Consider the following 72089-nt stretch of genomic DNA (forward strand, 5'->3'; position numbering starts at 1 on the left):
TACATGACCCCAGTCAAGCTTGCAAAGATATATCACCTGTCTGATAATAAATGTTGGAAATGTAAAGAAGAGGAAGGGACATTTCTACACCTCTGGTGGACCTGCCCGAAGGTGAAGGCCTTCTGGGAGATGATACATAATGAACTAAAAAAGGTGCTTAGATTCACCGTACCCAAGAAACCGGAGGCCTTCCTCCTGGGCATGGTAGACCAGAGGGTGGCCAAGAAAGATAGAACTTTCTTTATGTACGCTACTACAGCAGCAAGGATCTTGATGGCAAAGCACTGGAAGACACAAAACCTACCCACACTGGAAGAATGGCAGACGCAGCTGATGGACTATATGGAACTGGCTGAAATGACTGGCAGAATTCGAGACTCGGGAGAAGAAGAAACGGAGGAAGTCTGGGGAAAATTTAAGGACTACTTGAAAAAGCATTATAAGTTGTATGAATGTTAAAAAATGTTCCTTTCTAGGAAAGTACAGCTTCAGTATCGGTAAATTTTTGAATTGGTAAATAAGGCACAACAAGACAGAAGTGGTGTAATGAAATAATTTTACTGTGTTGAAACTAAAAATTAATGGATTTGGATTGAAATGTCTAGAGACCAGATATCACGATAAAATGGAAGATATATTATTATGTTTAAAATAAGTCAACAAATTGCTGAGGTTTTGGATTTACAGAGAATGCAGTGATCGGAAGATGGGGGGAGTCCATTAGATTTATGGAAATATGTATTTGCAATTTGAATGTTGAATATTACAAACCTAATAAAAATTATATTAAAAAAAAACAAAGCGGCTGCTTTACTCCACCCAGCTCCAACAACAGGCAGCCTGCACCGCTTTGCACTTTGTAGTAAGTCCGTTTCAGATAGTATGCTTTTCAAATGGTTTAATTGCAATGTGAGTGATTTCTTTACACTCTCTTTATATATATATATATTTATAATAGTATTTATTAAAAATTTTCAACAGTAAAAAACATACAAAGTAACACATAATTTTCCAATATCCACATTTCATTCTCCTCCTTGGACTTCCTCGCGGCTCTCGTTCCTGCATTCTAAACTCATAGATTTTACCAGCAAATTATTAACTTGTTTCAATTCTTATAGTACAATTTTCCAATATTAAATCTCAAATTTTAGAAAATTTAAACCACAATTCTAAAGACTTAGTTTTAACATGATATTTATCCAAAATTTGTCTTTTCTTTTAATAGCATTTAAGTTCTTATTCCTTTTAGCTAGTTTGTTGGTACCATGTTGTTGCTAATCTTACATCTTTCTTAACATTCATACAATTTGCAATGTTTTTGTAGTTAGTCCTTAAATTTCTTCCAATCCTCCTCCACCAGTTCTTCTCCCAGGTCTCGGATTCTGCCAGTCATTTCCGCCAGTTCCATATAGTCCATCAGTTGCATCTGCCATTCTTCCAGTGTGGGCAAATCTTGAGTTTTCCAGTATTTAGCAATGAGTATCCTTGCTGCTGTTGTAGCATACATAAAAAAAGTTCGGTGTTTCTTTTGCACCCTCTGGCCGACAATGCCCAGAAGAAAGGCCTCTGGTTTCTTAGGAAAGGTATACTTAAATATCTTTTTCAGCTCATTATATATCATTTCCCAGAAAGCCTTAACTCTAGGGCAAGTCCACCAGAGGTGAAAGAATGTTCCTTCAGTTTCTTTACATTTCCAACATTTATTATCTGACAAATGGTATATCTTTGCAAGCTTGACTGGGGTCATGTACCACCTGTATATCATTTTCATAATATTTTCTTTCAAGGCATTACATGCCGTGAATCTCAAACCGGTGGTCCATAACTTTTCCCAGTCAGCAAACATGATATTGTACCCTATGTCCTGTGCCCATTTTATCATAGCTGATTTGACCGTTTCATCTTGTGTGTTCCATTTTAGCAACAAGTTATACATTCTTGAAAGTATCTTAGAACTGGGTTCTAACAATTCTGTTTCTAACTTTGATTTTTCCACCTGGAATCCTATCTTTTTGTCCAACTTAAAAACTTCTTTAATCTGAGCATAATGTAACCAATCTCGCACTTTCCCCTTTAGTTTCTCCAAACTCTGCAACCTCCAATTGTCTCCATCTTTTTCTATTATTTCCCAATATTTCGGCCATTTGGCCTCCATATTGAGTCTTTTCTGGGCCTTAGCTTCCATTGGTGATAACCACCTTGGGGTCTTATTTTCCAATAAGTCTTTATATTTTGTCCAGACATTGAACACTGCTTTTCTGACAACATGGTTCTTGAATGCCTTATGTATTTTAACCTTGTCATACCACAGATATGCATGCCATCCAAAAGCATTGTTAAATCCTTCCAAATCTAAAACATCCGTGTTTTCAAGAAGCAGCCAGTCCTTCAACCAGCAGAAAGCTGCTGATTCATAGTACAACTTTAAGTCTGGCAGGGCAAAGCCCCCTCTTTCTTTAGCATCAGTTAATATCTTAAACTTAATTCTGGGCTTTTTGCCCTGCCAGACAAATTTAGATATATCTCTCTGCCACCTCCCAAAGCACTCCATTTTATCCACAATCTGCTAGGTTTGAAACAAAAACAGCATTTTTGGCAATACATTCATCTTAATAGCAGCAATACGTCCTGACAAGGAAAGTTTCAGTCTTGACCAAACTTCTAGATCCCTTTTAATTTCAGACCAGCATTTTTCATAGTTGTCTTTAAATAAATTCATATTCTTCGCTGTTATGTTTACCCCTAGGTATTTTACTTTTTTAACCACATTTAATTCTGTCTCTTTCTGAAACCTTTCTGATTCTGAAGAGGTCAATTTTTTCCCCAAAACCTTGGTTTTTTGCTTGTTAAGTTTAAATCCCGCCACCCGACCAAACTCATAAATCAGTTGCAATACCCTTTTGGTACTTGGCTCTGGCTCCTGTAAGGTCAATACTAGGTCATCTGCAAATGCTTTAAGTTTATACTGTTTCGCTCCGACCTGAATACCTTCTGTGATGGGACGATGAGCTGCTTGTGCGTAAAATGCAAGTCCCTCAGAGTTTGATCAGGTTTTCAAACCTCTGCCTGTGACGGAGCCCCTCCAGCATGGCTGCGTCAATCACTAGTAGAATCCGAAAGTGGCTGCTTTCGGAATCGTTTCCAACATAAAAGCTCTTTAACGGAAACACGTCGTCTCGCCTCTCGGCGTGACAGTTTCCGGCGAGGTGTGGGTGTCCCTATAGGAGGTCCTGAGACCTCCCCACTGTTTTCGCTGGAAGCGTCTCTGAGCCATCCCTCCGACTCACTTTCCCTTGGAGTTCTTGCTCGCCCTCTACTGGTTCCCTCTTCCGCTGCTACTCCTCTCTCAACCTCAGTGAGCCTTTGCGCCCCCGGCGCTTTAGATGGCAGTTCCCTGACATCCACCTCCCCTCCAGGGCCCCCTTCACCCCCTCCCGTCTCCTCCCCTACTGGCGGTGAGGAGGTAAAACCCCTGAACGAACCTCCTTCGTCTTCCGACGTCGCGAACACTTCCCTCCACTTGTTGCTGTTCCTACTCTCTCGGTAATCTTCGTCATCGGAGTCCACTCCCTCTTCCAACTCCGACTCCGCGAACCCTTCCATTTCCTCTTCCTCATCGGTGGTGCCGAAATACTCCCTCCTAAACCTTGCTATCGGCTGAGGTTTCCTCGGGAACCTTTGGTGGAACGTTTCTGTTAAAACCTCGTCATTGACTTCCTCTGCATTCACCCAGGTGTTTTCTGACTCCGGTTCCCCTTCCCACGCCACCAAATACTCCACCTGATTTCCCTTCCACCTGGAATCGAGGATTTCCGCTACATGGTTGCGGCGTTCCCTCTCTTCCAAGGCTGGTCCCCTGACGTACTCCCCTTCACGTCCCCCCCTGTATGGTGACAGTAACGACCTGTGGAACACTGGGTGTAATTTCATGTGGTTGGGTAATCGGAGTTTGAAAGCTACCGGGTTGACCTGCTGAATGACCTCAAAGGGTCCCAATCTTCTGGGCCTCAATTTCTTACAACCCCCTTTGAACGGCAACCCTTGGGTTGACAACCACACTTGATCCCCCACCCTTATGGTTTCACCTTCCCTTCTGTTCTTGTCTGCCTGCTTCTTATATTGTGCCTTAGCCCTTTCTAAGTTGAGCTGGAGCTGATGATGGATCGCTTCCATCTCTTCTACAAAATGTTCAGCCGCTGGGACGCTCCATCTCTCCCCTCCTTCCCCTGGAAATGCCCTGGGGTGACACCCGTAATTTGCCAAAAAGGGACTCATCCCTGTGGACACATTCTCCGCATTATTGTAGGCAAATTCTGCCAACGCCAACTTTTCGACCCAATCGTTCTCTCTGTCATTGACATAACACCTCAGATATTGTTGAAGAATGCCATTTGCTCTTTCCGCCTGCCCGTTGGTTTCAGGGTGCCGGGCAGTTGAAAAATTGACTTCCACGTGCAGCAAGCTCATGAGCTTCCTCCAGAACCTGGAAGTAAATTGTTTGCCGCGATCTGAGATCACCCTCAAGGGAGCCCCGTGCAACCTAAAGATGTGTTCTACAAACAACTTCGCTGTTTCTTCCGCTGTGACTGCATGTGAGCATGCTACAAAGTGGCACATCTTAGTTAACAGGTCTACTACTACCATGATGGCTGTTTTCCCCTTGGACTTTGGCAGATCCGTCATAAAATCTATTGATATCGCTTCCCAAGGCCGTTCTGGTGTGGGTAATGGTTCTAATAACCCTGCCGGCGCCCTTCTTTCCCCTTTGGCTCGCTGACATTGGTCACACCCTCTTACATACTCCCTTACATCTTCCCTCACCTTAGGCCACCAAAATTCCCTGGTAACCAACCACATGGTCTTGTGTTGTCCAAAATGTCCCGCCGTGGGGCTATCATGCAACTGCTTGAGTACTCTCCCCCTCAATTCACCTTCGGGTATATACAGTGCCCCTTTGTAATACAATGCCCCATTTCTTTCCTCAAAACCTCCGGGGCTCTCGCCCTCCCCCCTGAGACCTCTGAGCTTATCCTGGGCATATTCATCATTTTCCGTTTCCTCTACCAGTTCTCGTTGCCCCACCAGCGCCGCCCCACACACCCAGCGGTCCTCAGGGATGACATGTCTCTCTTCGATCACCCCCTCCCCTTCCCAATACGCTGGTTTGCGTGAGAGCGCGTCCGCCCTGACGTTTTCTGGGCCTGGCACATAACAAATTTCAAAGTTGAATTTGGAGAATTCCTGTGCCCATCTCACTTGTCGTTGGTTGAGCACTCGAGCTGTTCTCCAATACTCTAAATTCTTGTGGTCGGTGCACACTTGCACCTTGTGTTGTGCCCCAATTAATAAATGTCTCCACCTCCGGAATGCTTCGTGAATGGCAAGTAGTTCCCTGTCATACACCGTGTAATTCCTCTCGGATTTATTCAGCTTCCGCGAGAAGAAGGCACACGGTCTCCACTCCGACGCACTCCTCCCCGGTTGAAGAAGGACCGCCCCTACCGCCCGGTCGGATGCATCGGTTTCCACTCTCATGGGTTTTCGTAAATCCACATGCAGAAGTTGTTCTTCCGAGGCGAAAGCCCTTTTCAGTTCTTCAAAGGCTCGATCCGCCTCTACCGTCCAAACAAATTTCTTCTTGCTGCTGAGGCAGTCGGTGATGGGCGCCGTCAAGTGGGCAAAGTTCTTGATGAACTTCCGATAAAAGTTCCCAAACCCCAAGAATCTTTGCACGTCCTTCTTGGTCTTCGGTGTCTTCCATTCCAGTACCGCTTGGACCTTGCCTGGATCCATGGCCAATCCCTTGTCTGACAAGCGGTACCCCAGGAATTCCACCTCCTTGGTATGAAACTGGCACTTCTCCAGTTTCACCCACAGCTGGTTGGCTTGCAGCCTGCCCAACACTTCTCGAACGTCCCTCACATGCTGTTCCTCATCTTCCGAATACACCAACACGTCGTCTAAAAAGGCCACACAATTCTTGTAGAGCAAAGGTCCCAGAACGTGGTTTATAAAAGCTTGAAAACACGCGGAGCCCCCTTGTAGACCGAAGGGCATAACGAGGTATTCAAAGGCTCCCAAAGGGGTAAACATGGTGGTCTTCCATTCATCTCCCTTCCTTATGCGTATCAGATTGTACGCCCCCCGCAGGTCCAGCTTTGTAAAAATCTTTCCCTTCCTTACTCTGGTCAAAATGTCATCAATTCGGGGCATAGGGAAAGCCAGGGGCTCCGACACTGCATTGAGGGCCCTAAAGTCACACACCAGTCTCGGTTTGTCTGTGTTCTTTTTGTCCACAAAAAACACTGGGCTGCCCCCCACCGCTCGGGACTCTCTGATGAAACCTCGCTTCAGGTTTTTGTCAATGAACTCCCTCAGCTCCTGCATCTCCCTGTCTGACATGGCGTACAGCTTGCCTACTGGGAGTTGGGCCCCAGGGAGTAGGTTGATTTGACAGTCAAAGGGTCTATGCGGTGGCAGTTTGTCTGCTTCCCTTTCGCTGAATACGTTGCTCAGATCTGCGTATTGCGGGGGCACCTTCCCTTTGTCCATTACTTCCATCCCGGCTAGGGTGACTCTGTCTCCTCCCGAAACCTTCCCCTCCTTGCAGTGTTCTAGGCAATGCGCTGACCCAAAGGAGACCACCCTCTGATGCCAGCCCACTAGCGGATCGTGTAGCGCCAGCCAGCTCATCCCCAAAATGATGGGCGCTCCTCCCAGGATGGCCACATTAAACGCTATCTGTTCGGTGTGCCTTGCCACCCTCATTATCATCGGGACAGTCTGTTGGCTAACTTCTCCCCCCAACAGCTCTCTGCCGTCAATCGTAGTCACCTGCAAGGGGTTACTTAAAGGGATGGTCTGTATCTGGTGCTCAGCTGCAAACTCCTTACTCATGAAATTACAGGAGCTGCCTGAATCCAAAAGCGCCTTGATCTTTAGTGGGTGTCCGTTTGGCAGTTCTAGTAACACCTCTATCACTAAAGCGGGTCTGGGAGGTTCCGGCATGGGCACTTTCACTGCTCTTTGGCCTGGCTGCTGTGCCCCGACGGTGGCAGCCAGGCGTTGGCTTTTACTTGCTCCTTGCCTTCCTCTTCCTTTCCCCCAACAGCTCCTGCCATCCCTTGCCATTCCTTTCTTTGTGGGCAGACTCTGGCAAAGTGCCCTGGCTGTTGGCAGAGATAACATCTCTTGGCGCTCCTTCCCTCCTTCTTCCGCCCTTCACTGGGATTTGAAACTGCGCGCGCCCGCGCTGTTCCAACTTCCATCGGCTCTGCCGGCGGGAAAGGTGGCTTTGGAATGTCTGGAATGCGGAACTCCCTCCAACGGTCTCCTTTCCCTTCCCGCTTTTCCAAAGCCCTCGCCTCCTGGCGCGCTCCTATGCACAGCGCAGATTTGGTTAACTGATCCATAGACTCCGCCCTGGGCCCCCGGGAAAGCTCATCTTTGACGGTTGAAGAAAGCCCCTCTTCGAAAAGCATTTGGATGGGCTCCGCCGATAGGTCCCACCCCAATTTATGAATCAGCATAGTAAACTCAGTCCAGTACTCACGGACAGATCTGCTTCCTTGCTGGCAAGCCATTAACTGCCTTCGCACCACCCCCTGCTCAATATCGCTGGAAAACATCAGGTCCATGGCACGAAAAAACTTCCTCGTGTCCTTTAGGATCTCATTATTCGCTGCCATCAGGGGTCTAACCCAATCTTTCGCCCCGGATTCGAGATGGCCAATCACAAAAGCCACTCGCGATTCCTCGTCGGGGAAGTCATCAAACTGCAAGTTTAGAGCGTATTGCATCTCTGTTCTAAAGGCATGATAGTTCCTGGGATCCCCCCCGAATTTCTGCACCAATCCTGGCACCTTTCTGGCGAGCGGGGTGGTTTTCTCCTTTCCCTTTTCTGCATCCTGAGCCCTCCTCTCCTCAAGCCTCGCCGTTTGCAGCGCCAACTGGATCTCCAACGCCCTGTACCTTTCTTCCAGGCTTGGACCCCCTCCAGCTGCTCCTGCTCCTCCGGTTCCGGCTGGGTTGCTCATGATGCTTCTCCCTGCACAAGCTGGCTTTCGGTGACTTTCGGATTGCTGTGATGGGACGATGAGCTGCTTGTGCGTAAAATGCAAGTCCCTCAGAGTTTGATCAGGTTTTCAAACCTCTGCCTGTGACGGAGCCCCTCCAGCATGGCTGCGTCAATCACTAGTAGAATCCGAAAGTGGCTGCTTTCGGAATCGTTTCCAACATAAAAGCTCTTTAACGGAAACACGTCGTCTCGCCTCTCGGCGTGACAGTTTCCGGCGAGGTGTGGGTGTCCCTATAGGAGGTCCTGAGACCTCCCCACTGTTTTCGCTGGAAGCGTCTCTGAGCCATCCCTCCGACTCACTTTCCCTTGGAGTTCTTGCTCGCCCTCTACTGGTTCCCTCTTCCGCTGCTACTCCTCTCTCAACCTCAGTGAGCCTTTGCGCCCCCGGCGCTTTAGATGGCAGTTCCCTGACACCTTCCACCAACCGGTCTCCTCTAATCATATTTAAGAGCACTTCCAGGACCGAAATAAATAACAAAGGGGAAATAGGGCAACCTTGTCGTGTTCCTTTTTCAATTTTAAACTCTTCCGTCACCACATTGTTCACTATCAATTTTGCCTTTTGCTCTGAATAGATTGCCTCTATCCCATTCTCAAACCCCCGCCCCACTCCCATTCCTTCCAAGTTTTTCTTCATAAACTTCCAAGAAATGTTGTCAAAGGCCTTCTCCGCATCTATAAATATCAACACTGCTTTTGTGTTAATATTTGTTTGCAAGAGTTCCAAAATATCAATAATGTTCCTTGTATTAGCAAACAAATGTCTGCCTGGGAGAAAGCCTGCTTGGTCCTTGTGAATCACTTCATTTAACACTTTTTTAAGTCTACTTGCTAAAATGTCTGCAAATATTTTGTAATCCACATTTAGGAGGGAGATGGGGCGGTAGTTCTTAAGTTGTGTATTTTCAGTTTCTAGTTTGGGTATCAATGTGATGAAAGCTTCTTTCCACGACTCCGGTGCCTTCTTCCCCTCCATAATTTCATTGCAAACCTCCATTAATGGATGTATCAAATAGTCTTTCAATGTCTTGTAATATTTGGAGGTGAGTCCATCTGGCCCTGGAGATTTGCCCAGTTGCATGTTCTGAATGGCTTCCTCAATCTCTTGTTGTGTTATTTTATGGTTCAGGATTGTTCTATTTCGCAGAGACAACCTTGGTAAACCATTCTTCTTTAAAAATTGTTCTATCTCTGATTCGTTTTGCGGCCCTTGTGTATATAGTTGTTTAAAGTATCTCTGGAAACACTTTCTGATCTCCACTGGGTTCTGGATGTTTCTTCCTTCAATCTCTAAATTTGTGACCGTGTTCAGTTTTTGTCTCTTTTTCAGCTGCCATGCTAGCAGCTTTCCACATTTATTTGCCAATTCAAAGGATCTTTGTTTCATTATCTTAACTTTCCATTCCACTTCCTGATTTATCAATTTTGAGTATTGTGCTTGGTAAAGTTTAATTTCTCTTAGAATCTCCTTTGACTTCGGTCTTGATCTTAGCTTCTTCTCACCTTCTTTAATTTTCTCCAAAATCTTGTCTTTTTTCTCATTCTGTGCTTTTTTCTTTATAGTATTCTGTTGTATCAGAAACCCCCTCATAACCGCCTTACTTGTGTCCCAGACAGTTCTTTTTTCCACCGTGGTGTTCAAATTTATCTCAAAGTAGTCCTTCAAAGCTTTTTGGGCCTTTTTAGCAATCTCCTGATCTCTAAACAGGTTGTCATTCATCCTCCATCTAAAGGAGCCGGTTGGAGTTAGTCTCATATCCATCTTTACGGCGTTATGGTCGGAGCAGGTCTTTGGGCAGATTTCCACTTTTTTTATCTTGGGTGCCAGGCCTCTAGTTGTCCATATTTGGTCGATTCTTGTCCATGTCAGTTGGGCTTCAGAAAAGAATGTTCCTCCTCTTCCTAGAGGGTTCTTTGTTCTCCAGATGTCAATCAAGTCCATGTTGTCAGTCAATTCAAAAAATGTTTTAGGTAGTCTACCTTCTTTTGTTACATTTTGGCTATGTGACTTATCCATGTTGGTTGATACCACCCCATTCATATCTCCCATCATAATGATGTTATCATAGTTCAAATAGTCCAGCATTATCTCATGCAGCTTCTTGTAGAATTCTGATTTTCCCTCATTTGGCACATAGATTCCTAATATCAGAAACTTTTCTCCTTGAGTCTGGATCTCAATTGCCAGGATTCTTCCTTGTTCATCTTTAAATAGAAATTTTGGTGACAGGCCCTCTTTTGCATATATCACCACACCTCTTTTCTTTACTCGATCCGAAGAGATAAATTCTTGGCCTAATCTTTTATTTATTAACACTTTTCTGTGTAGCCTAGTCACATGTGTTTCTTGCAAACAAATAATGTCCAATTGTTCTTTTTTCAAAATATGAAATATCCTTCTCCTTTTCTCCGGGATGTTGGCGCCATTTATGTTCCAGCTCAGAAGTTGCAGAGACATCCTGGGCAGATCTGTTATTGCCCTGGTGGTGGTATCTTTTTGTCCTGGTCTTCAGACCCCGAAGGTGTAGGTGTAGGTACAAGCTGTGGTCCAGCCCCTGATGGTCTTTCAATCCCTTTCTGAAGGTCCTCTCCGTAGGTATTCAAGAATTTATCTCTATCTTCAGCTGTTTTAATTTTCACCTTCTTCCCTCTGAATGTGAAAGATACTCCTTGGGGAAATTCCCACCTAAAGATAATTGAGTTGCTCCTCAGTAGCCTGACTAGTTCAAAGTAGGGGGATCTAAGGTCCAAAAGTTGTTTTGGAATATCCTTGTAAATCTCTGCTCTTTTGTCCAAAATTTCAAGTGACTTTCCGTAGTGTAGTCCTAATATTTTGTCTCTTTGCTCCTTGGATCTCAAAGTAATCAAACAATCTCTAGGCTTGTCTTTCCTTGTTGATTTTCCAAGTCTAAAGGCAGTCACAATTTTAAAGTCCTTTTCTTCCTCCAAAGGCCACCACTTGGAAAATACCTTTGTCAAAAACTCAATTAAGTTCCCTTGTTCGGGTTCAAGTTCTGGAATAAACCTCAATTTTAAGTTATTTTCCCGAGCCCGTAGTTCAATCATAGACAGGTAGGCCTGCTGTTCTCCAACCTGCTTGTGCAGTGGTCTTACCTCCTGCTCCAGTGCCTCAGTTTTCTGGAAGGCTTCCTCTGCCAATTTTCGATTTTCTGCAGTGGTTTCAGATAGTTTGCCAATTGACTGTGCATTCAGAGTAACTTGTTCAGTTAGTTTATTGACACTGTCTCTAGTCTGATCAATCTTTGCCGTTTGTTCATCCACTTTTTTGTCTAAGCCTTCCAGTTTTTCAAGTATTTTGTCTAATACTGAAGCAGATCCACCTGTTGCCATATCTTCTGCCAACGGTTGCTCAGTTTCTTCTAATTCCAAAACATCAGGAACAGATGATCTGCGCGGCTGTGAAAGTAGATTCAAGGTTGTTTGCTTTTTCCCTTTAGCCGCTCTTGTTGGTCTCCCAGTGCCACTCATTCCAATTCTGTCTACTAGTCAAGGTCAGGTTGAGTATGTTCCCATGAGAATCCACAAGCCCATAAAGTAAACAACCAAGTAAGGGGAAAGGAAACAGAAAGGAAAGTCACATATGATTGTAAATCCAAAGTCCTCTAAAGGGAGCTCACTTATGTTAGAGGGAAGAAGTCAGGTTATTAATGTCAATTATTTAAAACTTCAAAATTCTTCCAAATTCCAAATACTTCAAAAGCAATGTCCAAACAGCCTTTAATTTCCAAGAAGCCTTCAGTTTCCTTGTATTTAGCAGAGTTGGTCTCAATATATAACAAAGTCTCAATAAGTGCAGGATAGAGCGATTCAATGTAACAATTCCACTAGAGCTCAGCTTGCAACAGCTCCACGCAACAAAGTGTCAAAAACTTGCAATCTGACAGTTCTGTTATCTAGGCAGTCCGACTGCCTGGGGTTCTCTGTCAATTTGTAAATCCAGCAGAAAAGGTAAAGCACAGTTCATGTTACGAAGTAAGACTTTTAAAGGGTTAAATCCCAAAGCGACTTGAACAGATGTAAGAGTCGATTGCCTTTTAACGCCTCTTCAAAGGCTCCAAACATCAAAGTCTTTGCTTTAAATCTTAAGCAGTGGCCAGAGACGGACTTCCTGGTTCCGTCTCTCGCTTTTAGCCGAATTAGCAATAATTTAGCCTCCAAATCTTTCTTTCTTTTCTTACTCACGAGTTGTTGTTTTCGGATCGGATGTTCCCAGGAAAAGAGGACAGCGCTCGCCGACAGCAGCTACGCGGCTTCACTCCACAGAAAGAGCGATTGACTCACAGCACCGCGCCAGCCCTTCCACGTTCCGGGACCTCTTACGAGGTCCCTTCTACGTTTCGGGGGGCGCTCCTGGTGGCCGCCGAGTCCCACGGCCACAGGCTTTCGCTGCCTGTGGTTTTCCGATGTGGGTCTCCGCTTCGCCGTAGCGGACGACCCGTTTCTGCGGAGCTCCCTCTTCGCAGTTAGAAGAGGGCAGCCATTGCCGGACGCGCCGCCTCCGGAAGTCCACTCTCTTTATATATATATATATATATATATATATATATATATATATATATATATATATATATATATATATATATATATGCTTTCGTAGATTTTCACGGGTACAGGAATGCAGGTTTTGGTGTCCTCGGGTGTCTTCCCGTGTAAAAGTTGGGGTGTCTAGGCGACGTTTCGACGAGGTCTCACTCGTCATCTTCAGGCTGGTGCTTTCGGCTTCTTGTTACTGGAACAGAGCAGGATCTCAGTGTTTGAGTTCCTATAAATACTGTTGAGGGGGTGTGGTGTATAGCCTCCAATGTTCTGGGCAGAGAGGAAGTTCCCAGGCTAGTGTGCCTTTTCTTCTTTTGTTCCTTAATTACTTGAGGGATATCTTGAGTGATTTCTTGAGTGATATCCTGAGTACCACTTAGGTGGGTCATTAGGTGTGGATTAGTTGCTAAAGTCTTTGTGTCTTGACCTCTTGAACTTTGTGAAGAGTTTTTCTGAGAAGATGGCTGTACTGCACTTAGTTGTGCTCTGGCTTGGCTTCGTGTATAGGGGCGAGCTGTGGTTTTGTGGCCTGTGTCAGCCAGATCTGTGTAGGGATTGCAGATTCCAAATTGCTCTTTAACATGGAACATCACCACAAGAGAATAATCATGGAAGCCATCGAGATAGAGAAACACCCTCACAACATGAACAAGCGTGACGACACATCCCGCTTGCCAGACATCTGGAAATTAGCCCTCCCCACAAAAACTGACACCAGATCCAGAGGCACACAGAACGCCATCACCAATCAACCACACCAGACCCAAACCCAGACCCTCTCCACAGATAAATTACAGACACCATCCAGTAGCCAAACCATGGTGGCACCTCCGGATGCTGCACCCCCCTGCAATCCCTACACAGATCTGGCTGACACAGGCCACAAAACCACAGCTCGCCCCTATACACGAAGCCAAGCCAGAGCACAACTAAGTGCAGTACAGCCATCTTCTCAGAAAAACTCTTCACAAAGTTCAAGAGGTCAAGACACAAAGACTTTAGCAACTAATCCACACCTAATGACCCACCTAAGTGGTACTCAGGATATCACTCAAGAAATCACTCAAGATATCCCTCAAGTAATTAAGGAACAAAAGAAGAAAAGGCACACTAGCCTGGGAACTTCCTCTCTGCCCAGAACATTGGAGGCTATACACCACACCCCCTCAACAGTATTTATAGGAACTCAAACACTGAGATCCTGCTCTGTTCCAGTAACAAGAAGCCGAAAGCACCAGCCTGAAGATGACGAGTGAGACCTCGTCGAAACGTCGCCTAGACACCCCAACTTTTACACGGGAAGACACCCGAGGACACCAAAACCTACATATATATATATATATATATATATATATATATATATATATATATATATATATATATATATATATATATATATATATATTCTGTCTTCCATTCACTTTTGTGGTAGCATTACTTCCCCTCCGCTATTTTTACTCTTTATTTTGTTTTGGGTTTACTCACTCCGTGAGGGATTCCCCCCCCCCCCCCGAGTCCCCTCCCCCCCCTGTCTTATTTCCTTTTAGGTTTTATTGTTTATTTTAATATAGAAATAGAGATTTTACCATCTTGTCGCTGCTTCAGTGATGTGAGGCTTTTCTGTTTGATGTTCTTCTCTGTGCCTGGATTCCCCCCCACCCCAGCCTTTTGGCGAGGGGTGCCAGGACTCCAAAAAGACACTGCCAAAGTTCCTTTGGCTTGAGCTTCCTTCCAAGCCTTTTCAGGGGTCGTTTAGCCAAACGTTGCCCCTCACAGTACCGGTGTACTTGCTTACTGCGATCAGAGCTCACACTGTTGCAGCTGTGGTAAAAGCGGAAGTCTCTCGAAAGTCTTTCATCGTCTCACCATATTTGCATTTTGTTTAAGTTGTAACATCAAAATTTGGTACTCTAGGTCATTCTGTCTATTAGAGATACCTCCAATAGCCCCCATAGCAGCTCCCTGATCTTCTTTTAATTGTTCCACTTCCTCAACTGTTTTTTTCAAATTTTCCTGTTTTTGATTCCAAATTTTTTATTCTTCCACCTAATTTTTCAATTTTCTGGGAGAGTATATTCATACTATTCTCAATATCAGTTTTTACTTGCTGGGACAACCCATGCAGGGTCTGTGCCATCTCCTTCCGGAATTCTGCAAATTGAAGTGAAAGAAGTTCAGCAAAATCAGCCTTACCCATTTTTTCTGAAGAGGTTTCGTCTTGAACAGAAGCCCCCCTTTTCGCTTCACCCACAGCCACAGCTTTTTTTGTTGCCACTGACATTTCTGGTTTATTTTTATCCATGTCTGTTCTCAAAACAAATGCTTCAGTTTAACTGTACTCAAGGTCACAGTTGCAAATTCACTGATTAGCTCAGCAATGGAAAATTCCACTCCTAGGCCAACCAATTGTACATTTCTATACATAATCACCTCTTCCCTCACAGAACCTACGCTTAAAACAATACACTATGAAAAACGAATCCCCCCCCCCAAAAAAATTAATACATATCAACATAAAAACTCAAGAGACTTATACTTTGCTGAAGGAATTATGAGCAAGAGTAAAGGCAAGAGTAAAGGCAAAAAATAATAAAACATAGGAAGATGCTAAAAATACTTAAGAGTACTAAATATACTTGTGATTGCTCAAAGTCATCAAAATTATTGAAAGCTGTTAACCTTGTTAATGGCTTCTTCTCCTGTATGGCTGGTGTAGATAATGTGATGAGAAGGTCCCTCCTATTCCAAATCTCTAAACAAATTATAATCCAGTCTTTTCTTTTCTTCGGTTTTACTGCATTTGCTTTATTTTGTAAATCCAAAATTTCCACAGATGTAGTTGTAATCCAAATATTGCTTTTCCCCAATGAGTAGCAAATATCAATATTCCAATTAATATACCCTGGTCTTCAGTAATCGTATAAGATTAAAAGCCAATCTAACTCCAGCTATTCCAGGCACTCTGCTTCCTCTGGGTTAACCCCCAAAGTTAGCTGAGTGTTCTCCTGCCAAGCTTCAGTTCCAACTGTGAAGTTCCAGAGTCCTTTAAATCAGTAGAATTCCACTGTATGCCAAAATATATTTCACTGCTGTTTGCTTTCTATTTTTGCTTTCTCAACCTTTCTGTTAACAGAGCTGTTTGGTTCCAATGCACAAACAGAGAAAAATAGTTCAAGTTCAAATATATTCATCCAATTCCAAAAGGAGGGAGAAACAGTAATATTCCTAAAATGCAGTTAAGATGTTAAAGTCACTCCAAAGGCTGCGAAAAAAAGAAAGCTCCTCTCACATTCACAAATTGCAGCTTGCAGAGCCTGTCATTCAGAAAATGGAAGTTGACTTCCTGTTTCACTCCTTTTTTGCCAAATTAATCTTTTAAAGTCCAAATTCTTCTCAGCTGAATTTTGGCAATTGATTATCTTAATTGGAAGATCTGTTGCTTACCAGTGGCGGCTTGTGGCTACAGCTGATGGGTCTGTTGGAGCCGTGAGCAGACTCAAGCCGCTTTTGCTCCCTCCCCCCCCCCCACTCGCTGCCGAGACAGCCACGGGCTGCAGAGAGGTCGCAGCGAGTTCTCCCACTCTGATGGTCCCCTCAAGACCCCACTCTTCCATGGGTTTTTTTAGGGGGGGTATCTAGCCCTGATACTCTCCTCTGTAGTCTGAACAGCTTGAACCGGTTGTCTTTTTACTCAAACAACACAGAACAAGTTGCCATTCTGCTCCCGCAGCAGACCGGAAGTCCCAATGGAAGTGGACTTAGGCATACGTAGCATCTGAGGTCCCCGGTCCTAAGGAAGTCAGATTAGCCTCAACCAGGGCCAGGGCCTTTTCAACACTGGTGGAACGCTCTGTCTCATGAGACCAGGGCCCTGTGGGATCTGATTTCTTTCCGCAGGGCCTGTAAGACAGAGTTGTTCCACCTGGCCTTTGGCTTGGAACAAGCCTGATCCCCTTCCCCTCTTTCCTTTTCCTTCTGTGATGAAACCCCTATTTGGGGACTTCCCTGGTTTTTCTGGCCCACGTAGAACCAGCCTTGGTGAAGATTTGATGTTTTCTCGCCCCAAACAGTTTTTGATCTGGGCTTCCACTGAAATGAGACTGCATTTTAAGTAGTATTTTAATCAATTGTTTTTATACCTGATGTTTGTTGCCCAAAGGCTGGTCTTGGCCGGGGAATAAAAATAAAAATAGCAGAGCCCATACAGGCAACCCACCGTTTCCAGCTGGATGAAGATGTCTGGCAGCCATCTCTGTGCCTGGTGTCTCTCAATCTGCCTGGCTGCAGTCAGCAAAAGACGTCTTTTTTCTTTTCTTTTTTGTGCTGCCACACTGCTGGGTGAATCAGGTGTTTGGAAGTGTAAAGGAAGGTGCAGGGGAATTGGCATAAAGCTGTTTGGAGCATCGAAAGATCCTCTTTCCACCTCTTGCCTCTTTCCCCCCCTCTCCTTCCATCAGGCAAAGCTCCCCCCCCCCTTCCCTGAAGAACTATTAGTGGAGCCGATTTCCCCCCCCAGAAGAACTAAAATAGAGGGTCAGTGTAAAAAACAGGCATAATATATGTCAAGCTCAAATTGCTCTGCAATAAATAATAAAGTGGCAAAGGGGCCTCCCTTCCCTGTGAGCTATCATACTATCACATCAGCGATGGTAAAGCTATGATGTTTGGACTATTTGGATGGAATATTTGGACCGAATTTTGGTTTCGGGACATCTCATATTTCACTTGAACATGATTGTGGTACTGTATATGTTATGTAAAGTATATATTTAAAGAAATGGACACTTGGTGGAATATAAATGTCTTATTCTTGCATTTTGTCATTGGGAATTTCTACAGAATTGCATAGAGTTGTTTGAGATGAATCTTTACTTGTCAGGATGGCAACAATGTAACAAGCTGTATTATTTATATATAAAGTTCAACACAATTTGTTTCTGTCCCATGAGCCCAAGAGAGGGTTTAGTCTTCTTGCTCCAACAACACAGTCTTTTGTAGCACTGCATAAATAATTAGTCCATAGCTTGCCTGTTTTCATAAACTCTTTCAGACAGAGTCTACTTGAAGTCTTCATACTCCCATGTTCTCAGTCAACAAAGCAATGGCAAGACAACCAGCCAACCCTCAACTCCCACATTTTGTTCTAACACTAACACACACACACACACTTACTTTTAAAGGCACTTAACAAGACAATGATTCAGCATGTCTGTGACCTTGATTGGAGTCACAGGCTTTGCAGAGGTTACAGTATATATGTTTTCTTTTCCCCAGTACAATTATTTGTAAAATACATTTTCTAACTAATACAGTACAAATACTAGCAGTTACTTCCATGTGTCATCAGGTCTTTGATTGGCTCCTCTAGAAACCCACAGCACCTCTCAGAACATAAATCATGTCACTCAGTTTTACCTGGATTGGTATCTTCCCAGTTTGCACAATATACTGAAGCAGATTCATGTCATTTGGTTGAGTAACTTATACACACAGATGTGTTCCACATATGGTAGTACAGTTGTACCTCAGAAGTCGAAGGGAATCCGTTCTGGAAGTCCATTCAACTTCCAAAATGTTCAGAAACCAAAGTGTGCCTTCCAATTGGCTGCAGGAAGCTTCTGCAGCCAATCGGAAGCCGTGTCAGACATTCGGGTTTCAAAGAACGTTCACAAACTGGAACACTCATTTCCGGGTTGGTGGCATTCAGGAGCCAAAACATTCGAGAACTAAGCTGGAAGCATTTGCTGGTTACCCCTAGTTCCAAGAACATTCATGGTGACAGTATGCTTTATTTCCTCTACTATGAGTGTGAAAACATTACCCCTGCATCTTTCCATGGGACCAGCAGGAAAACATACTTCACTGCATTCTTCTGTCTTTACATCTCCTTGGGGATGAAACCTTCCAATTATTTGCAGAAGTATGTTTGCTTAACTCACAATCTGTTAGTAGGCTTGTATCCTTGCCCTCTCCCTCAGCTTCATTCACAGCAACCATGATGATGTGTCTCAGCAGAGACTTCACTTTTTTATAATAATAATATAATAATAATTTATTATTTATACCCCGCCCATCTGGCTGGGCCTCCCTAGCCACTCTGGGCGGCTTCCATATATTTTATATATATTATATGCTTGCACAACCTGAGCCATACCCCTTAAGTAGAAGTAGTGAGTTAGATGATGCTGACCTCAAAGATAAGGCCATTTTGCCATCAGATTAATCATGTGTGCTACATCATTCCTGATGTAGCAATAGGGCAAATTTGGCAACCAATCCCCGATTTTCATTCAAAATCTTAGCACACTCATTCAGGTAGCCTGACAGGGATGGAAACTGTGTGAATGCCTGGATACAGGCAGACATGAGAGCTGGGGACATGTCCACAACAACCTCCTTAGGCTATTGTGGCATCTGCATAAAGGTGAACAGCACTTGCTGACAGGTTTTCAGTTGCCATTTTTTTTAACAGCTCTCTCTCTTGAAACACTGGACAACTTTCTTTTTTGCAGTTCAATCTTTATTGGTTTATAATCAACACAGACACACAAGGAAAACTTTAAAAAAAACAACACAAAACAGCACATAACTCAAAAATAAAAAAAGAAAATAGAACAATACAATGCAATACAAAAATATTTCAGCCATCAACTTCTGACCTCCTTGGTGTGGGTTCTTTGTTTCCTTATTACTTGCCTCTGTTTTCAATAAACTTAGCCTCTATTAAATCTTATTTGTGTTATTTTTACCTTATGTAATTCCAAGAGTTATTCAAAGCATTCTAAAGTTTTTATGTGGGTACAATGTTCTTTTAAATATTGCCTATAAATTTCCAATTCCCTTTGGGTTGCTCAATCCCTGGTCTTTTCTGTCATATTTGCTAGTTCCATTATTCAAGCAGTTTTACTTGCCACTCCTCTTCTACTTTTTTGTTAAATAATTTTTATTAGTTTTCAGTTACAAAAATCCAATATATGCCATGTTGTATCAATACCAGATTACCCCACACATTTCTCATTAACATTAAAAAAATAACCAAAAAGAAAACATTTTTACACCACCCCCCCCCCCAATCCCCAGACTTCCCTCCACCCCCTCTTCTGGTTCTTTAAATAAACCAAATCATCTTACATTCCAGATCCCTTTACCCAATTTTCCAACTACTAAACAAACTTGTGCTATACTGCACAGATATTTTAAACATTCAAACCGCTTTCTACATTACACATCTATGCTTACGGACGATTTCCGCTTTTAAAAATATCCTTATTGTTACTTTTTGCAAGCGTTTAATCCATGTCTGATGATGTCCCGATTTATTTACAACCACTGCCCCCTTAATAAAAACCATTTCCCAGACTGTTACCCATTCTTTTTTCTTACTTTGGCATATTTAAATCTCCTCTGGAAGAGGCTTCCCATTAGGACAATTCCCAATTTCAGCCCTCCTTCCTTCCAAATTTCTCTGTCTCCATGGTTGTGATTTCACCAAAAATTCTCTATTTCCTGTCTGTACTCATATTTAAAGCTCCTCAAGAATGTCAAGGATTAACAAGCAGCTCTCTTCACACAGAAGGCTGGACACTCTGACAGTTTTATAGTCTTAGTTTTATTATTATTATTATTTACACAAGAACACCACCACACTCGTAATCAATCCTCACTGGAGCTAGATGTTGGCATGATTAGCCTCTTTTTACGACCCCAGCATAAAGAGCTCCACCCTTTTCCTGCTTTGCGACATGCATCACATTTTCCCCTTATTCTCCCTAAACAACCTTCATGAGGGGACTCATAAACAGTATCATTGCTAGAACTTAACTCCTGCCCTTCTTCTGCTTGCTTGTTTTCACTGACAGTGTTTCTCTCCCCCCCTTCCTCCCCCTCGCTTTCATTTTCTCTCTCTGCAGCTGTCTCTCCCTCCTGCTCAGAATTTTCATCTTGGCTCATGTCAGGGAAGGCAGGAGGCTCCCTGACAAAGAAGCTGCTACCAGTTAGGACAATTTCCAATTTTAGCTCCTCTTGTCTTAACATTGGTGATTTTACCAATACTTCCTCAAATGTTTTCTGTGTATGCTGCCCTTCAAATCCCCCTGCTCTTTCCTTTCGGTTTTTCTTCATAACAATTAGCCTTTCCACCTTTACAAACTTTCCCTCCTGTCTTTGCCCAAGAGTCTCCCCTGTGTCTATTCTCATTTCTGGTTCTTCCGCTGTGTTGTTATATTGATCCAATCTGGTACTGATGGTCTCAGATATCTTAGCCATAGTTTCCATAAATTCTCTTCTCCATTGGTACAAGAATGCCACAATTTCAGCATCTGAGTTCATCTCTGGCTGCCCTGCCCATCCTTCCAATGTTTTCAGAGCAGCCAGATTCCTCTATCAGACCTGATTAAGTCCAAGGCTATTCAGTAGTTTCCCAGTAAACACCAGGGAGATCCAGTACTTTTCCAGAGGAAGCATATTAAAACCACTTGTCCACTTTTCCAAAATGTCTCAGAGTAGGGTACAAAGTCACTTGCAAACTGTTCCTTAAAGTCTCAGTTGTGTTTGTGGAGCCAACTTCAAGCTTCTTCCTTCTTTTATTCCTCCCAGCAGGATATCTTATAATCCTCAGCAGAGCTCTTCATATATTTAATCAAAGTCTCTTCTGCCAAGTTCCTCAACACAGTACAAAAACAAATTCCCAATTTTATAATCCAATAGTGATAATATGCAATTATGAATAGATTTCAGTTGCTAAGAACTTTCCTTTCCACAACCATAAGGGAAAGGTTTGAGAAAGTGGTGTTAGGGCTCCCTGATGCTCCCAGAAGTCTGGCACTACCTTCTCTTTTCTGTCTCTCAATACAGCATCGTAGCCACTTTTAAAATCTCCTGATACTGACAATCAGTGAAGGATGGGTTTTGGTGGCTCATCAACAGGCACTTGACCATATGTTTTTAGTAAAATAAGTTATCCTACTTGCAACTTTTCTCCATGCAATGTAATTTACCCAGAAAGTGAAGGGTGGACCTCCTGTTTTAACCCTTTGTATATCGCCAAATTCAGTCTAATTAAATCCAATCTGATTATATTTCTTTCTTCAAGCAAAACTGTAGAAGATGCAGAATTCTTCTTACCCTATTCAACCTATTCATCAGCGACATGCGAGCATCCCTAGTTAACTCATCTCCAAGTACACACGCGCCTAGACTTGCGGACTACCGCTGCCCTCTCCTTTTATATGCGGACGACGTGGTAATTCTATCTTATACATGTGTTGGACTAACCAGAGCTTTGAAGATCTTTGCCACGTATTGTCAACTCAACCAATTAACCATCAACCATGCTAAATCCAAGATTCAGATATTCTCCAGAAGCCGGAGATTATACGAATGGAAGCTTGGCGGAGCAAAAATTGAGCAAGTCCTAAAATTTCTATACCTAGGAGTTATTTTTCAACACAATTTGGGATGGAAAGCTCAAATTCAACACCTACTTAACAAGGCCAAAACTCTGTCATATGCGCTCCTCCGATTCTTTTTTTCGGATGGAGCTTTGCATGTTCCCTCGGCCCTAAAGGTGTTCAAGGCAAAAGTGGTTGCCGTGCTTGCCTATGCTGCCCCGCTTTGGGCCGTGATGACAGATCTTGCTCCTCTTGAGACACTGCAAAATCAATTCCTGCGTCGGCTCCTAATGCTCCCCCTGTGCGTAAGCAACGCAGCCATGCGACTAGAACTGAAGATCGCATCCGTAGAAACTTGCCTGTGGAAGCAAGTCTTCAATTATTGGTTATCATTGTGGCATAGATTACCAAACCACTACCTTGTCCAATGCTTATGGCGAGATGAATTCTCTAGCCTTTGGACTAGTAGAATTCATGCCAAACTCCTGAGTTACGGAATCTCTCCTTTAGATTCCCTAAAACTAGACCTAATTACTGCCCAAAGACTGATCCGCCAAAGACTGGATGACATCGATCTACAGCGAAACTATATGCTGGGGGGAGGTGTTTGTTCGCCCCAGAACATTGGTATCACTTTAACTTACTGCGTTCCATCATACCTCTCCTCCCTTTCGACTGTTGCCCATAGACTGGCCTTCACCAAAGCGAGGTTCAACGTTTTTCCCTCCAACGTCCTGAGACATAGATTCTCAAAGGGCCAAGCCCCCGCCACGTGCGAATGTGACAAGGAGACGCCGGAGTCGCTCCAGCACATCATGTTCACTTGCCCCCTGTTCAATGTGCCACGGGCAAATTTGTTGGGATTAATCATACAGAAACTAGAGGGTACCCCACCCAAATTCCACCTTGCCCAAATCTTGCAGGATAAGGATACTCATACGACCCTGAAAGTGGCAAGGTTCCTGGTCGCTGTCCTTACCCAAAAGCGACGCCAAGGAGCACTACAAGCTAACTAAGGCGTAGTATGCCATTCTATTTTATAGTATTTTATTGTTATTGTGGTGTTTTAGCGGCTGTTTTTTTTTTTTCTCCTTCCCACGTACAAGCTGTTATTTATGTGTTGTTTTTACTTGTATGGGCCTATGGCCGTAATAAATATTGTTGTTGTTGTTCTTACCCTTTTATTTCAGCTTGAATATTTTTAGTTGTGAATCTCCTGCTGACAGCAGGCAGCTCGAGAGTCATGGTACATCTGAGAGTGCTCTCAACCGCTCCCCCCCCCCCGCTTGCCCTTCGGCAGCGGTTTTTTCAGGGGGGGCGGGAGATTGGCACTCCGCTGGACCACTTGACACTCCACACACCTTTGCGGAGCTTGGGGGCGCCTTGGCACGCTCCCCTCTAACCTCTGTGGGGCTCAGGTCTGCCCGGAGATCAGACTCCTCTTTTGATGGAATTTTATCTCCTTTCCAACCCTTGGCAATCAGCATCCTTACTGACGTTGTTGCATACAAAAAGATCCTCCTTTTCTCTCTTGAGATGTCTGATGCCATAATGCCTAAGAGGAAGGCTTCGGGTTTTTTGATAAACGTTATTTCGAACAGTTTTTTAAAATTCATTATATAAGTTGCCAAAAGCTCTTTGGTTTTTTTGCAAGCCCAGCGCATGTGGTACATTGTTCCCTCTAACTCTCTACACCTCCAGCATAAATTTGAGTTGGTTTTCTATATTTTAGCTAGTTTGCTGGGGGTGATGTACCACCTATATAGCATCTTCATAAAGGTTTCTTTTTTATAGTAAAACAAGCCATAAATTTCAGCTCCCTTCTCCATAAATTTTCCCATTCCACCATCTGTATGTTATATCCAAAGTCCATCGCCCACTTAACCATAACCGATTTTACCTCTTCTTCTTTTATTTCCCAGTTTAGTAATAGTCTGTACATTTTGGAATGCAATTTGTCTCTATTTTTTAATAGACCTCTCTCTAATTCTGATATTTCCGTAGCAAAACCAATTTTTTATCTACCTTAAAGATGTCGTTCAATTGGTGGTATTGTAACCAGTCTGAGATGATGTCTTATATCCTCAAACTTTCTCAGTTTTAATTGATTTTGTCCTCCTCTAACAGTTCCTTATATGTTGCCCAATTCTTATTTATTTATTTTTTCTTTACTGAGAAGGCTTCAAGTGGGGATAACCACCAGGGGGTTTTCTGTTCTAATAAATTCCTATATTTATCCCATACGCCATATAATGCTTTTCTTATCACATGATTTAAAAACCCCTTGTGGACCTTCACTTTCCTGTAACACAAATAAGCATGCCACCCATATAGGTTATCAAATCCCTCAAGAGTTAATAAATCAGTATTCTGTAAATTCATCCAGTCTTTCAACCAGCAGAGACAAGCCACTTCATAGTACAATTTTAAATTCGGTAATGCAACCCCCCCTCTAATGTCAATCAGCAATTTATGTTTTATTCTAAGTTTTTTTCCTTGCCAGATAAATCACAGTAAGTCCTTAAATTTCCCTGCTCCTCCTACCACTGGAATTGATTGGAAAAGATGTAACATCTTGGGTAGTACCATCATTTTTATTATGGATATCCTCCCCCATAGTGAGAGGTTCAACCTATTCTATATCTCTAGATCTTTTTAAATCTCTAACCACATTTTAAAGTTGTTGTTTAGTCATGTCCGACTCTTCGTGACCCCATGGACCAGAGCATGCCAGGTTCTGTCTTCCACTGCCTCCCGCAGTTTGGTCAAACTCTTTAAACAGGTTTATACTTTTCATTGTAAACCAAATTCTGAGGTATTTTACTTTTTTGGTAATTGAGGTTTTTTGCAGCTTCTCTTTAACTTGTTCTGACATGTTCTTCACTAACACCTTAGTTTTAGTTTTGTTAAGTTTAAATCCTCCCACCTGACAAAATTATGCAATTCTTCTTAACACTATGGGTAGGCTTTCCATTGGATTTTCTGTTGTAATTACTAAGTCGTCTGCAAATGCCTTCAATTTAAATGATTTGTTTCCCACTACGATTCCTTTGATCTCACTGTCCTTTCTTATTTTGCTCACCAAAACTTCTAATATCAGGATGAACTGTAGTGTGGACAATGGACATCCCTGCCTTGTACCCTTTGTTATCCTAAAATTTTCTATTAGTCCGTTGTTTATAATTAGTTTGGCTCTTTGATTCTGATATATCACATTTATTCCTCTATTGAAGGTTTCACCTAGATCCATTTTCCCCATCATTTTTAAGGAAATCCCAAGATATATTATCGAATGCTTTCTCCGCATTAACAAACATTAATATTGCTTGCTTATCACTTCTCATTTCCAAATATTCCAGAATATCAATTCTCATTCTTATATTGTTCTTCATTTGTCTGCCTGGTAAAAAACCCCACTAGGTTTTCCATTTATTATGTCCTTTAATACCCTTTTTAATCTGGTTGCTAGAATGTCTGCAAATAATTTGTAACCATTGTTCAGGAGCGATATTAGTCTATAATTTTGTACCGACTTTGGGTCTAGCCAGTGTTTCCCAACCTTGTGCCTCCAGCTGTTTTTGGACTACAATTCCCATCATCCCTTGCCACTGATCTTGCTAGTCAGGGATGATGGGAGTTGTAGTTCAAAAACAGCTGGAGGCACAAGGTTGGGAAACACTGGTCTAGACCTTGTTTAGGTATTAGAGTTATGAATGCTTTTTGCCAAGTTTCTGGTAGCTTCCCTTTACTTAGAACAACTTTCTTTTCAAGTTGGGTGGATGATTATCATTATCCTGGAACCCCAATTTGATGTGTTACTTGCTGTGCTTTTTTGGGGGTGCTGTAAAACATGGGGTTTGCACTGCAAAACGATGCAAAACAATTGCAAACAGCTGAAAGTCTATAATTTTTGATAATAAACCTGATTTGCAATGGGGGTTGAATAATTTTGATTGTAACTGTAATATTCTTCCTACCAGTAACTGAACTGCTGGTGGTCAAGGAGTGGAAGTACACAAGTCTGAAGCAGTTTCAACACAGGACAAAAAAGAGGCACATTTTAATATTTACAAAGCATAGAATTTGGGCTATAAAGGTACCCAACACAGCTAAAAAGAAACACCTGCTCCTTCTTAGTTACCTATCTTTCCAAACAGTGGTATACACACATTTAAGGTCACAAGTGTCCCAGTTTCAAAGGAGTAAGACTCAATCTTGCACAACATCTTTAACTCAAGTAGTCCTTTCCTAGACCATCATGCTCCTTTCTTGGGGAAGTGGAAAAGTAAAGCTTTACTAAAGTTTTAAAATGGTTCACTGGCTGGGTTGACGCTGAAATAACTTTCTGTTTTGTATTTATATATATATATATATATATATATATATATATATATATATATATTTGCTTTCGTAGATTTTCACGGGTACAGGAATGCAGGTTTTGGTGTCCTCGGGTGTCTTCCCGTGTAAAAGTTGGGGTGTCTAGGCGACGTTTCGACGAGGTCTCACTCGTCATCTTCAGGCTGGTGCTTTCGGCTTCTTGTTACTGGAACAGAGCAGGATCTCAGTGTTTGAGTTCCTATAAATACTGTTGAGGGGGTGTGGTGTATAGCCTCCAATGTTCTGGGCAGAGAGGAAGTTCCCAGGCTAGTGTGCCTTTTCTTCTTTTGTTCCTCAAGTAATTAAGGAACAAAAGAAGAAAAGGCACACTAGCCTGGGAACTTCCTCTCTGCCCAGAACATTGGAGGCTATACACCACACCCCCTCAACAGTATTTATAGGAACTCAAACACTGAGATCCTGCTCTGTTCCAGTAACAAGAAGCCGAAAGCACCAGCCTGAAGATGACGAGTGAGACCTCGTCGAAACGTCGCCTAGACACCCCAACTTTTACACGGGAAGACACCCGAGGACACCAAAACCTGCATATATATATATATATATATATATTGCTGCTGCAGGGAACCTTGTTAAAAGCAGAAAGATTTAGAATATTGTCAAGAAGTTTTAAAAATGTAATACTATTTATTTTTGCTTCAAAAACATTTCCGCATTCTAAACATACAAAAAACCCCAACATAACGTTTTTTGAAAATTTTTGTTTAACTTTTTAAATACAGGGTGTTTTTGAACTTCAATTTTCTGTGCCCTCTCTTCACATTTTAAGCTGAAAATGAAGAGATCTTCAGTTTCCATTTAAAAATTACCCCACTTAATTAAAAAAGGAAAGAAAAGTATCCATACAATTTCTCATGCCAGCTGAAATTCCCCCTCCCCTTCTGCAACTAAGAATGGCAGCAGAATGCTAGTTTCACTATATACAGAAATAAAACTTTAGGCTAAATGGATGCCCACTGTACTGTAAATAGATCTAATTTTGCAGAGTGTGCTTTGAAATACGACCCCTCTGTCCCTCTGTGGAAGAGTGTTACAACCTTCAGGGAGTTACTGCCCATCCCCCTCTGAGGCATCACCACTGAAAGCATGAACCACAAGAATCTGTCTAGTTTTTACAAACTATAGATATGTACAGTTTTATAACCCAGGATTTTCTAACCAATAACCATATAGTTAAACACCACCTTACAAATTAAAAAATAAGATGCTTGAGAAACATTTATAAATGCTTTGTTACACCAACAGGAAAAGTGCACAGAGTTGAGGAGAACACAAGAGTGTCTTGCTTCCACCTTTTTGTTTTAAAAATGCTTGGAAATATGTACAACTTTGTTACAATTTCAGAGTGCCTATGGACACTTAATATAAACCATGGTTTGGTTATATTTAGTTTTTCTTTCCTGGATTTTCCTACAGCAACTTTATTTAATTTAAGCTCCCACTGCTGGTGTGGTCAAAATTTAAATTATGTTATTAAACCTAATAAAAAGGGCAAATAAGACACCCTCTTAAATAAGAAGTGCCTGTTTATTTTCTCTTTTCCAAATGGTGTTTCCCCTACTCTATGGTATTCACATGGAGACAAGTATTATACAGTTTCTCATTCCTCCTCCTCCTCCTCGTCTTCCTCCTCCTCGTCTTCGTCATCCTCCTCCTCCTCTACCTTTTTCCGAGCTGCAACAGCCGCTTTGGCCACTGCACTCTTTGCACCATCAAACTTGCCTTTAGACTTGTAGTCTGCGACATCCTGCAAGAGCAAGAGGATGAGTTTCACTGGCCTTTGTGTTATCAACCTATTTGCCTTGTTGGGGGGGTGCTTTCAAAATAGCCGATTTCACATGAAATAAGCTAAAGGCACTATTTCACTTATCACTATTGAACACCTTGGGGGAGGTGGGGAGATACGAAGGATTAGACTGATTTATTTTTTTTAAGCCAGTAAGGAGGGTTATTTTATTACATTGCCACTTCCTCAGTTGGAAACTGGTGGTGGTTGTTAGCAAACTGCAACTATTAACACTTGCAAAACAATGACTTAGATACATAGAACTGTAGGTGTGATGTTACTTGAACAATGGGCCTCCAGTCTCTTGCACCCCGCAAAATTCCACTTCCCATGGAGCTGTACATAATGCAACACAGGAGGGAAGACCCACCTGCACAGCATGAGAAACCCCCTCCCATTCACACAAGCAGCTCTATGCATTAAGCAAGTGATATCATACTCATTCTGTGCTTTTTAAAAGTAAAAATTCAGTGCCAAAGTAGCCAAAACTCTGTTCCCCCCAAAAGTAGGAGTAGCCCCTCTTGGATGTAGTTGAACTAAGAACTCCCCATCAGTCCTGAAAATGGACTGTGCTAGTTAGGGCTGATGGGAGTTGGGATCCAACAACATCTGCTGCAAGTTCCATGGGACCTGCCTCTTTCTGCCAGGCCTAGGGTGGGGCCCTGACAGACTACAAAGCACTGGGGTTGCCCAACAGAGAACACTGTTTACACTGGTTAACTGCTTGTAATTGTTTTAATAATTTTAATGATTTTTAACTAGTTTTGTAAGGGCTCTTTGTGGGATGTGCCTGGGAGGAGAGGAGCAGGGGGGTGGCAATTACAGTGGTTCAGGGGTAGGGGGAGGTATGGTGTGGGAAGAGGGGCATGTCGTGTAAGGGGCACGCGGCCCAGGCAGTTCGTGATTTTTTTCCCCATTTGGATTTTTCCCCCCTGTTTTTGTTTTTCTTATATTTTCAAAACATGTGCCGGAGAGGAGAGGAGAGGAGAGGAGAGGAGAGGAGCGTGGGAGAGCAGGGGGAGGCCCAGTTACAGTGGTTCTGGATAGGGGGAGGTATGGTGTGGGAGGAGGGGTAGACCAGGTTAGGAGCACACGGCACAGGCAGCTAGTGACTGTACCGTGTGCCAGCCCCTCCTCCAACCTGGGGAATTGTGGTTGTCGTATCAGTCAGCCCTCAGGTCTGAGAATGCTGCTGTTGAATGCCAGGTCAGCCCAGAATACAATCTCCCTCATCCATGATTTGATTATGGATGAGGAGGCTGATCTGGCATGTATCACTGAAACCTGGGTGGGTGAACAGGGTGGAGTTGGTCTCATCCAGCTGTGCCCACCTGGGTACTCAGTGCAGCATCAGGGCGGGAAGAGGGTGATTTGAAAGTGGGGCACATTGACATCTGTCCCCTTTCTTGGTCAGATCTCCTGTTGAGATTTAGGCTGTCATCACCATTTCCCCTCCACAGAAGTGGGGGACCTATTAGGAAGGTCCGCCCTTGGAGGCTGATAGATCCAGTGGGATTCCAAATAGCTCAGGTCATTGACACGATCACCCCTGAGTATCCTCTCCCACTTTGTGGAGCCCCTTTGGCCCCCTATAAGCCCCCATAGCTTAGAGCGAGGAAACAAGCTGGGAGACGGCTTGAATGCAAGTGGAGGAAAGATCTGAATGAATGCAACCAAACACTGGTAAGGGCTCATTATCAAGCCTACCTAGTGGAAGGGAAGGCAGCAAGGAAGGCATACTTTGCTGCCTCCATTGCATCCTCATTATGCCGTCCGGCAGAGCTATTCCAGGTAGTATGGGGCCTTTTACAGGCTGTCCCAAAGGAGGTGGTGGAACCAATGGTAGCTTGCTGTGACTTGTTTGCAAAGCATTTGGAGGATAAATTCATTTGCATCCACAAAGATCTTGACTGTTGTTATAGCAGAGGAATCTCATGAGGTGTCCAGAGCACAGAATAGTCCTGTTGTTTTGGTTGAATTTCTAATAATAAATAATAATAATAATTTATTTATACCCCGCCCATGTGGCTGGGTTTCCCCAGCTACTCTGGGCAGCTTCCAACTGAATATTAAAAACAATACAGCATCAGACATTAAAAACCTCCCTAAACAGTTGTCTTATAAAAGTAAAATAGTTGTTCATTACCTTGACTTCTGATGGGAGGGCGTTCCACAGGGCAGGAACCACTACCGAGAAGGCCCTCTGCCTGGTTCCCTGTAACCTCAGTTCTCGCAGTGAGGGAACTGCCAGAAGGCCCTCGGTGCTGGACCTCAGTGTCCGGGCTGGATGATGGGGGTGGAGACACTCCTTCAGGTATACAGGACCGAGGCCATTTAGGGCTTTAAAGGTCAGCGCCAACACTTTGAATTGTGCTCGGAAACGTACTGGGAGCCAATGAAGATCTTTCAGGACCGGTGTTATATGGTCTCGGCGGCCACTCCCAGTCACCAGTCTAGCTGCTGCATTCTGGATTAACTACAGTTTCCGAGTGACCTTCAAAGGTAGCCCCACGTAGAACACATTGCAGTAGTCCAAGCGGGAGATAACTAAAGCATGCACCACTCTAGCAAGACAGTCTGCGGGCAGGTAGGGTCTCAACCTGCGTACCAGATGGAGCTGGTAAACAGCTGCCCTGGACACAGAACTAACCTACGCCTCCATGGACAGCTGTGAGTCCAAAACGACTCCCAGGCTGTGCACCTGGTCCTTCAGGGGCCCAGTTACCCCATTCAGGATCAGTGCGTCCTCCACACCAGCCCGCCCCCCCATCCCCCAAGAACAGTACTTCTGTCTTGTCAGGATTCATCCTCAATCTGTTAGCTGCCATCCATCCTCCAAGCGCCTCCAGACACTCACACAGGACCTTCACCGCCTTCACTAGTTCTGATTTAAAAGAGAGGTAGAGCTGATGATCTCTCCCAGCGGCTGCATGTAGATGTGAAAAAGCATGGGGGAGAGGGCGGAACCCTGAGGCACCCCACAAGTGAGAGCCCAGGGGTCTGAACACACATCCCCCACCACCACTTTCTGGACACAGCCCAGGAGAAAGGAGCGGAACCACTGTATAACAGTGCCCCCAGCTCCCAGCCCCTCAAGACGGTCCAGAAGGATGTTATGGTCGATGGTATCAAAAGCAGCTGAGAGATCCAGCAGAAATAGGAAACAGCTCTCACCTTTGTCCCTAGCCCACCGGAGATCATCAACCAGTGCGACCAAGACAGTTTCAGTCCCGTGGTGAGGTCTAAAGATTCTTTTTTAAGAAGCGGTTTAATGACCGCCTCTTTCAGTGGGCCTGGGAAGGCTCCCTCACAGAAGGAAGCATTCACCACCTCACAGAGCCCATCGCCCAGCCCTTCCCAGCTTACTTTTATCAGCCAGGATGGACAAGGATCAAGGAGACAGGTAGTTGGTTTCGTTCGTCCAAGCAGCCTGTCCACATCCTCGGGGGTAACAGATTGAAATTGATCCCATATAATACCAGAAAGAAACGGATGTCTCGTATACCCCAGGTAGTGTGGTTGCCGACCTTGAGCTAGACATCCTGGAGAGTGAAGTCAAATGGGCCTTAGAAAGCACTGCAAATAACAAGGCCAGTGGAAGTGATGGTATTCCAGCTGAACTATTTAAAATTTTAAAAGATGATGCTGTTAAGGTGCTACACTCCATATGCCAGCAAGTTTGGAAAACACAGCAGTGGCCAGAAGATTGGAGAAGATCAGTCTACATCCCAATCCCAAAGAAGGGCAGTGCCAAAGAATGCTCCAACTACCGCACAATTGCACTCATTTCACACGCTAGCAAGGTTGTGCTTAAAATTCTACAAGGAAGGCTCAAGCAGTATGTGGACCGAGAACTCCCAGAAGTGCAAGCTGGATTTAGAAGAGGCAGAGGAACCAGAGACCAAATTGCAAACATGCGCTGGATTATGGAGAAAGCTAGAGAGTTCCAGAAAGACATCTACTTCTGCTTCATTGACTATGCAAAAGCCTTTGACTGTGTCGACCACGGCAAACTATGGCAAGTTCTTAAAGAAATGGGAGTGCCTGATCACCTCATCTGTCTCCTGAGAAATCTCTATGTGGGACAAGAAGCTACAGTTAGAACTGGATATGGAACAACTGATTGGTTCAAAATTGGGAAAGGAGTACGACAAGGCTGTATTTTGTCTCCCTGCTTATTTAACTTATATGCAGAATTCATCATGCGAAAGGTTGGGCTGGATGAATCCCTAGCCGGAATTAAGATTGCCGGAAGAAATATCAACAACCTCAGATATGCAGATGACACAACCTTGATGGCAGAAAGTGAGGAGGAATTAAAGAACCTTTTAATGAGGGTGAAAGAGGAGAGCGCAAAATATGGTCTGAAGCTCAACATAAAAAAAACGAAGATCATGGCCACTGGTCCCATCACCTCCTGGCAAATAGAAGGGGAAGAAATGGAGGCAGTGAGAGAGTTTACTTTCTTGGGCTCCATGATCACTGCAGATGGTGACAGCAGCCACAAAATTAAAAGACGCCTGCTCCTTGGGAGAAAGGCGATGGCAAACCTAGACAACATCTTAAAAAGCAGAGATATCACCTTGCCAACAAAGGTCCGTATTGTAAAAGCCATGGTTTTCCCAGTAGTGTTGTATGGAAGTGAGAGCTGGACCATAAAGAAGGCTGATCGCCGAAGAATTGATGCTTTTGAATTATGGTGCTGGAGGAGACTCTTGAGAGTCCCATGGACTGCAAGAAGATCAAACGTATCCGTTCTTAAGGAAATCAGCCCTGAGTGCTCACTGGAAGGACAGATCATGAAGCTGAGGCTTCAATACTTTGGCCACCTCATGAGAAGAGAAGACTCCATTGAAAAGACCCTGATGTTGGGAAAGATTGAGGGCACAAGAAGGGGACGACAGAGGATGAGATGGTTAGACAGTGTTCTCGAAGCTACAAACATGAGCCTGACCAAACTGCGGGAGGCAGCGGAAGACAGGAGTGCCTGGTGTTCTCTGGTCCATGGGGTCACGAAGAGTCGGACATGACTAAACGACTAAACAACAACAACAATATGACTAGACAGGACTCTAGCACTCTCCCGCCCTGGCCCTGCTCCCACAGTGGAGTCTACCTCCTTCCGTATCTGAGCAACTTTATCTGCAAAAAACTTTGCAAAAGCATTGCATGAGATCTTGGGGTCCCTACCCGGCCCCGATGATGAAGGTGGTTCTGATAGATTGCGAACCACCTGAAAGAGTCTCCTCCTGCTGTTTTCTGCAGATGCAATAGAGGCGGCAAAGAAGGTCCTCTTCGCTGTCGCCATCGCCACTTGGTAGGCTTGACGTTGAGCTCTAACTTGTGTTTGGTCCAATTCAGAGTGAGTTTTCCGCCACCGGCGTTCTAGCCATCTCAGCGATTGTTTCATCACCATCAGCTCCAGGGAAACCATGGGGCTGTCCGGGCTCCATGCAATCGGAGAGGATGCTTCGGAGCCATGGTATTGGTAAGCCTCGAGGATGTGGACAAGGTGCTTTGATAGGTCAGGGCAACCACTTGTGCTCCAAACCCTTGCCCCTCTTGCTGATATAAACCAGCAGGGAGGGAACAGCTGGCTGGGCCAGGGAGGTAATCAATGCCTCTTTGCGAGATGGGGTGGTCCCTGCCTGTTTGAAGGAGGCAGTGATAAAACCACTCCTTAAGAAACCTTCCATGGACTTAGAAAATCTAACTAACTACCAGCCAGTTGCTAATCTCCTTTTCCTGAGCAAGGTTCTGGAGCGGGTGGTTGTGTACCAGATCCAGGCACTGTTGGAAGACACTGGTTTTGTAGATCCATTTCAACCAGAGTTTAGGCCCAGAAACTGCTTGGATCGCCCTTTATGATGAGCTGTGTCATGAGAGAGATGGGGAAAGGTGCCCCTGTTAATTCTCCTTGACCTATTGATGGCTTTCAATATTATCAACCATGGTATCCTTCTGCAGAGGCTGTCTGAGTTAGGGGTGGGTGGTACTGCTATGCAGTGGTTCCAGTCCTGCTCGGATAGTCATTCCCAGGGGGTGTTGCTTGGGGAGTGCTTTTCAGTCCTGTGGAGCCTTCAATGTGGGGTTCTGCAGGGCTCGATCCAATCCCTATGCTGTTCAACATCTACATGAAACCGCTGGGTAGGGTTATTCGGAGGTTTGGAGTACATTGTCAGCTGTATGCTGATGATACTCTGCCCTACTTCTCCTTTACATCTGCAAGTGAGGCAGTGGAAGTGCTGGACCGTGGTCTTGCCTTGATAATGGACTGGATGAGAACCAACAAACTGAAACTCAATCCAGCTAAGACTGAGGCACTGTTGGTGGGTGGTTCCCTAGACCAGATTTGGGGGGGGGGTGTCGCCTGCTCTTGATGAGGTTTCACTTCCTCTGAAGGAGCAAGTTCGTAGCTTGGGGGTACTCCTGGATGCTTCGCTGTCACTTGAGGCTCAGGTGGTCTCAGTGGCATAGAGTGCCTTCCATCAGCTTCAGCTGGTGGCCCAGCTATGACCCTATCAGGACAGGGATAGCCCATGTACTGTTGTCTATGCTGTTAACCTTGAGGTTAATTACTGCAATGCGTTATATGTAGGGCTGCCTCTGAAGACTGTTCGGAAACTCCAGCTAGTGCAGAATTCAGTGGCCAGGTTGCTCACCTGGGCAAAACGGTTTGAGCATATTACACCAATCCTGACCCGATTGCACTGGCTACCAATTAGTCTCTGGGCCCAATTCAAAGTGCTGGTTTTGACCTATGAAGCCTTAAACAGCTCAGGACCCCAGTACCTTAAGGACTGCCTCTTTCCATATGAACCTACCCAGACTCTGAGGTCATCTTCTGATGCCCTCCTTAGTGTGCATCCTCCTCGAGAGGTCCGGAGGGTGGCAACACGAGAGCGGGGCCTTCTCTGCTGTGGCTCCCCGTCTCTGGAATGCTCTCCTCAGGGAGTTTTGCTTGGTGCCTTCATTATACGGCAGGCAAAAACATTCCTCTTTAACTAGGTCTTTGGCTGATTCACACCCAATGCCCTTTTAAAATGTGCTTGGGGTGGTGTTATTGGGTTGTTTTTGTTTATATCTGTGTGTGTGTGTGTGTGTGTGTGTGTGTGTTTATATTGTGATCTTATCCTGTGAACCACCCTGAAACCTGCAGGTATAGGGTGGTATAAAAAATTGATAAATGATAATCATCATCATCATCATCATCTGGGTGGCCACAGGTTTCTCATTCCTACCATACAGGCTTACACAAGCTAAGGAAAGTTGCATGCTCTCCAGCCCTAATAGTTAGGGAAAAGAGCAAAGGGGTCCTGGAACTCTCAACCCCATAACAACTTCACCCTTTGCCCCTTTGCTTACAGAAGGCACCGCCAACTTTCAAACTTGAGTTTAGCATAAGCGCCACAGAAACAATTTCCTGTGGAGCTTAGTTCCTGGTATGTTTCCCAACCCACTTCAACATGCTGGTGCTAACTGGGTTACTTTAAGACCGTCGCTTTACCCATATGGCCTTGCCTATACGCTGAGATCTGCTTTGGCGGTCTTGCTTTGACAGGCAAGGTACACACAAGAGGTGGCCCCTTCCAATTAACCTATACTTGTTTATACACTTGTGTGATTTCAAACACCTCTCCTGTAGTAATTTTTACATCTAACTGATGTGCCTAAATAATCTTATATCATTCCTCCTATACATGGACGTATGCTACTTTTAAAGGTTTGTCCCTAAAAAGCCCTTTATAGTTTTTTGGGAAATGAGATTAGTTTGTGAGATAAGAACTCTGTATTATCAGTTCCACCCCATCCCCCCAATCTATACCAGCAGAACTGGTTTCAAATTATTTGTACCCTGCTCAGTAGTATCCCGCTGAATTGGCTTTCCAAGTGCAATTCAAGATGGTGTTATTACCCATAGGGCTCTCTCACGTGAATCTGCCCATCCTCCAAGTTTGGGTTTTACATATCTCTTGCATGCACCATTGGCTTCTGAAGTAAGGCATCCCATATGTGGAATTCCCTGCCACAAGAGGCAAGGTTATCTTTCTCATTTATTTGTGTTTGTCCAGCAATTGAAAACATTCCTTTTAAAAACAAACTTTTGATTATGTGCTGATGCTTAAATGTATTGATTTACAACAAATGCTAGTACTTGTATCTTTTACTGCTATTTTTAGTTTTGATAATTTGCATTTTAAAGGTGGAAGCACTGCAATCTGTATGCTTGCTTTTATATTTGTAAGCTGCTATGAGCAACTCCTTTGTTGCTGTAGTATATATTTTTTTAAATTAAAATATTATGCCATAGGATACAGCCCAGCTACTTCTCTAGAATTTCTTTGTATTTCAGGACAGACAAAAGGAAGCACTTCTTCACACTGCATAGTTAAACTAGGGAATTCACTCCACAAGAGGCAGTGATACCAGCCAAGATGGATGGATTTAAAAGAGTCTTATCCTTCATGATTTTGTCTATTCCTATGTATGTCTACAAGCTATGGTGGCTATGTTCTACTTCCACTGCAGGAGGCAGTGGAGACCAGCTATTGGGAATCATAGGTGGAGAGAGTTCTGTTGCGCTCAGGTTCTGCTTGTGGGCTTCTTATTTGTATCTGGTTGGACCACAGGATGCTGGACTAGATGCACATTTGGCCTGATCCAACAGGGCTTTTCTTACATTTTTAGTTCAGATTATGAGCTTTTTATGCCTTTTAGCAGAGCCCATCACTGCTAATTTGCAATGGCTGATGCCAGAGGAGAGAGAGAGAAAAAGAAGTTGCATCTTTACAACATAAAAGGTAAAGGTAAAGGTACCCCTGCCCGTACGGGCCAGTCTTGACAGACTCTGGGGTTGTGCGCCCATCTCACTTAAGAGGCCAGGGGCCAGCGCTGTCCGGAGACACTTCCGGGTCACATGGCCAGTGTGACATCGCTGCTCTGGCGAGCCAGAGCTGCACACGGAAACGCCGTTTACCTTCCCGCTGGTAAGCGGTCCCTATTTATCTACTTGCACCCGGAGGTGCTTTCGAACTGCTAGGTTGGCAGGCGCTGGGACCGAGCAGCGGGAGCGCACCCCGCAGCAGGGATTCGAACCGCCGACCTTTCGATCAGCAAGTCCTAGGTGCTGAGGCTTTAACCCACAGCGCCACCTGTGTCTTTACAACATAAAAACACATAAATACAATATTCCTGCTTGGGCTGGCTTCTGAGACAGGGACAAGTTTGGAAATGGCAGGAAAGCTTTACATATTTCAGTACCGAGAGTGTTACAGTATTTTGTTTCAGTTATCTGCTCTGAAACTCTGGGATGAGGTGGGATAATACACTTCCGATCTAGCAAAAGGAAGGTATGCCAAGGTTTCCTCCAGTGACATAAAGACAGCAAGATAAACATGCCATATCTTGTCAGTGTTAATAGTTAAAAGGCCTTGGAATCAGCTGAAATCCCTTTAAGTAAATTGTTAAGCACAGTTTCCTGATAAACATGCACTCACCAATGTTACTGGAATTTGTTTCCAGTGAAGGAACTATCAGTAGGCTTGGAATGCCCTCTTAGCTGGGAAGTACTCCACTGATTTGGAAACACCACATGTGTTAGCACAGTTTACATTTAAAGCAGGTTTCACCAACCTGGTGCACCCTCCAAATGCTGTCAGAAGTCCCAACTGCCATCAGCCAGCTGCGCTAGCTAGTGCTGATGGGAACTGGTAGTCCAACAAAAGATCTGGAAAGTGCACCAGGTTAAAAAAAGTCTGCTTTAAAGTGTCTGTCATGAGACTGATGTTTCATTTTTGGAGCAAATGTAAGCAAGAATTTGCAGCATATGGACAGAAGCCACCTGAGCCTTACCTTCTCATACTTCTCCTTCAGTTTCGCAGCCTTGTTGTTGTAAGGCTGTTTCTCCCCATCACTGAGGTTGTTCCACATTTCACCCAATTTCTTTGCCACGTCTCCAATGGAGATGCCAGGATTAGTGGATTTGATATTGGGACGGAATTCTGAACAGAACAGGAAGAATCCAGACCTTGTGAAGGATGGGAGGGAGAAGACAAACTGCAATTGAGAGCTGGCATGGTGGCCAGGGGTTTATTACCTATACTACAAGCAAACTAGTTTTTAACAATAAACAATAGTTATTTGGTTCAGATGCCACACTACAGTTTAGTGTTACATGTACAAGTCTTGGACTTGAATGCTCTCCTGGCGTGGCCGCCAGACCACTGGAAGCTCCAAACCACAGTTTATCTGGGCTCAGACATAACAAGACACTGCTGTTAGAAACAAAACCTTTCAAGATTTCAACTATCTCCTCCTTGCATGCCATACCAGCAGAGAAGTGGGGAGTTAATGAGAATGAGGCTTGTACAAATAGTACTAAAACAGCTTTCTCCAGCCTGGTGCACTCCAAATGTTGCTGGACTACAACTCCCATCATTCCTGACTACCAGTCACATGGGGTGGGGCTGATAGGAGTTACAGCCCAGCAACCTTTGGTTGGCATCAAGTTGGGGAAGGCTGCCAGCTAAACCATTTTAACATTGCATTCAAATGAGCTCAGTGTGAAGGTAGCACTAGGGATTCAAATTTTTCCAGTGTTACAGATCCAAGGACTCTCGGTGGGGGATAGAGTGGCAGAAAACCACAACAGTTAGACTGATGTGAAACCAGTTAGAAAATATAACCTAGGCATGAGCTAGTAATTCCCCAATTTAAATTCAACTCAAAACTCATTGGGGGACCTTGGCAAGCCACTAGCCCTCAGCATCAGCACCCCCACCTCCAAGCTGTCTTATGAAGATACTTTCAGTTCAACATCTGGCTCATCTTCCAGGACAGCTGTAAGAATTAATGTTATGTGAAACACCAAACACGCCAGAGTGCTATTAAATAAATAACAGAATTAGGAGATCAGGGTCATTAAGTGAAGACAAATTTCAAGCTTCTTTCTCCCACCTCCAGGATACTCACAGAAGTGGCAAATGGTGCCACTCTCAATCAACTACTCAGTGCCAAGATTTAGGTGATCAGGTAGCCTTCAAAAGCATTGACTTTTTTTTATTAACAGTTGTACTGCTATCTTGAAAACAATCAAGTCTTTCCAACAGTTTGTTAATAGGTTAACTCTCACCCAATGCAGCAGACTGAGACTCTGAAGAGGTTTGTTTAAAAGTGCTTTCTTCAGTTGTTTAGCATGCAGAAGGTCCCGGGTTCAATTCTTAGCATCTCTAAGTAGGTCTGGGAAAGACACCTGCCTGAAACCTGGAAAGCCACTGCCAGTCAGAATACAATACTAACCTAGATGGGGCAATGGTCTGATTTGGTTTAAGGCAACTTCTCACTGTCAGATCTACTTCTTTCTTACTTACTTTGTTTAAATGCAGACTTGCAATGTTCCACCTAACAAATATGCGAATAGGTTTATGTACACAATTATGTAGGGAAGTTACTTACGGTGGCCGTTTGGGGGCATTGGGATCCTTCTTCTTCTTACCACCCTTTGCTGGTCCATAATCCTTCATTTCTCTCTCATACCGTACTTTATCAGCTTTAGCCATTTCATCAAATTTACCCTTCTCTTTGTTTGACATGGTCTGAAAGGCAAACAGTTACTCATGCACCTTCCCAAAAAGAGTACACAAGCCACAAACTAAGGCAGGAGGAAAGGACCATAGCTGAAGAGGTAGAAAAAATGCTTTGCAGGCAAAAAGTCCCAAATAAAATTATTTTTGAAGAGACAGACTTCTACCAGAGACCTTGTGGAGATGCTGCCTGCCCAAGTAGGCAACACCAGACCTATGTTCCAAAAATACAGCTGAGTTGCTCTCAACCATCTGAAATAGAACCAAGCACTCCCTGTCAAAGCCCAAGTCTGTAAGGCCATTCGTTCACCCTTGCATGCTTTAGTTCCAAGGGAAACAGACTCAAAATTAAGACCAGATACAGTGGCTTGTATCTTCCGTCTTCTGTATGTTACTCCCAAGCTTCCCAGATAAAGATAAAAGCAAATTTTAAGAGCATATTCTTGACAGATCAACTATAGCTATACCTGCACACAGTGTTAGAAACTGAGATAGAAAAGCTAGGAGCCAAATGGCCCCTGGAACATGGGTTACAGGCGCAAAAACAGAATGGCTAGTTGCCATCCCCCCCCCAATTAGCAGCACCTTCTATTTATTTTTTCAAACACATGAACTGATTCACAATTCATATCAGTGATACATTGTTAATATCACACTTTAATAGCAATTCTTTATTGGAAACCACAAACATAGGTCAACTCCTGCAATAGCAGCAAAAACCATAAGTCATTTGAATAATTAATATGTTCAAATACCAGTCTCTCTCTGTGTGTATATGTGATGTGTTATGTAAAGTACTGCACTACATTTGAACTAACATGCTTTGGGTGGGGAGGAGAGGCAAAGCAGCACATGGAAGGCAGCAGCCAGTGATCTAACAGCAATCTCATAATCTCATAGAAACTTACGAGCTCGAAGGGACCCAAGGGTCATCTAGTCCAACCCCCTGCAATGCAGGAATATCAGCTAAAGCATCCATGCCAGATGGTCATCCAACCTCTGCTTAAAAACCTCCAAGGAAGGGGTGGGCAGGGAAGGCAAGGCAAGGTGAGGCGAGGCATACTTGACAGAGATGATGTAAGGATTAAAAGAATACATACTTGTAGTATCTGAACACTTGAACACAATGCAAAAACTTATTACTGTTACTATATTTAATTTTTAATTGTTGTTTTAACTCTTAACTGTTGCATTGTTTGAATGTGCTTGCTTTACTCTATTTTTTATGCGTGGATGCTTATTTTAATGTTTCAATGGAATTATTTTATTGTGCACATTTATTACATGCATATATATTATTTCGTAATTGGTTTTATACTTCTAAGCTACATAGAGGCCAACTTTGACAATTAAGCAGCATATAAATTATTACTACTATTATTGCTGAACTTGAAAGAAATTTGAGAGAGAAAATGAAACAGATGTGCAACTACTAGATTATTTGGAGAGGGACTGTGAGAAGAGGAGGAAGGGGGAGTAGAAATATAGTTCTATGAGCAGTTCCTCCTAAATAATGGGGTTGGGGGAACAGATGATGTCTCAAATCTCTCCAAAGCAGCCTTCCAGCCTTACTTAAACATGAAAGGAACTTGCCAGCCTCTCTCTCTCCCTCCAACTCCCAAAGCAAAGCTCATTTTGCTTTAAAAAACACACCCCCATACACACCCCTTCTCTTCTGACAAAAGGGGGGTGGCAAAGTGGGGTGGGGGAGTCAACTGCCTGGAGAAGAAGGAAGAAGCAGAGAGAAACCAATCCACCCCTTCTCCGAAAACGGTGCCCCTTTAAAAGAGGAGCAAAAGACTGCTGGCTTAAACACAAGCAGCTCTGGATTGGAGGTGTGGGGGTGGGCTGAAAAACCAGCTGCTTCAGCCTGAGGAACCAGGGCGGAGGAGGGGCTGTGTTTTTGCTATGACAGACCACTTGCTTTTCAGCTTATGCAAATAGTACCACAATGGAGTAAGATTTATTCTTCCTGCAGAGTGTCTTAAGCTCAACAACCTGATCACAGGTTTTCAGCTTTTGTGCTCCCTCTTAGGGACATTGCCCTCACTGGAGACTTTAGTCACAATGGTTGTGACAGGAAATCTAAACTTGGTCACAAGGTGGGACTATTGAGTCTCAAAAAGCGCCTATTCTGTTTGAACCCTGCCTGTGCAAATACGGCTGTTCTAGACAAAGCAGCATGGGTAGGCAACATGATGCCCACCAAATGCTTAGGACTCCAATTCCCATCATCTTCAGGTGCCATGTTGGCTACTCAGAGATCCTGCATCCTCTACTTTAGGTGTGGGGAACCTGTGTCCCTGCAGATGTTGTTGGACTCAAACTCCCATCGGCTCCAATCAACATGGCCAAGGTCCATAGAGGGTCATGGCTTCCCTGAAGTAGATGATGCAGAATTCATCTTCCTAAGAACTTTCTTTTTTAAAAAAAAAAAAGAAAGAAAGTTTGTAGTCCCTATGATTCCAACAAATGCTTTAAAGTGTGCTGGCAATGCCCAGTGAATTCTCAGATGCTAAAAGGGACATAAGCTGGGTTTTAGACTCCTTCATTGCTCTGTAACTCCTTGACTTGGGCTGCAAATCTCTATTCAGTAATTTGAGATAATGGCAATAAGCTTAAATGGCAGAGGGGGACAGTAATTAACAGAATTAAGGACAGTTGATTTTGTTTTAAAGTTGAAAGTGTGTTCATGCAGTGAACACATAGCTTTCTCTCACTAGGCCATTGTCTTTATAGCAAGTGTGAGGAATTGGGTCTGGGAGACAATACCTTCCACCTCTCTGAGCACTTCTTTGAGAACTCTGCAAAGTTGACAGGAACTTCTGGATTCTTCTTCTTGTGTTCTTCACGGCAGGTCTGAACAAAGAAGGCATAAGCAGACATCTTCCCCTTTGGCTTTTTCGGGTCACCTTTAGCCATTTTTACTCTCTGGAAAGGTATTTTAAAAGATCACCACTTACCATTCCAACAAGCAATTTATGCTGTGTACACTAGGCAACCAAACTTATAGTCAGGCTACCCTTCGGTAGACTGACTTTCGCATACATCTTAAGATCTTATCAGCCAAAACCAGATAATTTCTGTCCACTGGGAAGTTGGGTTTTTTTCTTGAGCTGACATGGACATTGTGCAAGTTCTCTACTGCCACAGCCAGTGGCAAAGGAAGGAGAACCGGCACCCAGGGTGACAAACCTCCCACCATGCGCGTGCGCCGTACGTACTGCGTATGAGCGTGCGCCACTACGTAACGCGCATGTGTGTGCCGCTACGTAACGTGCATGCGCCATACGTACCCCGGCGGGATCCTCTGCTCGCGGCTGCAGTGACGGCGGAGGGATTGTTGGGCGGTATCCCACCGCCGCCCATATGGCGCGTATATGTGTGGTATGTAAGCGGCGCAGATACCGCTGCCATCCATACAGCACTCGAGCGCTGCTGTTCATGCAAGGTAAGTATGGCGCATGCGCCACTGGGCGGTTTGCCAACAGCGCTGCTCGAGTGCTATATGAACGGCGGTGGAGGGTGCAGCCACCAGTGGAGGATACTCCGCACGTGGCGGCGGTGGCTAGTACCACCGTGCCCGAAGGGGTGCGAGCCCCCTGTGGGGTGCCTTTTTGTCACCCCCGCTCAGAGACGGCACCCGGGGTGGATCGCCCCCGCCCCCTTCCTCCGCCACTGTCCACAGCATTATTGCATAGTTTTTCACTTGACTGAGCTTATTTGCTTACATTTGATGGTCAAGGGCTGTAGCTCAGTACTAGAGCATCTGTTGTACATGCAGAAGGTCCCAGAGTCAGTCCCCAGTGGCATCTCCAGGTATGGCTGGGGAGAGACTTCCTCTCTGAAACCCTGAAGAGCCTGTGCCAGTCAGTGTAGACTATACTGAGCTAGATGGACCAATGGGTTTGACTCAGTAAAAAGCAGTTTTCTATGTTCCAATGTCAAGCACATGCTTGAACCAGCCCATAATACTAGAGGGAGGTTTTCAACCTTTTTGAGTTCAAGGCTTCCTTGACCAACTACATTCTTTCTGCTGCTCCCCTGTGGTGAAACATACTCTGGGCCTCAGAATCCCAGTTATGTTACCCCTTTCCTGCACAGCTGGCAGCCCCTCACCCCTTTTCAATCACCCTCCCTTGTGGAGTGTTCCCTCAGCCTCCTCTCCCTTCCCCTCTTTGAAAGTCCTCCGGGCAGCAGCTGCCATCTCCCCGGTCTCTGAGCACCTCCCCCCCAACCCAAAGAGAGGTGCCTCTTCATGATGCCCCACAGGGGCCTGGGAAGAGGATGCTCCCAGCCTTGATGGCCTGGCAGAGACTGGCCAAGGGTGAACATGAGGCCAGTGCCTTACCTTGGGAGGCAGCAGTGGCAACAGCGGGCACCGCCAAGCCTGCATGGTGAAAAGGCTCCCTTTCCACACCAGACACTCAGCTCCTAGGCAGGCATTGCACACAGCAAGCAAAAGAAAGGCCAGTGTGGCACCTGCCTGCCCGGTCTCCCACTTGTCCGTCCATTTCCAGCAGCAAGGGCTGGTGGACTGGCTGGCTGGGCTCCCTCACCCACTTACTTCCTTACTCTGAGGCCACCTCAGCTCCTGGCAACCAGAGGCACCATTCGCCTTGTAGGCTGCTGCAACAAACAGTCGTGCAAGCCTTTGGGAGGCAGAGACACAAGATGGCATCAGAGGTAAGGAAACTATCATTCAAGGCACCCCAGAGTGCCACGGCACATTGGTTGAAAACTGTACTAGAGTATTAAAGGGTTAACTAATACACATAGTTGTGACTTGTAGTCTTTGGCTAGCCTTCAATAGGAAAACTCTCCTACTTCTTCAAGACTTAAAAAATGCATTTCATGTCAGAGTATCTGTCATGCATCTCATATGGACACCTTCAGCATTATAAAACCAGGTCTCTGAAATTAAACATATTTAAACCAAAGAGTTTATTGACTAAAAGCATGACTTATAAGACTGATGTTACTCCACCAAGGGATCTATAGTTTTGATGTCAGAGTGGTCACTATTTATTAATTTTAATGCCCAGAACAGCTGCTAACTTTTCAGCTATGAAAGCATCTTTCCCACCTCATCTCCTGAAAAAGCAAGTATTTATGAGGTTAAAAGCAGTGGTGGGAAATTTGCTCATGATGTTTTTTTAAATGTATTTAAATGAACATTGGTAATAAATATCATTAAAAGTTTAAATTAATTTTGTTATTGATTTCTTCCTCTCCAGGAAAAAAGATCAACAACCACTTTTCTTAAAAATCACACCTAATCCTCACATTTCCCTTTCTTCTAATCAATAATCCTATTTCAATAGGATTCAATAGGCGTGACGGGGGGGGGGTGTGGCAGGGATCTTCCTTCTTTTTCACCTTACTACATTGGAGCAATTTGTTTTTTTAAAAGCCCTTTTACTGCCTTCACAAATACAGCTGGGATATGCCCGGGGTCACTATATACTTGCTGGAGTGACTCCGAGAAGCTGAGTGAAAAGGCGGGGTGGGGGAGAACTGACGGGTCACTAAAGACACCAATAATTCATCTTCCATTTTGTGTAATGCTTACTCATGAAAGAAAGTGCCCCGCAAATAAGCCCTTCGGCTCGCCTTTGGCCATAAGGGTCAAAGTTGGCTGGAGCTGGGGCAAGCTGTGGGGTTCTTGCCCTTGCTATATAGTTTTGATGCTTTGCTAAGGCAGGGATATGGAGAGAAGGGTCCCCGCCCCCCCCCCCCGCCCATTGCCAGCCAGCTCCATACGCTAAAATGGCTTCTCTACAAGGCACAGAGACTGATATCCCTAACAAAGCCACCGGCACCCGTCTGCTCGGATGAAAACTGCAGGAAAGGAAGCCGAAGCACCCGGGCTCCCGAAAACCAACCAGCCCCGTAGAAAAAGCTGTCCTCTTCCCTATGAGGCGGGGTCCGGGAAATGGTGGGGGCAGCTTTGAAGCAGTCTCCCACCCCCATTTCCCTGTTCAGCTCAATAGTCTGTAACAAAGACTGCCTGTCATGAAGCCATTACAAACCCTGGCTAACGCGCCGAAGGAGGAAAACTGCAAGAAAGCCGAATCCGGCCCCCAACCACCCCACCACGGGCGTGAACTGATAGAAAGGAGGGATGGGGGTCTTTGCACCCCCCCATTTCCCCCCGCGTCGCTCCTGTTTCCCGCCTCTCTGTTGCCTTTACGTTTTTCTTCCTTTAGTCGTACCACTAAAACGCCAGCCATATTAACGCACACAAGACCTCAGCTCAAGCATATGGCAAACGGCGGGGGGGGCGGTTCAGGGCTTAGCGGCGGTCACAAGGGGACGAGGGACACATTTATGTAGAGGGTAAATAAAAATATTGAGGAAACGAAAGGCTTGGGGCGGATCAGAAGGCGAGGAGAAGACATGGTGGGGAAGAAAGAGGGATGCGAGGGAGAAAAGAGGCGGGGTGTTTATGTCCTGGATGCGCAGAGATTATCCTTTTCAGATTCTAACGCGGCAGCCATTACTAACGCAGAATAAACACCAGGCACCAGAACAGCCCACTGTCCCCAAGAAGGCGAGACAAGGTGAGAGGCAACACACGTGGAGAAGCGGAGATGGGGCTGACAAGACAGTTAAGCGGGAGGTCCCCCGCCCATGCGGGAAAGTTAATGTACCAGCCATATTCTACTGTAGCAGCAGAAAACCCATGTGTGTGGACTTACTAATTTTCCCTGCAGAATAAGAGACACCCCTAAATGATAATGGCTGTATGTGTGTATTTTTAAGCGCCTATCTGGGCGTCGTCGCCCACGCACCCCTAATCAGAAATATAAAAATAAGCCTAGCTCCATTTACACCAGGATCCGGGACAAGTCTCGATTTCCCACGCCTACTTAAGAGGAAGGTTTGGGAAAGCCAAGTTAAAGTTGATCGGAATACATATATACAGACAAAAATTAAAAACTGAGAAACTTCTTTAAGCAAAAGGATTTCCCCCCCCCCAAAAAAAAGAACAATTAAAACTGCTTTTCTTTAAAGGGGGGAATTTAAAAGGGCGAGCAGAGCAGCCGCCCCAAAAACAGTTGCAAAGTGCTCCAGAAACCTACCTGTATTGTTCGCTTTAACCTAGACGATAAGCAAGGAAAGTGAGCAAGGCGCACGCAGAGGACTCAGCGCTAGTAGCTGCGGCTCAGCCTCGCGTTGGCTGCCTACGAGAGCGGCCTGATTGGCTGTAGGGCTCTGCCGTTTAAAACAACCTCCTCGCCCTGCCACTGGCCTAAAGACTTATGAATATTAAGCATAGCCCCACGCCTATTTGGTTAGAAGTGGTTAAGTCATTCATTCACAATAACACCCTCTAGCAAAAAAAGGAGCACACAAACGCACAAACCACTTTGGAGAAAGAAAGAAGGGGGAGAGGAGATTGTGGAGTTACAAGCTTGGTGGATCCGAGATACTGTGGATATAGTGTATCTTGATTGCAGTAAGCAGGACACCCACCTGTCACCATCCTCTGTCTGCCTCTGTCTAGCAGATTCAGAATGACATGTCTCAACAATAGATGTTTTAAATTACTCTCTTTTGACCCCAAGTGCTCAGAAAAATCTGTCAAAATCTTCAGTAATTTGAAAACTAGGATATTAGATTAAAAAAATTAACACTTTCATGCGGTTAACGAATATATTTTACAAAACTACAAAGAACACACCTTTTTCATATTATTTTAAAAGAATCTAAACTAAAACAAGTTTCCTTGGATTTGCTGAAAACCTTTTCAGCACTTCCTTCTCAAATTCCTCCTTTTTCCAATTCTGTTTTTCTGTGCACACACAATAAGCATAGCCTATTGAGACGCTCCCCTGTCATCTCAACCTTAATCAGGTATTTACTCTCTGCAAGGCATGGGCATAGCCAGGATTCATGTTGGGGGTAGCAGGATCACTGTTGGGGATGGGCAGAACCCCCTCCCCAACATGATTGGTCAGTTAGTTAAGTATGTTTATTTACTTGATTTATTTATTTATTTGAGGCATGGGCATATTCCCCCTCCCCCAACTTGGATATGCCCATGCCTCAAGGTACTGAATGACCGTTCTACGGTACAAGTGATGCATGGCTGAGCAAGAGAGATGAGCAGAGGCTTTCTTGTGGTAGGTTAAAAGATTTCTGCCTCTTTTACTAGGTCTGCTATGTTCAGCTCTTTTAACTGCTCTTTGCTGAGTTTCTTCTCCTTCCACATGCTGTGCCATAGTGCAGCTTTGGAGTCAAAGTCTTGCAACTTATAAAAACTTGAGAACTGCTTGACTTTCATCTTGAAGTAATGAATGGTCATCTCCAACATGATAATAGGGTATAAGTGAAAAAGTGAAAAAGCAGGCAAATGCTCTTCTGAGAAATGTTGCTCCAATGAAGAGTCCAAGTAAGGAATTACTAGGGAACTCTTCCAGTACTCTAAAGGGCTGGACACCGGAGTGCTAGAATGCACAACATCATCATCCAAGTGACCTCAGCAAGCACTGGATGAGGTAACTGTTAGGTGGATTTGTAGCTGGCTGACTGACAGAACCCAAAGAGTGCTCACTTATGGTTCCTTGTCATCCTGGGGAAAAGTGACAAGTGGGGTCGCACAGGGCCCATTGTTTTTCATCATCTTTAGAAACGATTTGGATGAAAGAATTGAGGGGATGCTCATAAAATTTGCAGATGACAGGGAAGAGCAGCTAATGCCACAGAAAACAGAATCAGGATTCAAAATGACCTTAAGCCAATTGGGAGAACTGGGCAGAAACTAGCAAAATGAATTTCAATAGGGACAAATGTAAGGTTCTGCACTTCGGCAGGAAAAATCAGCTGCACAGATAATGTATAAGATGGAGGACACCTGGTCAGCAGCAGAGCATGTTCCAACGGTGCCCGGGGCAGGCACGGGTGCCCACGCCCGACACCCCTGGAGCGCTCTGGGAGGGCAGAATGAGAAGGATGCAACAGCCATGAGTCCTTCAATCTCAGGCTTTGATCAAAAGGTGGGGTCGGAGGGCACTTTGCAAGGAGTGTTTCCATGGTGGGGCACGGAGGGTGAATGGAGCCTGCTGTGCCAGGCCAGACCTTGAAATCAAAGTGACACCAGCTGCTGGAGCTACACCACTATGTGCCCTTGGGGGTCCTTATCATGCCATCCTCACCAAGCAGCTTTGCAAGGCCAGCTTCACAAAGCCACGCAGGGTTGGCTCGGGGAGGGTGGTGTGAGCAGCTCTTCCCCCCACGCACCTGGGGCAATCACCCCAGCTGCACCCCCCCTCCCACTGCGACCCTGCACCTGGCTTGCCAGTAGTATATGTGAAAAGGATCTAGGGGTCTTACTAGACCACAAGCTTAGCATGAATAAACAGTGTGATGCAGTAGAAAATGTGACCTACTCATCATGCAGCCTTTCTGGTCTCCCCAATTGCATCCAAACCTATTGGTTTTGGGTGGGGTTTTTTGGAATCTATGCGAACTCCCATCTTCTCCTCTTACATTTTTTCTAAATGTGTTTTCATAGAATCATAGAACTGTAGAGTTGGAAGGGACTCCAAGGGACATCTAGTCCAACCCCCTGCAATGTAATTGATAAAATGTTGGATTGAAGTTGAAAATGCAAATATAGATGGTGATGGTACTGAAGTTTTAATGTAACTGAAAAGAATTCTTCTAGATATTGAGAAGAAACAAACATTTACACACACATCAATGTAGACATACATACAAGCATCAGATGCACATATCAATACACACATACACTTTTTAATTATTTGTAATTATTCAGTTATTGAGAAAAGTATTTTCAGCAGTTAAAGTTGGAATCACTAGAACCTACAAGTATTCAAGAAGTACAATGTGTAGGCAGTAGTGAAAACAGAATAGACTCGGAAATGTGGAAGCTTTATGTCTGCAGATTCCATATTTTAAAAAGCTGTGGAGACATCATTTAGAAATTACAACATACTATAAACTTGAGTCTCTGGGAAGATAGTGTGGGATGTGAAACACAAGAGCAGTCAGGTACAACATTCCTAGAATGAACATGTTTAGACATGGGGAGGGATGTTTGTCCAGCCAGCAGGTAAACTTCCTGTTTCCCTCTGGGCTGGGACAAACTTCCTCTACATGTGACTAGAGGTGGGTGTGGCCTCACCTGTGCAGGTAATGACAAAAGCACGGGGCAGGGCAGCCATCTCTCTCTCTTTCACCACATGCATCGAAGAAGCAACATCTACTGAGTGAAAGATGCACTCTTGGCTCCCAGCCAAGAGAGGACAAAGGGACTGTTTTCTTATAAGATAGATTTCAAATGTATGTTACTTCATTAAGCTTACGTCTGCCTTCTGGGATCTGATTGTGAACAGAATGTGAGTAAACTCTTTTTATACTTTTGTGAAAGACTGTGTCGTCTCTTCTATTTTATGAGGGAATAAGGGGAAATTACCAGAATAGTTATTATAGAGGCTTTAGCGAGCCTGAGCAAATGCTGCCGTTGCAAACTTAAAGTAAAGGAGAATGTATTACTCTGCTGAAATTGGGGAACTTGTTAACACAAGATGGATAAGGATATAATCAGACAATATATCCTCTCCTGCATCCCTGAACATTCCCACAGATAGCATGTTTAATGGGAACATCCATTGACAATATTTCATGGCTCAGTTGCCAAAGCATTTCTGTTTTCTAGCTTCATAAAGATACAAAAAGCTTACTACCAAACTTGTATGTTTCTATACACTGTAAATCAGAAGACGACAAATGATTTGTTTTTACTGCATAATGACTTCTTGTTCCCTAGGTTATCCTATTCCTACCACAGGTCAGCATGTCTTTGACAATATGCCACATCATGCCCCACATAGGAGCCAACTTCTAGGGGCCAAGGGGGCTTTAGGCTCCCCCCATAAAATATTTGAGGGGGCATGGGCCCCAAAATTGATGGACATATCCATTCAAATGGTTTGTGTGCACTGTGTCATGTGATTGATTATGCCAGTGTTTCCCAACCTTTTTTGGGCAAAGGCACACTTGTTTCATGAAAAAAATCTCGAGGCACACCACCATGCCAGATGGGGAAAGGTCACTTTTTACTTATGTAAAAAAAAATAAAAAAATAGTAACAGCATAGAAGGTAATGGTTATCTCTTTGATGTCTGATGGGAGGGCATTCCACAGGGCGGGCGCCACTACTGAGAAGGCCCTCTGCCTGGTTCCCTGTAACCTCACTTTTCACAGTGAGGGAATTGCCAGAAGGCCCTTGGCACTGGATCTCAGTGTCTGGGCTGAACGATGGTGGCGGAGACGCTACTTCAGGTATACTGGACCGAAACCGCTTAGGGCTTTAAAGGTCAGCACCAACACTTTGAATTGTGCTCGGAAAGGTACTGGGAGCCAATGTAGGTCTTTCAAGACTGTCGTTACGTGGTCTCGGCGGCAGGTAGCAGCGCTCACAGCTTACGGACTGCACCGTGTAACAGGTGTCTGGCCCAGCAGCCTAAGGCGGACAAGCCACTGAAACAGGCATTCAGAATCCATTCATTTCATAAAACCTGCAGGGCTCAATCTCTGTGTTTGTGTATGTGTGTGTTTCTGTTTTGCCCAAGGGTCTGGGGGTGGGAGAGAGCTCTTTAGCATGATGCTTTTAAAACAATTAAATTATCAACAAACAAACCTGATGATACGAATAGCAACGTCAGGTGCTACCGGGGGGGGGGGGAAGGGGGCCTACTCGGAAGTAAATACTGCGTCCAGGCGCAATTAGCGCTGATTTAAGGTGCACCAAGACTGCCTAAAAACCTCACCAAAGATATGCAACAAAGCGCTTCTGAAATATACTCAGAGTCGCAAAGTGATTTCATGCTCTTTATTCAGCTCATAGTGGTGAGGAGGAATGAATGAATGTCCCCTCAGAGTATCTGCTTTATATACATTATTTACACAATGGGCTGCACATGATTGGCTAATTCCGGAATTCTACTGTAAGCCAATCAGGTTGTGGATTCACTTCTATCTGGAGCATGATTGGGTGGTTCCTGCTAACCAATCATACTGCTGCATTGTTCTAGGACCAATCAGACTGCTGCCTTTTGGAGCCTATTGTTCTAGGACCAATCAGACTGCTGCCTTTTGGAGCCTATTGTTCTAGGACCAATCAGACTGCTGCAGTTTGGATCCTATTCGACTCAGTACATAACACCTTCGTTGCAGAGGGGAGAGTTTGTGCACCGTGGAGGCTGGAGGGCTTCTATTCTACATGCGGGGGTTGGGGGGGCGAGGAAAATGTGCTCCGTGGGGGGGCGGGGAAGGCAAGAAAAGGAGCTGAGCTCTAACTATAGGCTCCCACGCTTGAGCACGCCCGACTCGGTGGGGCGGACCACCCTCTCTCCTGGAGGAGGAGGAGGAAGAGGAGGAGGAGATTCCCATCCACGGCGTGGCCTCCCGCGCTCCTGAACGGGAAATCTCTGCAGCCCAAGACTCTCCGCAAGGCAGCTCCTCCCTTCCTGCCTTGAGCCGCCGCCAGCCGCGCCCCCCTCCCCAGTTATCTGCTGCCTGCCAAGCCCCGCCCCTCTTCATTGTCCTCCCCTTCTGTTTATTCCCCTTCCTCCATCCCTCGCTTTTTTCCCTCTCTTTCCTTTTTTTAAAAAAATATTTTCTCTTCCCCTTCTTTTTTCCCACCCTTTCTTTTTTCTCTTTCTCCCCCCCCTCCCCGCCCTCCTGGGTTAAAGGATTTGAGCAATGGGTCTGGAGGTGGAGCTCGTTGGAGGATTAGCCCGACTCGCCCGCCTCCCTCCCACGGCACACTAGGCAACGTCCGGCGGCACACTAGTGTGCCGCGGAACACCGGTTGGGAAACACTGGATTATGCAGGCCTCGGCTTCCCTGGGCCCGCCCAATATTTTATTCAAGTTGGCACCCCTGGTGCCCCATGGCATTCACAATGGTTGATTGACTACCCCAGAAGCCCACAGTACTTTTAAGAACATAAGTCATGTCATTCAGTTTTACCTGGATTGGCATCTACCCAATTTGCACATCTACTGTTTCCTTTCACACTTGGGATATTGTTATGTACTGAGCTGAATCCTAGAACAATAGGATCCAGAATGCAGCAGTCTGATTGGTCTGCAGGAGCCACCCAATCTAACTCTAGGTGGAAGTGAATCAGTGACCTGATTGGCCTACAGGAGCAGCCCGGAATTAGCCAATCACATGGGGCCCACTGTGTAAATAATGTATATATAGCTAGATGTTTTCCCCTTCATGGATCACTGCTTTGCCGTGGCGAAGGGGCTTGAATAACTTGGAGAAGCTATGAACTATGCCGTGCAGGGCCACCCAAGATGGACAGGTCATAGTGGAGAGTTTTGACCAAACGTGATCCACCTGGAGCAGGAACCGGCAAGCCACTCCAGTATCCCAGCCAAGAAAACTCCATGGACAAAGACAACAGGCATATAAAAGTTATGATGCTGGAAAATGAGCCCCTCAGGTCGGAAGGCGTCCAACATGCTACTGAGGAAGAGCGGAGGACAAGTACAAGTAGATTCAGAGCTGATGAAGCGGCTGGGCCAAAGCCGAAAGGTCGCTCAGTTCAGATATGCCTGGAAGCGAAAGGAAAGTCCAATGCTGTAAAGAAAAATATTGCATAGGAGCCTGGAATGTAAGAACCATGAACCTTGGTAAGTTGGATGTGGTCAAAAATGAGATGTCAAGAATAAATATTGACATCCTGGACTAAACTAAACTAAAATGGACAGGAATGGGCGAATTTAGTTTGGCTGTCCATCATATTTACTACTGCAGGCAAGAAACCCGTAAAAGAAATGGAGTGGCCCTCACAGTCAACAAAAGAGTAGCGAAAGCTGTACTGGGGTGCAATCTCAAAAATGATAGAATGATCTTGATACGAATCCAAGGCAAACCTTGGTAATCCAAGTTACTTCCGGTTCAGCACGGACATCAAAGAGAAGTGCGGAATGACCGCTCTGGTAATTCCGAGCAGCATGGTGGTTTTTTTGAGGTTTGTAAGGGCTCTACAGACCTCAAAACCTCAAGGGGGATACCTTGGGAGGCAGAGCACCCAGCGGTGCCAAAACTTGCTCTCCTGCTTCTTGGGGTTTTAGTAAGAATCTGAGGATGGGATAGAGCTGCAGGCACAAAGGGGAAGCACCTAACTCACGCTGTGCAGTCTCAGGCTTCTGATGAGAAGTGCTAAACTTCCATGAGGAACTTGAATTCCAAGAAACAAGATATATTTGAAATCTGACTACTGGAAGGAGTTCAAAGATTTTGGTCAGCTGAGGGACATAAGAAGGGAGTCCATCCTGGCCACGGTGTTAAGATGGCGCAGAGAACAAAGACATGAGAACAAGACGGAAGTGAAAGTTCCCTGCTGAGTAATTGCAAGAGGCAGTGTTCTGAGGCAAGTATCATTTTACAACGCTGGAAGAGAGATAAGAGTTCAAAAGGAACTTTGTTTTTCCTCCTCTTTTGCGAAAACTTGGTAACTTGGCTGGAGAAAAAGCGTTTTAATCCTCAGCCCAGAGATTTAGATACTTTGTATAAGTCATTATATAATGCAAAGGGGGAGAAGTTGGCAACATCCATACCTATGTTTTTCCACATCCCTTTGATTAAACGGATATAGAAGAGGCTTGAAAATAAATTGTGACTATTCTCATATCCCCATTGGAGTACGAAGGGAGAAAGAAAGATTAACTGGGGAAAATTTTCCTATATTTAAACACTCTGTGAGGATTAAGCCTTCAAGTGACTAGAAAATTAACATTCTGGCCCCCTGATTGGATTACAGTTATATTTGGATTTATATGGATTTATAGGGACTTGTATGGATTTTTATTTGGACTCATATGTTGGATTGAGCCCACAAGAGGTGGAAGAAAAGAAGAGGACAGAAGAGGATCCTTAAATTGAAACAGTATCTGAGTTATTACCAGATGGTCAATCCATGCTGGAATAAACATTTAGGACTGAGTTGATAAATGATGAAAGTGTAGATGGGGACATTTAAATTGCGATATTATTTGGGACAATGTCTATATATTTTTGATGTGCGTCATTTCCTGTTTTTCTCCTTTTCCTTTTCTTTGAAAGAATATTTGATATACAGTTTGAAAAAAATATTTTATATACAGTTGATATATGTTTAAAGGGGTGAATGTTGAAGTGTGTGGTTAAGACAAGAACTAAAAGCCACTGTGAAGAGAAGGGAAAGAAGGACCCCTAGGGGCCATTGGTTAAACTATAATTGGTGACAAATACAATTTCTAGCTCTTTGGCGTAACTGCTCCCCCTAGTGGTGAAAGTATACAGTTTGGAAAAATATTGGATATACAGTTGATATATGTTTAAAGGGGTGAATTTTGAAGTGTGTGGTTAGACAAGAACTAAAAGTCACTGTGAAGAGAAGGGAAAGAAGGACTCGTAGGGGCCATTGTTTAAACTATAAGTGGTGACAAATACAATTTCTAGCTCTCTGGTGTAACAGCTCCCCCTAGTGGTGAAAGTATATAACATTGAGTTATCTGTTTAAAAATGTCAGGGAAAAATGGGGAAAAAATTGTAGGAACCCCAGGTGACCGAAGACAGTCAAAACAGTACGAAATTAAGGATTTGGATATACTTTGGCTAAAAATAATGAAGAATTTAAACAAAATGAACAATACATGGAGAAAAAATTGGCAGAAGTGCAAGAAACCCTGGATAAGAAAATAGAGGGAGTGGTGGGGGAATTGTCAAGTAAAATCAAAGATTTGACGGTTAGATCTAAAACAACAGAAGAATTAGCTAAACGAACTCAGAAAGAAGTCAAGGAAAATAGAAAAGAGACAGATAGAATAAAAGAGGATCTGGTTGAGGTCAGCAAAATGCAAGAACAGATCTGGGACAATATGGCTCTGATGGAGATGAGGCAGAAACAGAAAAACTTAAAATTTAGAGGGATTATTGAAGAGCCAAATGAGGACATTAAAACAAAAATGATTGAGGAGTTGGCAAGGTGGATGGACATGAAGGAAGAAGAAATTGAGTACACAATAGAGAATGTTTTCAGAATTAAGGTGAGATCTGTAAAGGCCAAAACCAAAAAATTACCTGGAGACTGTTTAATGATCTTTAATTCATTAGAGATGCAAAATGCAATTTTGAAGATGAGCTATAACAATAGGTTATTAATTGATGGCAGACCAATTATCATTTTTAAAGAGGTTCTTATTAGACTCCTACGAAAAAGAGATGGATATAAACAATTGGTGACTTTATTGAAGAGAAACAGAATCCAACATAGATGGGAGTTTCCTGAAGGAATCTCTTTTTACTATAAGGATAAAAGATTCAGATTAACAGATCTGCAAGAGGTAAAGAAATTCTCCAGAAGATATGAGAAAGAATTAGGCAAGATAGAAGGAAACCTTGTCGGGTCCAGAGCCACTGGAGTAGACCTCTATGGGAAAGACGAAAACAAACAGAAGAAAAAGAAAGAACGAAATAAAGAAGAAGAAGGAGAGGGAGAAGAAGGGGAAGCTGAAGGAGGAGGAGGAGGAGGAGGAGGAGAAGGAGAAGAAGAAGAAGAAGAGGAAGAAGAGGAAGAACCGGAGGACGAACAGGTCACTAGCAAAACCACGCAAATTTAACTTTCTCTATCTGTAACAAATAAGAGAAAGAGATGACGCTGAAATTGATTACTTGGAACATTCGTGGACTTAATGAAAAATCTAAACGAAGTAAAGTTGAACATGTTTTTTTAAAAAAGAATGTTGATATAATCTGTTTACAGGAAACACATGTTGCAAAAAAACACAAACATATTTTGATTAACAAAAGATTGGGAAAAGAGTTTGTAACTTCTGATGTTAAAAAAAAAAAGAGGGGTGGTGCTATATATTAAGGAGAGATTAGATCCCAAATTGATTTGCAAAGATGAGGAGGGGAGAGTGATTGTGGTGCAAATTACATTACAGGGTGAGAAGATAATTATTGTGGGAATATATGCCTGTCCCATTAAACTTTAATTAGTTTAATGTAAATGCCCAGTGCACTTCCTTCTTTAAAAGTCTCACCACGGCAGAGGATTTCGCGCAGCAGCTAAGAAGGGCAGGAGAGGCAGCATCTTCCCAAAAAGAGTCCTGGAGCATGCGGTTTGTAAATCAAAAATAAGGTTTATTTACAAAACACCAAAAAAACAATCCTGGCGACGAACCACACATCTCAGCAAAACACACACCCAAAAGGGAGAAGGGGGAAGAACAAACAAACAGGGGGACTATTTATACAGACTCATGTTCCTGGAAGCCTAATGACCTCCAGCTGCTCAGTGATTAGAGCGTTTCTGCTACTCTTTTAACCCTTTGATAGCAACACCCCCTCTCGCTCGTAACACTGAGCTGTACCAACCTTAATACAAATTTAAACCTGAACAGAAACATTTATGAGATTGCGGACTCAAAGCTTTTGTAAAACCGTCTGCGAGATTTTCTTGGCTTGGACAATACTTTAGTTCAATTAAACCTTGTTTTACACTTTGGCATACATTTTGATAACGGATATCCAAGTGTTTTGTGTGCGCCTTGAATTGACCTGATTTAGCTAGTTTAATACAAGGTTGATTGTCTTCCCACACTCTGATAGGTAGGGAACATTCTCCAAACAATTCTTGTACCAGTTGCTTATAAAATTCCAGTTCTCTACATATATCTGATAACGCATTGAACTCAGATTCAGTTGAACTTAAAGCTATAAGTGATTGTTTTCTTGATCTCCAACCAATTAGTGCATTTCCAAATTTTATCGCCATTCCTGACACTGATTTTCTATCTGGTCCAGCATCTGCCCAACTGCTGTCGGCCCAACATTCAAGTTGTGTGCTGCCCTCTGCTGATAGTTTTAAGCGAAAGCTTTTGGTAGTTTGGAGATACCTTAAAACTCTTTTTACTCCTTGCCAAGCATGCATTGATGGTTTTTCAGCTTGTCTACACAGCATGTTGACAGCATATGTTATATCGGGCCGAGTCCACTGTGCAATGTGGAGTAGACTGCCTATCGCTGACTGGTAAACCCCGGGATTACAGAACTCTGCCTTTTGCTCAGTTTGAGCATCCTTTGTGTAACTTAACTCCATTGGGGTTTTAACACCAGCACAGTTGTTCATTTTAAACCTTTCCAGCAACTGCTGGATTTTAGCTTCTTGGCTAAGCCAATAGTTACCATTTTCATCTTGCTGAATTTTAACTCCTAGATAAACAGATACATTGCCTAGTGATTTTATCTGAAACCTTTCTCCAAGCTTTGTGGCAAATTGTTGTGCAAGTTTATCATCCTTTCCACTGTATAATAAATCGTCAACAAATATCAAAACTGCTTCTTGTTCACATCCCGAGCCTTTTAGATAAAGACACGCATCTGCTGCGCTCTTTCTGAACCCCATGCTCTCTAGAGCATCGTTTAAGCAGGAATTCCAATTACGGGCGGACTGTTTCAACCCATAAATGGATTTGTGTAGGCGCCAGACCTGGTTTGGCTTGTCTCCTTCAAAACCTGGTGGTGGTGTCATATAGACTTCCTCCTGTAAGTCTGCATTTAAATAAGCCACATTGACATCAAAATGAAACAGCTTATTTCCCTTCTTAGCTGAAGAGGCTAGAAGCATTCTTAATGACTCCGATCTTGAAGTAGGGGCATAGATTTGAGAATAGTGAACACCTTTGCGCTGCGAAAACCCTTTTGCAACTAGTCGGGCTTTATATTGCAACTCTTCAGTAGTTGTGGGCTTTAAACGATATACCCATCGACAACCTACAGCTTGTTGCCCTTTCGGAAGCTCTGTACTTGTAAACACACCGAGAGACTTCATTGAAGCCATCTCTTTTTCCATTGCTTCCTGCCACTTTACGGCTTCTGAGCTTGGAAGCTGTTGTACTTCCATATAGCTTTCTGGCTCACACTGTGCCATATTTACGTATACACTTGTCACCTTAAACCGCTCTGGCGGCTTGCCCTTCGTGGCGCGTTTTGACCTGCGCAATTGCTCCTCTTGTGCCCCCTCTGACCGTTGGCTGTCAGAATCTGTCTCAGACTTTATGTCTGGACGTGCCTCTAGGGATAAAGACCTCCGTTTAGATACCTCCCTTGGGCTTGGTGTTGCAGGTGACCTGCTTTGCTTTTGCTGTCTGCTAGGCCTACTGACTGGCGAAGTTGGAGCACTCCTAGATTCTGGCTTTTCTACCTTAGGAGAAGAACCTCGTGCCTGATCAGAATCTGCATCTGAACCATGTGCACCATCCCCTTCTGGCTCATCACTCTCTGGACTTTCTTTCTCAGCATGAATGCCTAAATCATCTCTCAAAATGTCAGGGTTAGCGTGTAAGTGAGTCCATCCGGACTGCTCACAAAAATCAGCGCTCCTACTGAGGACCACTCTTGTAGTATCCCCACCTGGGTCCACAAACCTCCAAGATTTGGCATGTGGTTCGTACCCGCAAAAGATGAGTTTCCTAGCCCTTGGACTTCCCTTTTTCCTTAACGCTTTTGGGATAAGTACATAGGCTTGAGATCCAAACACCCGAAAGTAATTAACTTTGGGCTTCTTCCCATATAAAGCAAAATAAGGCGTAGTATCAATTACCGAATTATATACTCGGTTCAGAATATGAGTAGCCGCCTGCCAGGCTTCCGCCCAGTAACTCTGAGGAAGTTTAGCATCAAACAACATAGAGTTTGCCAACTCTTGCAGAACCCTATTTTTACGTTCGGCCACGCCTCCTTCTTGGGGGGAATAAGGTGTAGACAGACGATGCTTAATTCCCTTTTTCTTAAAGAAATTCTGCAACACAGACCCGGTAAATTCTGACCCTCTGTCTGTCTGAAAAGCAAGTACTCTAGTACCGAATTCAAGTTCTACCGCATGAACCCAATTTTTAACTGTTTCTGCAGTATCTGCTTTTGTTTTGAGAGGAAAAAACCATGTAACCTTTGTTTTGTCATCCGAGAGACACAGTGCATACTTCGAACCTCCCATGCTAGCAACAGGCATTGGGCCACATAGGTCCATATGCACAAGTTGGAATACTTTGTCAGATTTCCTATCTGAACTGGGATAGCTGCATCTATGAACCTTCGCACTTTTGCATGCAGTACAATCCAAATACTTAGTACATTTGTTCAATTTGCACCCTTCTGATAATTCAGGTTGCCTTTTAACATACTGAAAATTAATATGCCCTAAACGGCGGTGCCATAAATGAACACAAGAATTATGGGTAGGCGTGTTCACACAACCAGCATGAACCTGTTCAACTTCATCTGGACTTGTCTCAAAATAATATAACCCATTTCTGCATTCCACCTGCAAAAGAGATACGTTATTCTTTGAAATAGTGCAAACCCCATTTTCAAACACAGTTTTAAACCCATTTCTATCAAGTTCTGACACAGACAAAATACACCCCTTCAGTCCCTTTAGCACGTAGGCATCAATTTCTGTTTGCAAACAATTTAAGAACACTGTGCCTACAGTCTCTAAGGAACGTTTAGTTGAATCTGCCATTGTCACAACTTTAGGGGTTTGCAAATGTCTGCAATTCTGCAAACGTACACTAGATGGCGCCACCAGGTGGTGAGATGCACCACTGTCGATCAACCAGCGTAGATTGCTGCCTTGGCCACGCCCTTGCATCAACGCCATTGCTGAAGCCATGTGCTGTGTGCTGTGGGAGTAGCCACGACCTCCTCCTCTTCTTCGACGTCCCCTGGAACTCCTTGTCTGGTAACTAGGGGTAACGGCCTTGTTGCTGTCTTGACCAGGTTCACGTGTGCAATTCCTGATTAGATGGGAAGGGGAACCACAGCGAAAACAGTGTCTAGCTGCAAAAGCATTTACTGTGTGCTCAAACTCAGCATCAACACTCTTAGGCACAGCATAACTCCCCTTTAAAGACAAACCTCTTTCTCTTTGCCTTTTATCCTGTTCATCCGCAAGCCGAGAAGAAATGTATTCAAGGGTTAATTCAGTTGAAGGCATAGCTTCCAAAGTTAGAGCTAGAGTCTCATAGCTTTTATCAAGAGAAGACAACAATATGTATGACTGCTGCTCCATAGAGAAAGGAATGCCCAGCTGTCTTAGTTGATTAAAGGCAGACACCATTTTGGCAATATGTTCTTTCACACACGCTCCCGGTTGGAGACGTAAATCAAACAAACATCTTGTAGCATGGATCTTGGCCCCCGCAGTGTTTCTGGAATTTAACCGCTGCAGAACCGTCCAGACCTCATGCGTGTTCTTTAACTCAGAAACATAAGGCATTTGCTCTGGTCCCACTGCCAAAACTAGTAGACCTTGGGCTTTCCTGTCGCGTTTCTGTGAAGCTGCTGCTGCTGCTTTGGCTTCTGCAGACGCGTCTGCAGCTGCCTGTAAAGGCGGTGCTTCAGTACAGCTCCACAACTCTTTTGCTTGCAACCAAACCCTTACTCTAGCCTTCCAATCTTGCCAATTTTTCCCATTGAGTCGCGTAAACGGGACAGTAAAACTTTCCTGGGACTCTGCCATCCTCCCTGGGGCTTAGGAACGATACTCACACACCTGTAGACCGTCTCCCAGCTGCTGAGGTGGCTCCTTGAGGAATCAGACGTCTTCCAGCGAGTACAAACTGCGCAGTGCCTCTTTAAAACTTTTCTAGGCACGTTGCAGGACTCAAGCTGCTTTGGAGGCTTTCGTTGTCGGCAACCGCTTCTGTCTTCACTCCAGTCCTTGCATAAATCACTCTGAACTGCTCTCCTTATCTCCTTCTTGACGTACAAACATCCATAACCTGTCCCATTAAACTTTAATTAGTTTAATGTAAATGCCCAGTGCACTTCCTTCTTTAAAAGTCTCACCACGGCAGAGGATTTCACGCAGCAGCTAAGAAGGGCAGGAGAGGCAGCATCTTCCCAAAAAGAGTCCTGGAGCATGCGGTTTGTAAATCAAAAATAAGGTTTATTTACAAAACACCAAAAAAACAATCCTGGCGACGAACCACACATCTCAGCAAAACACACACCCAAAAGGGAGAAGGGGGAAGAACAAACAAACAGGGGGACTATTTATACAGACTCATGTTCCTGGAAGCCTAATGACCTCCAGCTGCTCAGTGATTAGAGCGTTTCTGCTACTCTTTTAACCCTTTGATAGCAACAATGCCCCTAATGGAAATAAAGCTGAATTTTTTGGAAGATTAGAGGAAAGACTGATGGAGTGTATGGATCAGAAGATGATTTTGATGGGTAATGGAGTGGTAAGGCCAGAAATGGACAGAATTTCAAAAAGAAAAAATATAAATGAGGGTAAGCTCCCCAAGACTTTTTTTGAATTGGTTGAAAATTTTGGTCTAATAGATATTTGGAGGTGGAAATACCCAACCACAAAACAGTTCACTTTTTTTTAGTTTATATCTGGGTTTCTAAAGAATTGAATTCCAGAGTAAACAAAATTGAGATTACCCTGCAAACTCTATCGAATCATAATTCGATTTACATGGAATTAAAAGGGAAAGAACTATCCTCATTTAGATGGAGGATGAATGACACTTTACTTGAGAACTCATAAACAGTAGAGAAAGCGAAAGAGACAATAAAGGAGTATTTTAAATGGAATTTACATAAAGAAACTGACTTAGATATTGTGTGGGACGCGAGTAAGGCTGTCATGAGAGGCTTCCTAATTCAGCAAAATAGTCTTTAAAAAAAGAAAGGGAAAAGAAAAAAGAGGAAATTCTGGTTCAACTCATGGAAAACAAGAAAAAAATGACAATAAAACCAAAAGACGAATAAATTAAACAGACTATTAAAATGCTACAAATTCAGTATTCTATGTTGGTTAATCAAGAAGTGGAATGGAAAGTAAAATTAATGAGACAAAAATTTTTTGAATCAGCAAACAAAACTGGGAAGTTATTGGCATGGCAGCTGAGAAAACGTCAAAGTCAAAATTTAATCAATAAAATCAGGATAGGGGAACAGTTGACTGAAGACCCAAAAGAAATAAGAAGAGCCTTTCAAGGATATTACAAGGAACTCTATAGGAAAGAAAAAAAAGATATAAAAAGGATAGAAAGATATTTGGAAACTCATAAAGGAAAACAGATATCTTCAGAGGAAAGAGAACAATTAAATGCCCCAATAACAAATCAAGAAATCCAAAAGTCAATAAAAAAGATGAAACAAGGTAAAGCTCCAGGACCGGATGGGTTAACCTCTAAGTATTATAATTTTTTTTTTTAAAAAAATTATTTTTATTCATTTTCACCAACATAGACAATAACAGGAACATACAAAACAAAAACAACAACAACAAAACAACACAAACTAACACTAATGTGACTTCCCCAAACCTCCCCTTCACTGTTATAGTTCAGAACTTAACTGGTTAAATTCCCTGGTGTGTGTCACCTGCTGACGTCAGCTTACAGCTGGGCGGAGACAGAAGCTTTAGAAGCTGGGCGGGACTATTCCCTGTTTTGTTTAGTTCCCCCTGTGACTCTGAGGGGAGAAGGATGTTCCCTCTGTGTATCTGAGAGGGAGACATGTTTGCAGCAATGGCTGCCAGCAGTGACGGACTTTGATGCTGTAATGTTTTAATAAAGAGCTGTAAATAGACAAATCTGTCTATGTGTGCTTACAAGGAGCAAGACTGCTTTACACGCTGTGTTCTACTCTGCTAAAAGCCGTGACTGAGAAGAGACAGCAGGAGTTATTGCGCAGCTTGGGAGGAAGCGTGCCGGACCGCTGTAAGTGATTGATTGGGATCGTAAAGCTGTCTGAAGTCGCGGCTCTATCGATCAAGGGCCAGATCGATATCTATTCGCACAGGTTATGGAGGTCAGCCAACGCTCGTAAAGCAGTCGGTGTGAGCTCCAGGAATGTCTTTGAAGCCAGCGGTCTGCGGCTGAGGAGCGGAACGGGAGCTGACTGGGTGCCGGAGAGCAAGAATGATTAATTGCCTGCTTCCGAGAGGCAATGAGAGCTTCTGATACAGAGAGCTGGAGCTAAAAGCAGCTAAAAGCTGGAAGCTGAGACGCAGCTCAAGACGTTTCTCCACGCAAAGGAAGGCCGGAGTCAGCTGGTACTGAGTAAGTACAGCTTGAGGGGCACCTTGGGAGAACGGGAGAAGATGGCTGAAAGCCAGAATATACCGGTGAAGCCTCTAACTCTAAAGAGTTGGGCAACGTGGTCCAGAAAAATAAGGGGATTGTTCTTGGTTGAAGGCGTCTGGGAAGCAAACCAATGGGAGCCAAAATCACCCCTTAGCTGGCCAGCAGCTGGAGCAGGCGATGCAAGCTGTGGGGCTGTATTGGCTGAAGATAGCCAGAGGCTGCATCAAGAGCTAGAGATGCTCAAAGCATGCGTTGATGCATCACTGAGACCTCACTTGGAGGGTGTTCCGACAGCGTGGGCTGCCTGGAATGTGCTGAAGGGCTTGTGTGAGGCGTCAGCGAAAGGCCAGAGCCCTGGAGAGAGCCCTGGAGAGGCTGAAGGATGCCCAGAAAGCCCAATGGGGGCTGGGACAGTGTTGGGGAGCTGTTGTAATGCTTCTACACGTCTGTGTGATGGACTGAGTCCTGGAGAGGCTGGACTGGCAGGCCCTGTTCCCGATGTCTTGGCCTCTAGGAGCGCTAGTGAGCAGATCGGGGGGGCGAAGAGTTCCAAAGGCAAGTTTAAAGAGCTTTCGCTTTGTGCTGAAGCAGAGAGGAGCTTCAGGGGGGGCCAGGCTGGTGGGAGGCGCCGTTCCAGAAGGAGGAAGGCCAGGCCAGCTGGCAGGAGCCCCGGGCAGTGTTTTTCCACTGGAGTTCAACGTCGGCGTGGCAGTTGCCCCCACCGGAGCAGAGAGCCGATGCAGGATGTTTGCAAAGACTTTTCCCATGGGAATCAGGCGGGTTTCCATGGCAACAGGCCTGGGAAGACAGGCAGGCGTGGAACTGAGCCAGGTGGCCGTGGTAAACAACAGGAAGAGTCTTATCAGGTTTCTGCGAGTATGGCAGTGTTCGAAGACGGCCGAGTGGAAAATTCCGAGATGGCCTTTGTAATAGACTCTGCAGCTAACCGCAACATGGTTCCAGAGACCCCTGCAGTCGAGAGGTGGAATTGCACGGCAGTTCCGAAGGGACAGACTATTAAGTTCGCGAATGGACAGAAAACTAGAGTTTCCAAGTGTACTAATGCCTATCTTTGTGTCTTACAGGAGACGGTGGATTTTTGTATTGTTCCAGAGGTTCATCATTGTTTGTTATCTGTGCCTTATTTGTTAAGTAAGGGGTTCAAGGTTTGTTTTGAAAATGATGTCTGCACAATCTCCAAAGGGGGGAGGTTACTAGCCAAAGTGCGGAAGGGACAGAATGATCTTTTCATTCTTAAAACGTCTCTTGGGGGTGAGGGGAAGGTTGAGAAAGCACAAGCGTTGCGTGCTACAGTTCCCAACCAGCGTGCTACAATTCCCGCTCATCATGTCATGTGTGCATGCGTATGGCATCAGAGAACGATTCACAATCCTTTAGAGGATTTGCAGGCGTTGCCTGAGGTTGTTACAGGTTGTAAAATTAGAAATTGTCAAAGTGCCATTAATTGTGACACTTGCAAGCAAGCAAAGGTGAGAGGGTGCAGTTACCCAAAGGTGGAACGTGTAGCCACCAAACCTTTTGAGCTGGTACACATAGATTTGTCCGGTCCTGTCAAGGAACCAAGTCTAGGGGGGGGCAGGTTTCTGCTAACTTTTCTTGATGATTTTTCGCAGAATTCCTGGACTCACGGTCTCAAATCCAGGGAGGATGCAGCACAGCTGATCAAGAGCTGGATTGAGGGGGTGGAACAGAGATTTTCCACCAGGGTTCAAGCGATCATCAGTGACAGGAATGCTAAGTACACTGGTTCTGCTTTGCAGAAGTTCTTTCACGAGAAAGGGATACGACACACAGTTATTTCACCCCAGCAAGGGGGGGTGGCAGAGCTGAGAAGTGGAGCTCTGGTTAAGGCTGCACAGGTGATGCTGAAAGAAGCCAGGTTACCTCCTGAGTTTTGGCTGGAGGCTACTAGGGCTGTGTCATTCACCTGGAATCGTGTCTACAACTCATTGGTAGGTGACACTCCGTTTTCTCTGTTAAATGGCCGAAAACCCCAGGTTCATTTTCTGCGGACGTTTGGGACTCCTGCGCTTATCTCTTTGCCTAAAGCTTTGCAAGGGCCAGATGGAGCCAAAGTCCAGAAAATGATCTTCTGTGGGTATGAGCCAGAAGCCCGTGCATGGCGATTTGCTTACCCGTCAGGTGATCAGAGTAAGGTGCTGATCAGTAAACACGCTGAGTTCTTAGAGGAGGTTGTAAAGTCAAAGACTCCTGTCAGGTGTGATGTTCTCTCAGAATGTCTCTCTGATCCAGAAGACAGTTCTGATGAGGCGGAAGAAGAGGCTGAGGCTGCTGATGACGACCAGGTCACTGACCAGGGTCAAGAGCAGGATGTGGCATCTCCACAAGTTGTTAAGAGACAGCCCAAGAGTGCGCCTAGTTCTCCTGTGAGTGTGATGGAGAGGATTCGAAGACGCTTTAAGTCAGAAGGAGAATCCCATGATGCAGAGGACACACCTGCTGATCAAAGTGAGTCAGAGGGAACACCTGAGTTTGTGCCTAGGAGGTCCAGTCGCACGACAAAAGGTATCCCACCAGAGAGGTATCAGGCCACAGGTGCGTGGGTAAGTTTCGCACAGTGCGATTCTGAGAGTTGTGAGGTGGTTCCACAAATGCCAAACAGGTTTGCCAAGGGAAGGCGCAAGGCATTGGGGAAGGGATTGATCTCATAAGGTGTTACTGAAGATGTTGCACAGGTATCACGCAGGGACACAAGGGGGGGTGTTATAGTTCAGAACTTAACTGGTTAAATTCCCTGGTGTGTGTCACCTGCTGACGTCAGCTTACAGCTGGGCGGAGACAGAAGCTTTAGAAGCTGGGCGGGACTATTCCCTGTTTTGTTTAGTTCCCCCTGTGACTCTGAGGGGAGAAGGATGTTCCCTCTGTGTATCTGAGAGGGAGACATGTTTGCAGCAATGGCTGCCAGCAGTGACGGACTTTGATGCTGTAATGTTTTAATAAAGAGCTGTAAATAGACAAATCTGTCTATGTGTGCTTACAAGGAGCAAGACTGCTTTACACGCTGTGTTCTACTCTGCTAAAAGCCGTGACTGAGAAGAGACAGCAGGAGTTATTGCGCAGCTTGGGAGGAAGCGTGCCGGACCGCTGTAAGTGATTGATTGGGATCGTAAAGCTGTCTGAAGTCGCGGCTCTATCGATCAAGGGCCAGATCGATATCTATTCGCACATTCACTGCATCCTTAGTTTTAAAGTGTTAATTCTTAGCAAATCTTTGATCAATTTCAAAACTCTTTTTCCTTAAGTTTTCTCATATTTCAAATTTAACCGCTATAATTCTGTATCTCATACCTTTTGACATTTTAACATTCCAAAATTTTACAACAATTCTTAAGATAGATTTTAAACTTCCTCCAGTCCTCTTCCACCGTCTCTCTCCTCTGGTCACGGATCCTGCCGGTCATCTCAGCCAGTCCCATAAATTCTGTCACCTTGATTTGCCATTCTTCCAGAGTAGGTAGTTCTTGAGTCTTCCAATACTTTGCCAGTAGAATTCTTGCCGCCGTGGTTGCATACATGAAGAATGTTCTGTCTTCCCTTGGTACCGTTTGGCCGACCATGCCCAAGAGAAAAGCCTCCGGTTTCTTAACAAATGTCCACTTAAGGATTTTCTTAATTTCATTATAGATCATCTCCCAGTAGGCCTTAATCTTTGGGCAGGTCCACCAAAGGTGGTAAAAGGTTCCTTCACATTCATTACATTTCCAGCAATTATTATTGGGCAAATGATATATCTTTGCTAGCCTGGTTGGGGTCATGTACCACCTATAGATCATTTTCATTATGTTCTCTTTTAAGGCACTACATGCCGTAAACTTAATGTCTGTGTTCCATAACCTTTCCCAGTCTGCAAACATAATCTCATGACCAATGTCTTGTGCCCATTTAATCATCGCTGATTTTACTGTTTCATCCTGTGTGTTCCATTTCAGCAACAAATTATACATTCTAGACAGAATCTTAGTATTGGGCTCCAATAATTCTGTTTCTAACTTTGACCTCTCCTTCTGAAATCCTACTTTCCTGTCTTGCTTGAACGTCTCATTAATCTGCTGGTAATGTAACCAGTCTCGGACTTTAGGTTTCAATTTCTCCATACTCTGTAATTTAATCTTTTCACCATCATATTCTATGATTTCACCATATTTTGGCCAGTCTGGATCCATATTGAGTTTTTTTACCGCCTTGGCTTCCAGGGGTGACTCTAAGTATTATAAATCACTTGATGAGCAGCTAATACCGGTTCTGGGGGAAGTAATGAATGCTATTTTACAAGGGAAAGGAAAAATCCCAAACTCCTGGAAGGAGGCCTACATAACGCTGATCCCCAAACAAGACACGGATCATCAGAGTGTTAAAAATTTTAGGCTGATATCATTGCTAAATAATGATTATAAACTTTTCGTGGACATCTTGGCCAACAGACTGAAGATAATACTAAATGCTTTAATTCATAAAGATCAGAGAGGTTTCTTGCCAGGTAGGCAATTGAAGGATAACGTGAGACATATTATCAATACACTGGAATACCTAGAAGTAAGAAATGATAAGCCAGCTGTACTGATGTTCATTGATGCTGAAAAAGCATTTGATAATGTATCCTGGTCATTTATGAAGTAGAGTATAGAAAGGATGGGGATTTGCGGCATCTTTTTAAACGGAATTGAGCCAATTTACTCAGAGCAGAAAGCGAAATTAATCGTGAACATCTTAACAGACTCATTTGATATCACAAAGGGCACCAGACAAGGGTGCCCATTATCTCCATTGTTGTTTATTATAGTATTAGAAGTATTATTAAATTGCCTGAGAGGAAAAACAGAGATAAAAGGGGTCAAAATAGGTGCCAAGGAGTTCAAACTTAAGGCCTACGTGGATGATTTGGTAATAACCCTTGAAGAACCTCAAGAAAGTGTTAAAATAGCACTGGAAGAAATGGGAAAATTTGGGCAATTGGCTGGGTTTAAACTGAAGATAAAGGCGAAAATGCTAGGGAAAAAGTGAGATAGAAAGGTAGAAAGATAGAAAGAAAGTGAAATCAAGGTGGTCAAAAAAGTCAAGTATCTGGGAATTTGGATGTCGGCAAAGAATATAAATCTTTTTAATGACAATTATCAACCAGTCTGGAAGGAGATTAAAAGAGAATTAGAAATATGGGACAGATTAAAGCTATCAATGATGGGAAGAATGTCTGTGATTAAAATGAATTTACTACCGAAAATGTTGTTTTTGTTCCAGACAATTCCAATAATAAGAGGTTTAAGACAATTCAAAGAGTGGCAAAAAACCCTCTTGCGTTTTATATGGCAAGGGAAAAGACCAAGAATTAAATTTAAAATATTGACAGATAAGAAGGAAAGAGGGGGGTCTCTTTTTGGGGGACTTCCGGTCAGCGCCATCGCTTAATGGCAGATTTCCCTCAGAGCTCCTGAGGGGAACTGCTCCGTGGGTTCGGGTCCTGCAGCTACGGTGAAGCGGGGACCCCTAAAAATCACAGGCGCGAAGCCTGTGAACTGGAGACTCGGTGGGCACCTTTTGCGCCCCCCAAAGCTGTGAAGGAGCCTTTTTAAAGGCTTCAGAACAGCAGCGGGTGAGTGGCGCGGTGCTGAGAGTCGTTTACCCAGCCTGTGGAGTGAAGCTGCGTCGCCATTAGCGGAGAGCGCTGATTTCTTCCAGAGAATCGGAATTAAAAGAAACTACTACCCGTGAGTAGGATAAGGATTTAAGGATTAATTTGACGCTAAATTTAAAGAATTTCGGCACCGAGACGGCAAAGGTTTAAAGAGGAAGTCTGCCTTTCCGCTCTGCAGAAAGATCAAAGCAAAGAGATCGCCAAGCTGTAACTGTTTGAAGATCTTGCCTTTGGATAAAAGCAATCCACTGTTAAAGAGATTGAGATTCTTCCCCCACAGGCAGGAGTGGGGGGGAGGAAATTGTACTTTATATGCCTGCATAAAGAGAAGGGAATTGGAATTTGTACCGCTGTTTTGCAACCCTGGGAACGGACTGCCGGGGAAGAGAAGCCGGCTGTGGACTGTCAGCACGTTAACGTAAAAAAGTAACTTGGGACTTAACTTTCTGAGTTAAATCTTTGGAAGGATACATTATCCCTGGAATATATCTAGACTTTGTTGCATTTGGACTGATTTTGAAGGGTATCAACATTGTGGCTTTTTAAGAGACCTTTAAGAGACTTTTAAGAGACTTGGGGACTTCTTCCTTTATAAAGAACGTTTTTATGTTGAAAGTTGCAATGGGAATTCAGAAACTTCTCCCTCTAGAGGAGACTTGGCTGGTTACAATAACAATTGGGCTACAGTCTGCTGAGCCATTGGGAAACAAGTTTATGAGTGTGGGAATGACCTTGACTTGGTAAGATAGTGTTATGGCAGATGATAAAGAGAAAGGAGAATTACAGGAAAAAAAATTGAGATCCGGCAGACAATACAAGACTGACATTTTGAAACAAAGAAGGGCCTCAACATCCAGAGCCACCGGAACAGCTGCTGTCCCCGATTTTCAGAAAAAACCGACTTAAATACCAGAAGCATAGTTGAACTTGGAAACAAGGTGAATTCTAATACAGAGTCAATTGGAAAATTACTTGAGGAACCGTCCACCACTCGAAAGATTGCTGAGGAGGCTAAAGAAATTGCAACTGCTACTGAGGAAAGGATTCCACCGGTCCTTAAAAAACTGAAGGACCATGATTGGACATTGTCCATGATTGAGATGCAAAGAAAAGAGAGAAATTTAAGGATCAGATCAGTACCTGAAAGTGAAAGGGATAACCTGGTGGACTATCTAACAAAAGAGTTTTCAGATTTTTGGCAGCAGGATTTGGAGAAGGAAGAATTTAAGATAGAGAGTGCATTTCGACTTGGTACAAGACAAAGAAGGAACAAAGCAAGAGATTGCTTGATAACCTTAAGATCAAAAGAAGAGAGGGATAAAATTCTGAATCTGCACTACCAAAGAACTTTACAAATTGAAGATTCCTTTGTGGAGATTTTTAAAGACATCCCGAAGCATATCTTGGATGCAAGAGGCCAGTACAAAGATTTGGTGGTATTATTGAAAAGAAACAACATACCATTCAGGTGGGAATTTCCTCAAGGCTTATCTTTCAAATACAAGGGGAGGAAAAGAAGAATAAAGACAGTGAGTGATAAAGACAAGTTTTTAGGAGAACACGAAGAGGATCTTCAGAAGGAGGTGGACTCGGGACAAGAACCACTTCCTTCAGGAAAAGGAATATTGGATATAGCAAATCTACCATACGGATTGAAACCACCGACAGAAGACGAACAACTACTTGGAGCTGTAGGAGGGAAAAACAAATAACTCCATCATGGCTCTGCAACTTCTAAGTTGGAATTGTAATGGTCTAAACATTCCCCGGAAGAGAAAAAGTGTTTTTCACGTATTAAAAAATGAACAATTGGACTTGATTTGTTTACAAGCGACGCATGTGACGAGGTCACATAGGAAAATACTTATTAATAAAAGATTGGGACAAGAATTTATATCTTCTGACAGAGTAAAAAAAAGAGGAGTGGTGATATATGCAAAGGAAAGATTGCTGCCGAAATTAATTTTTAAAGATGACCAAGGAAGATTTTTGGCAATTGAAATTCAAGTTCAAGGAGATAAATTTTTGACTGTGGGAATTTATGCACCGAATGAGGGGGAAGTTGAGTTTTTTAAGAAGTTGCATGAGATATTGTTGGACTATTTGGACTACAATTTAATTTTGATGGGTGACATGAATGGAGTAGTATCGACAAATATGGATAAAGCACAAAGACAGGTAGTCACAAAAGACGGAAGACTACCAATTTTTTTCCCCGAAATGACTGACAATATGGACTTGGTTGACATTTGGAGAATAAAACACCCCCTTGAAAGAGAGGGAACATTCTTTTCTGAAGCCAAAATGACATGGACTAGAATTGACCAAATTTGGGTTACTAGAGGAATGGCACCAAAGATAAAAAAAGTTGAAATCTGCCCCAAAACTTGCTCCGACCACAATGCTGTAAAGATGGTGATGAAGCAAACAACAGCTGGCACCTTCAGATGGAGGATGAATAACACCTTATTTGGAGACGAGGA

At 44.0% G+C, this 72089-nt stretch overlaps 1 protein-coding gene across 3 annotated transcripts; it reads right to left on the minus strand.

Moving 5' to 3' along the window:
* Positions 1-20227: 20227 nt before the first annotated feature.
* Positions 20228-46989, minus strand: LOC309361160 (high mobility group protein B3). Of its 3 annotated transcripts, none has more exons than XM_081896125.1 (5): positions 46878-46989; positions 42565-42723; positions 39665-39804; positions 38063-38237; positions 20228-21298 (listed from the first exon to the last, which is right to left on the minus strand). In XM_081896125.1, exons 2-5 carry the CDS (start codon positions 42712-42714, stop codon positions 21272-21274), a joined length of 492 nt encoding a protein of 163 aa, XP_081752251.1. In that variant the 5' UTR covers positions 42715-42723; positions 46878-46989; the 3' UTR covers positions 20228-21271. The 3 variants fall into 3 exon arrangements, with proteins under 3 accessions (XP_081752251.1, XP_081752249.1, XP_081752250.1); XM_081896123.1 differs by lacking the exon at positions 20228-21298 and adding an exon at positions 26976-28171; XM_081896124.1 differs by lacking the exon at positions 20228-21298 and adding an exon at positions 26976-28171 and having other exon boundaries at positions 42565-42719; positions 46874-46975.
* Between the last annotated feature and the right edge of the window lie 25100 nt (positions 46990-72089).

The sequence above is a fragment of the Podarcis melisellensis genome, assembly GCF_964234715.1.
Source record: "Podarcis melisellensis genome assembly, chromosome: W".
In the NCBI taxonomy this organism is placed as follows: domain Eukaryota; kingdom Metazoa; phylum Chordata; class Lepidosauria; order Squamata; family Lacertidae; genus Podarcis; species Podarcis melisellensis.

Coding starts and splice junctions, on each gene's coding strand:
- LOC309361160 (XM_081896123.1), bottom strand. CDS start 42,714: ATGGCTAAAGGTGACCCGAAAAAGCCAAAGGGGAAGATGTCTGCTTAT. Junction 39,805..42,564: donor AGTGCTCAGAGAGGTGGAAG/GTATTGTCTCCC, acceptor TTTGCCTTTCAG/ACCATGTCAAACAAAGAGAA. Junction 38,238..39,664: donor AATGCCCCCAAACGGCCACC/GTAAGTAACTTC, acceptor ATCCTTCACAAG/GTCTGGATTCTTCCTGTTCT.